This window comes from Populus alba, chromosome 5 (assembly GCF_005239225.2).
Source record: "Populus alba chromosome 5, ASM523922v2, whole genome shotgun sequence".
In the NCBI taxonomy this organism is placed as follows: Eukaryota; Viridiplantae; Streptophyta; class Magnoliopsida; order Malpighiales; family Salicaceae; genus Populus; species Populus alba.
This window is the reverse complement of record NC_133288.1, coordinates 18,388,710-18,460,798: the sequence shown is the minus strand read 5'-3', so window position 1 is coordinate 18,460,798 and position 72,089 is coordinate 18,388,710. Positions and strand designations below refer to the sequence as shown.

At 31.6% G+C, this 72,089-nt stretch overlaps 7 protein-coding genes across 8 annotated transcripts in view; 3 read left to right on the top strand and 4 right to left on the bottom strand.

Moving 5' to 3' along the window:
- Positions 1-2,769: 2,769 nt before the first annotated feature.
- LOC118061834 (WAT1-related protein At1g43650) lies at positions 2,770-5,715 on the bottom strand. Of its 2 annotated transcripts, XM_035075427.2 has the most exons (7): positions 5,473-5,714; positions 5,314-5,376; positions 5,081-5,197; positions 4,743-4,995; positions 4,441-4,599; positions 3,380-3,531; positions 2,770-3,226 (listed from the first exon to the last, which is right to left on the bottom strand). In XM_035075427.2, the coding sequence occupies exons 1-7, from the start codon at positions 5,673-5,675 to the stop codon at positions 3,079-3,081; spliced, it is 1,095 nt and encodes a 364-aa protein (XP_034931318.1). In that variant the 5' UTR covers positions 5,676-5,714; the 3' UTR covers positions 2,770-3,078. The 2 variants fall into 2 exon arrangements, with proteins under 2 accessions (XP_034931318.1, XP_034931319.1); XM_035075428.2 differs by lacking the exon at positions 4,441-4,599 and having other exon boundaries at positions 5,473-5,715.
- Positions 5,716-29,726: 24,011 nt separating this feature from the next.
- On the top strand, positions 29,727-32,740 carry LOC118061835 (trihelix transcription factor GT-2). The gene is made up of 2 exons (XM_035075429.2): positions 29,727-30,398; positions 31,004-32,740. The coding sequence occupies exons 1-2, from the start codon at positions 30,103-30,105 to the stop codon at positions 32,478-32,480; spliced, it is 1,773 nt and encodes a 590-aa protein (XP_034931320.1). The 5' UTR covers positions 29,727-30,102; the 3' UTR covers positions 32,481-32,740.
- A 4,693-nt stretch (positions 32,741-37,433) lies between these two features.
- LOC118061836 (trihelix transcription factor DF1-like) lies at positions 37,434-40,474 on the bottom strand. The gene is made up of 2 exons (XM_073409576.1): positions 39,961-40,474; positions 37,434-39,333 (listed from the first exon to the last, which is right to left on the bottom strand). Exons 1-2 carry the CDS (start codon positions 40,257-40,259, stop codon positions 37,797-37,799), a joined length of 1,836 nt encoding a protein of 611 aa, XP_073265677.1. The 5' UTR covers positions 40,260-40,474; the 3' UTR covers positions 37,434-37,796.
- Positions 40,475-43,558: 3,084 nt separating this feature from the next.
- Positions 43,559-45,736, top strand: LOC118062301 (uncharacterized). The gene has a single exon (XM_035076020.1). The coding sequence runs from the start codon at positions 43,559-43,561 to the stop codon at positions 45,734-45,736; it is 2,178 nt and encodes a 725-aa protein (XP_034931911.1).
- An 11,547-nt stretch (positions 45,737-57,283) lies between these two features.
- Positions 57,284-59,563, bottom strand: LOC118061841 (uncharacterized). Its single transcript, XM_035075436.2, has one exon. It carries the CDS (start codon positions 58,942-58,944, stop codon positions 57,601-57,603), a length of 1,344 nt encoding a protein of 447 aa, XP_034931327.1. The 5' UTR covers positions 58,945-59,563; the 3' UTR covers positions 57,284-57,600.
- Positions 59,564-64,285: 4,722 nt separating this feature from the next.
- On the top strand, positions 64,286-66,473 carry LOC118062236 (sm-like protein LSM3B). Its single transcript, XM_035075972.2, has 3 exons — positions 64,286-64,445; positions 64,961-65,056; positions 66,118-66,473. The coding sequence occupies exons 1-3, from the start codon at positions 64,329-64,331 to the stop codon at positions 66,196-66,198; spliced, it is 294 nt and encodes a 97-aa protein (XP_034931863.1). The 5' UTR covers positions 64,286-64,328; the 3' UTR covers positions 66,199-66,473.
- Positions 66,474-70,825: 4,352 nt separating this feature from the next.
- Positions 70,826-72,089, bottom strand: part of LOC118062248 (exocyst complex component SEC5B) — an 11,011-nt gene continuing 9,747 nt past the window's right edge. Inside the window, exons 20-21 of the mRNA XM_035075983.2 lie at positions 71,534-71,749; positions 70,826-71,174 (exon numbers count right to left, since the gene is read on the bottom strand). Of these exons, the coding sequence (XP_034931874.1) occupies positions 70,935-71,174; positions 71,534-71,749 (456 nt within the window). The 3' untranslated portion in view covers positions 70,826-70,934. The remainder of the gene's footprint in view (positions 71,175-71,533; positions 71,750-72,089) is intronic.

Here is a 72,089-nt window from a genome sequence, read left to right as displayed (position 1 = left end):
TAAAATTATAAGTAAAATATTTTAACTAAATTATATGTTATGTCGCGGATCATTATATCAATGATTCATGTTAATAGCTCAATTGGATCTTATAATTTTTTTAAAATAAATTTATGTTTCACCTAAATAAAAATTAAAAATAATAGAATAAAAAAAACTCATCAACAATCCCAAATACATTGGGTCGTCAATCCAAACATTTAATTTTATTGATATCGATTCAAAGTTTGTGGCGATATCAATTAAATTTTTATAGTTATCTTTAAAAATGATATTTATATGTTGTATTTACTAAGCATAATAATAAGATAAAAATATAATATTTTATCAAAATATTTTTAAATAATATCATCATGTAAAAATCTTTTAATTAAGTTGCTAATTTATTTATTTTAAAAAAACCCACATTTAGTTCCCTTGCCAAACCATGTCATGCTATTTAAGCATTGATCATATAGGACCTTCATAAAGAAAAATTATCTAGAGAGCTAGTGAAGCATATGGCTCAGGATGCAAGTGACTCTGTGAAGTATTTGGCTTAGATCTCCAATTTTTTTTTTTTTTTCCTTTGATCTTGTTTTTCCTTCAATATTCCATCAAAAATACATATCAATGCAAATATAAAAGCTATTTTTTAATTCAAGTGCTTCTCTCACAATGACGTACATGAGAATAATTTATTGTTGGTGAATTCTCTTTTTTTTTTTCTTTAAGCCTAAAATATGTTTTGTGCTACGAAAATCACGTAAAGCAAAAAATAAAAGTAATTCTAATATCTTTGTTTAATGAAAATTTATCATACATGAAAACGACAAGCATAACAACAAATACAAGAGACTTTTTTTTTTCTTTTTCAAAATTAAAACAAATTAAAACCCATTGGGAAAGGAGAAAGGGGAAAGAAGGAAGGGGAAAGGGGGTGGGTAAGTGGGTGAAGTGTCGGGTGGCGGGGGTGTGGGGACTGATGGGAAAAGGGGAGTGCTGACTCAGCACTCAGCAGTTTTTATAATTTTTATGGTGAAATTGTAAAATCAGTCTATTTTTAATGATTTTAATGAGTTGAATCGATTTTATGCGAGTTTGGCTGATTTTACTGATTTTCGAGTTTTTAACTTGATTTTACATGTTTTATATATTTTGACTCGTAAAATCATACGATTTATAAGTTAAAACACATTTTTAATAACATTGATACTATCAAATCGCACACATATATGAGCATGTTAATGGGTATCTAGTGATCAATTTTTTACTATATCTATACTATACTCTTAATTTATTAGTTTTGTATGCATTCAGTAACCATTATCCATGATCAATAAATAAAAACTATTAAGAGTATAGAGAATATTTTAAGCCTCCTGAATCTAGTAGTCATGTTAGATCTTAGCAAATTAGGTCTGACAACCATGCCAAACTAAAAAACACATGGGTTTAATAGTCAAGTTAGATCCAACAGACTTGGGTCTAGCGATCATGCTAGACATGGGTATGGCGGATCCAAGTACAAAATATTGGGTCATTAATTAAAAAATGTTGAGATCTAACTAATAAGTATATATTAATTAGCATTTGTGTTTAAAATATTTTAAGGATAATTTAAATGTTTTTTGATAAAAAATATAAAAAAAACATTTATACAAAAAATTAATTAGGATTTCTGTTTAGGATACTTAAAGGATAGTTTAAATGTCTTTTATATATATATATATATATATATATATATAAAAAAAAAAAATAATTAATTAGCATTTCTATTTAGGATACTTCAAAGAATATTTATCAGACCCAAGCATCTTAAGTTTGACATGGTTGTTGTTATTATTATTTTTATTATTGTTACTGTTGTTATTTAAGTAAATTTGGGTCAGACCAAACCCAAGTAACGTGAGTCTGACATGGCCTCCAGATCCAAGTCTGTTGGATCTGGCATGGTCGGCAGACTCAAAGCTCTTGTGTCTGGTATGGTCGTGGACCCATGACTCTTGCGTTTGGCATGACTGACAGATCCAAGTCTCTCGAGGATAATAATAATAATATTAACAACAACAACAACAACAATAACAATAACAACCACATCAATCATTTCAAACACAAGTAGTAGTAGTAGTAGTAATAATAGTAAAAATAATAATAATAATAGCCTTGGGTTTAGCGGCCTTGCCAATCCCAAGAGCTGTGGATCTAGCGGCCAAGCTAAATTCAAGTTTATTGGATTTAATGACCATGCCAAATCTGACAAATAATAATAATGAAAAAATAATTATATATTTTAGTTGTCAGAAAAAAAAAACCAAAAATATATCTTACAAAAAGATAAAATAAGAAATTAAAATAAAACTACCATTATAATTTATAATAAAATATCTCTTCATCTATAATAATTTCTCACTAGTTTTTGTTATAATAAGACAAGATATTCATCAAATTCAAGTTAGATTATCATCCCTACCCTGCACAGAGAAAATAAGTGCTGGCACTTCCTTCCCCCGTATGGTCAGGTGGTGGACGTGGAAGCCATAATTAAAGACATTCGTACCTCGGAAAGTTGGAATTAGCGATAAAAAGATCGTGATTTTCTTTGTCATCTTCACACTCGCAAGTTGGTCTCCGACTCTAAATTAAGCGCTGAATATTGGACCTATCCGATTAAAGATAACTGTGGAATGGAGTAGATATTTTGTCATTTTTTTCTTGAAACTTTCAGATCGCCTCTCCTTTTTCGGTTGGCCATTGTTTTACTTAACAAGAGATTGGCAATTCCAGAGATCAGTGATGACCGTTTCCCATCTTTATAAACCTCGTTAGTTTTGGAAATGGGGGAACACAATGATTGATCCAATGCAACCATCGGAATTACAGGCTATTGTTTCAGCATAATAATACATATATACATGGCTGCAAGACAAAAAAAAGGAGAAACAGAGAGTTAAGAACTCAAACAAACCATAAAATCCGTTGTTAAAAAGGAAATTCCGATGGGATGAGATCTTCAGGTTCGGTGGTGTTTTCAGGATCAATATCTACGGTGGGAGATCCTCGGCATTAAAACCACTAGCACCATTACCATCCCATCACTCAATCATATGAAATGCATTCCAGAGTGATCTTCTCTTTCGTTTCGGTAGTGTTCTGTCCATTTGTTGTCACCTTTCTCCCATCTTCTTTCTTCTTGCCCCACAATACGCCATAGAGCCCGCTCACCAGCAAAACATCCCCACCAACACTGCCATAAAGATTAAAAATAGACCTTGTCAACTGTCATGGGCTAATCGATATGATCTGATCGTGGTCCATTAAGAAAAAAAATACTTTGGACTGTGTCTTTTGCTAATTTGTCTGGAAAACTGATAGCCTCTACAAAGAGTATAGGATTAACCTTCCCCAGTTGAAGGTTTCTTTCCATAAGAATGCAGAGAAAATTGCTGTTATAATAAGAGCAAACGGAGTGAACATTGATGTGAAAACCGGTCCTTTCTTCTCTATTGTCCATATTTGCAGCCAGTAAGTAATGCCAGTGACAACTATACCCTGCCATTTTCACCTCATAGTCAGGTAAAGAAAGGGCCAAATACTTAGTGTGTGTGTGTGTGTACGTGAGTGATTGCATTTTTACACACGCTCATGTCATCGTATGTGATATGGCTGTGAGAAATATCTTCATAGCCACCAAATATCGATGATGGGTGACAGAACGAGACATTCTCAGGAAAGAGGAAACAGTAGAGGCATATTTGAAGCAAAAGCTCTCCTGCTTTCCGTTTTGGGTTAACGCAATTGCTATTGATAATGTAATTGATTTGACTGGTTTAGATTTTTATCTGATTGGAGCAAATATAATGTTGGAGGCGGTTAAAATCATGCCATACGGGATATCTGAGTTCTGCAACAGGAGAAGAGGAAAGGTAAAAAACATAAAATTACGAGGAGAAAACTATTGGGAAGATGTTTGGTAAGAAACCAAAAACTACTTTTGAAACCATGTTGAAAGTCAGAGACAAAACTGAAGAATTCTGGTATATTTGAAGTGCAGTCAGACCGGTCAGAGTGGTGATCGTTGCTGACAGATTGAAAGACTACAATAAATAACGAGAATTCTAGTATATTTATTACATATTGAAACATACCATTTTATGCAATAGATATTTGGTAATGGAGGAGGTAATTGACAGAAATTGGAACCCAAGATTTTAAAGTTTTTGGCATACTGTACTCTGTTTTCTGATTTCGACCACCTCTAAACTACATGCTTCCATGATCTGAACAAATCAAACCGCCAGACCTTTAATATGGCACATGGTTCTGTGGAAAATAAGGAAGGAACTGAGGAACAAAATGGAATTTTCAGGGTTTGGGATTTGTTTAATTTTATGTTTTTTCCTTTTCATTTAATAATGAAATGATCATGTGTGTGTAAGTTTGATAATGGATTAGACATACACAGTAGGCCACCGAAAGAAGATTAACATCCCAGCCAAGCTTCCAAGATGAAGGGTTCCTCTCTACCGCAATGGCCCAAAAAGCTGACTGTATGCAGCTAAACATGCATTGTAGAGTGGTAAGGCGTAGTTTTGCGGGATATTGCTTGATAATAGGACCCTAATGCCCACAACACCAAAAGTTACAACAGAGAAGTATATTCTTACCAGAAAAAAAAAAAAAACACAAGAAGAAGAAGAAAACAGAGTAGAGACCAAATCGAAATCATTATTAGAGAAGAAGTTGGATGAACAAGAATTAACCTGCAAGACAAGCCACAAGGACCAAAGCGTGTTCGCTGAAATCATGAGAAGAGAACCCTTTATCCACTCCTCTCTAGAGCAACAAGTTTTTGATGAATCCTGAATTTGGCCATGATCATTGGCTGGGTTCCAATTCATGAACTTTATTGGAGGCCCTTTAACAAAAGCAATCACTAGCACCCCAGAAAAACCTATAACAGAACCCAGCACCTTGGCAATTCCATGCACATGTTTTATGGAAATGCTTTCCATCCTGAAGTTTTGAACAAAACCACTTACATATACATTCATGTTAGGCTAAATTGTTAACACTAATTAAGACGTAGAAGACAGCTTACCTTAACAAGGCAGCCATGACAAATGTAATGGCAGGAATTGCGTTTGTAGTTGCAGCAGCAAGCGTTGCAGTGGTGTAGTTGATAGCAATATAGTAAAGGTTTAAACTCAGAGTAACACTGAGAATTTTGAACACATGAGCTAGCGGTAATTAGATGCAGATTTTGTAATACAATATTGGAGTGATAAATAAGGTAATATTAACAGTTAGAATCCAAAATACGAAATCCATTACCCGCAAAAGGAAACCAAAAAGATCTTGAAAAGTAAGCCGTACGACAAGGGTGCAGCCTCCTTCCTGCAGAATCAGCAGAAGGAAACAAACCAGATGAGAATTTTATATTTTATTATGAACTAATCGAGAGAGCAATTCAACATTAAAGTGTTCGTTGACCTTTCAAGAAAGAAAGCAAACGGAACCAACGACACTGAGGCGAAAGCTTGGCGATAAACGACAAACACAAAAGAATTCATTCCTCTAGCAATTGCAGCCTTGGAGAACAAAGCCATGCCTGCATACACAGATTGTACGAGGAGCATTGCTATGTAAGGTTTCTGGTTCTCCATGGCATTCAGACAACCAAACAAACCCTTCATGGCGCACTATCTTTGGCCTCTTTTGGGATTATAAATTTGGACTGGGAAACCCTTCAATTTATAGAGAAGAGTTTCACGACTTCTCCTTCTGAGATTTTTATTAAAGCTTATCATATTACTGTAACACGCGCCACATTCTGAAATAAAATTTTAAGTTAATTTCTAACTCGAGAGAAAATGGCACCAGCATTAAGAGAATATTTTCAGATATTATGATTTTTTTAATTCATAAATTAAAAGATGTTGTTTATGTTTAATTAATTAAAATTTAAAAATATATGAATTAATAAATAAAATAATTATTAACGCTAATTAAATACTAAAATAAAAGCTAATCTTTTTAATAAAAATAAAAGATAGATAAACTTAAAAAAACTTAACCATGACTGTCCTTTTTATTTTGTTTTCAATGTTAATTTTGCTTGCTAAGAGCAAATGATTTTTGTTTTTCTATAAATGCATTAAGTAAATATAATTTATTTATAAAATATAAAAAATTAAAGATAAATTATAATAATTTCTTCAAAGAATTATGAAATAAAAAAACTAAAAAGATTAATTATTATTTTAAAAAGTATGAAAGTGTACTTACTAAAGTTTAAGTAAGAAAAAAAAAAAGTAAACAAAAATGATTTTTTATTTTTGTTTCTGCGTTTTAAAAACGCTTTTGAAAAAATTTAAATTTTATTTTTATTTTTTTCTTTGCTTAAAATTAATATTTTTTTGGTATTTTTAGATCACTTTGATGTTTTGATGTCAAAAATAATTTTTTAAAAATAAAAAATTATTATTTTGATGCATTTCTAAGTAAAAAAACACTTTGAAAAACAATAACAACCACACTCCTAAACACCCCTAATTAGACATGAAAAAACTGAAGTGCATTTAGGCTCGTAAGGACAGACTCATGTCTTTAACTAAATAATTTTTAATCTAAAAACACAACAAAAATATTATAGAACCTCTATAAATTCATTTCTAACATCAAAGCATTCATTAATCACTTTGCAAGAAATTGAAAAATGAACTATTGATGTGAATATTGTAAAAAATTGAAAAAAAAAATTGCAAGAAAAATTCATTGTTCATGTGAATAGTGTTGATTTAAAAAAAAAAAAAACAAATTGTTGATGTGAATAGTGCAGAACAATTATAGAAAAAAAATAAAAAAAATGTTGCTATTAATGTAAACAATGCTGAAAATTGCATCGATCATGTGAATAGTGAAAAAATATTGAAAAAAGGTGCACTATTCACTTGAATAGTGACATGAGTTGTAATAATAATGCAAAAAAAAAAAAAAATGAATCGTTCATGTAAGTAGTGCAAGAAAAAAGAAAAAACCACAAACAATGAAAAAAATAATATGGATGGTAAAAAAAAGGTTCACTATTCATAAGAATAGAGACATGATATATATTGTGCTACACATATATATAGAAAGGGTTGGCTAAGCAATATGTTAAGTCCCCCAATTATTCTCAACTTGGTGTCAGGGTTTTTTATCGTCAGAATTCTTCTCCCCCTCTCCCCGCTTGTAGTCGACCTCCTCTCTCCCTCTCCTAAATGGACTCTACTGTTGTTGCCGCCGCCGCCGCCGCCTTTTCCCCCTACCAAACCAGGGGTACAGCCTAGCCGGCTAGCCACTCAAAAGCTGCTGCCACTAGTTCCTTTTCCCAAGAGCTATAGCCCCAACCTGTAGCGTAGACCTATGGTTCTTTCTCCTATGTGTCTGTCGTCTTTCTTCACATCATGGGGACAACACCTTCTTCTATTGTTGCGTTGTACATCACTCATCAAGTGGTTTCATTGAAGCTTACGACCACCAACTATCTTTATTGGCGAATGTAGATAAAGCTATGTCTTCTTGGACAAGGTGTTTTCCACCTTGTCGATGGCATAATGTCGTGTCCTCTCTCTTAGGTTTCTGACAGTTCTGATGGTTCTTATTTGGCAATCAACCCCTCTTTTCTTCGTTGGAAGCAACATAACATCCTGCATCTTGTGGTATAATGTAAAACTTCTTCTTATATTTGGCGCACTTTTGAGAAAACGTTTGCTTCTTTGTCGAATTCCCGCATTATGCAACTCCATGGATGCGTTTAAGATCTACGACAAGGAGATGCTTCGGTTACTATATACATGCAGCACACCAAGTCATTATTTGATGAATTAGCTCAACTATGTGAATAGTGTTGAATTTTTTTTAACAAGAATAGATTGTTGGTGTGAATAGTGCAAAGCAATTGCAGAAAAAAAAAATGCCGCTATTCATGTAAACAATGCTGAAAATTGCATCGATCATGTGAATAGTGAAAAAATATTGAAAAAAAGTGCACTATTCACTTGAATAGTAACTTGAGTTGTAATAATAATGCAATCAAATAAAATAAAATAGATTGTTCATGTGAGTAGTGGAAAAAAAAAACACCAACAATGAAAAAAATAATATGGATGGTAAAAAAAGGGTTCACTATTCATATGAATAGTGACACAATAGTAAAAACAATGCAAAAAAGAAAAAGATTCTTCATGTAAATAGTGCCAAAAAAAAAACGAAAAAGAATTGCAAAAAATGGAAAACAAATTTCACTATTCATGTGAAAATGCCTAAAAAGTGCAGTGTTCATGTGAATATTGGAAAGAAAAAGGAAAAACAAATTGTAAAAAAATATTCACATAAACAATACAAATAATATTGACAACTCGCAAACTTTTTTAGCTTTGTTATTCATGGCCACTATAATAAACATAATCTGATAAAGTGGAATGTGATGCAGCTTTATTTAGAATATTTATGATATTGAGCTTATTTAATTAATCATATAACAAGTGATTTTTTAAAGTATCTTATACTTATGGACCAAGACTGGGAAGCATCGAGTGTTTTAATTAGTATTTACAGATTTTATTATTATAATATGAAATAATTTTATAGAGAGTTTCATCTTATTTTTTTTCTAGCTTTTTACTATTATACAAAACGAACTAGTGCACATACCCTCATAGATCATTACTCACCTTAACATTGAAATTACTTTTTAGCTAATGATTGAGAAGATTTGATGTCTAATCATCATAAATTAGTCATACGTCCTAGAACATTTTAGTCATTTCCTTAATTTTTTTTTACATATTTCTGGTAATTTTAGTCTTTTCACTTAATAAAATAATATTTATTTATAAAAAACTACTAGCATGTATAGCTCACGTGTAGCATATGAGAAGCATTCGCACTTCATAAGTGGCATGTGAGTGGCATGTGCGGCACCTCTTATCAACTAAACTCACCTTTTTGCTTTATCATTAGAGGTGCCACCAAGTCCTTTTTCTCATAGTACAACGCTAGTGGAAAATGTGTAGTTTGTTTTTGGTACTTTTTTTTTTCTTTATATTTTCAATCTTCTTTTTTAAAAAGTAAATGTTGATCCTCTTTGTTTTAAGTATTTTAATTTCAGTCCTTATTTTTTTTATTTATATTTTTTTCTTGTTCCATTTATAAAATTTTTATTTGTTTTCAATTTAGTCATTCAATTATAATTTGTCATATATTATCCTTTTCAATTTGATCCTTATTCTTTTGATTTTTAATTTTTTTTCTCGGTCTTTTTGTTAAATTTTTATTGATATTCAAATCCATCCTTCAATCAAAGTTAATGGTGTATTTTTTTTCAATTTAGTCCCTATTCTTTTGGTTTTTTTCCTTATGTTAATGTTATTTTTCTTTTCAACTTAACCCTCAAATTATGATTTTTAGTTGCCCTCTCATTTATTTTCTCCTTTATTGTTTTAATTATTATTTTTTTATTTTAAATACTTTTGTGTAATTGATTTTATTTTCCAGTTTCATCTTTTAGATTTGTTGGGGATTGAGTTTTATAGTTTTTTCATTAATGTTGTTTCTAGTATAATGACTTTGATCACGAGTTTGAAATGTTAACACGGGTTGACATTATTTTTTTTGAATAATTTTTTTTGATTTCATTGTTCAACATTATTTTTTTTTAAAAAGATTGTCTTTGTGGTTTTCTTCAATTTCTTTTCTATCAGATTATATTGGTCTCATTACTTAGGCCACTAGTTTTGTATGTAAAACTGGGCTGGCTTGCCCTCTTATTACCCATATAACATGTCTATCATGCTAATTCAAGTTAACTTTAGTCGTTTTCTTTATCGTGTTTTATCCAATTTTATACTTTCAAGGTTTTTTTTTTTCAAGTTATTGTGATATTTTTTTTATATAGAGAAAATTTATCTATTTACTATCATTGCTTATTTTGTTATTGTCTAATTAAAATAGAACTAATTAATTAAACCTGGTCAGGCCTGTAACCCAAGTCGTTTGTTTTTCTTATTTCTTATAAACGTGTTTGTGACACTTAGACTAGAATTGCCTTTTTCTTATTTATTTATTCTAGTTTTTTTTAATTAAATTTTTAATTATTTTTTAAAATAATTTTTAATTTATGTTTCAATTAATATCCCTCCTCTATACCTTTTTATTTTGCTTATTTAGCTTGTTTTGAATAGAGTTTTATTTTAAAATTGTTTTGTATGTATTTCATTTTTGAAGATATTATTTTGATTCATTTATTATTTCTTTTTATGTTTTATATAGATGAAATTTATTTTTAAAAATAAAATATATTTATTCTTAGATAATATTTATAATATATCCAGCCTTGCATGATATTTTTTTTCTTTTATTTTATTCAATCAATTTCATGTGTGTATGTCTATTTCTATTATCATTTGATTGAATAAAAAATAAATTTAATAAATAAATTTAAGAAACACAAACGGGTAAATGTCTCATGTTGTGAGATCAAATATCTTGATTTATATCTATCTCTTGATTTTTCTAGTTTTGCTTTTAGTTATTATTAATGACATTTTCTCCTTTTATTTACATAGATGGTTATCAATTTACATAATTAGATGCTTGCATAAGATTTTTTATTTATACTTAGAATTGTTTTTCAAAGGAAACACATTGAAAAAGCTTGCATATATATATACACACACACTACCCATCGTGGAGCAAGGGTTAAATGACTAGTGTTAATTATATTTTGCCTTTTTTATGTATATTAGTTGGTATCAAAGTCTAAAATGGATCTTGATTTTGGTGATAGAGCCATGTGAGTGAGGAGTCCTAATTTCAACCAAAACAAAAAGATGCTGGACTTGTGAAGGATGCTAAAAAAACTCAAGCAAGATGTATTAACCCTATTTAAAATTAAAGTGGAAGCCCTAAAAGGAACTTTGAAAGGTGATCACAACCTGTTAGATATATTAAATGATGGTCATAAGAATTAAAACCCTTTCCATGATATTAGAGCCATACACCATATAATGCTAGGTGGATTGGAAGAGGGAAAAAATAATGCACTTCAATAAAAGAAGGGGGTTAAAGAGCAACAAGCACTATTTGAATGAAAATCTTTTATTATTCTATGATGAAATAAATATGGATTGAGATTATTCACCAATCTATGATGTTCAGTTTAATGATGATTATGATGTTAATTATGACATTAACAATGATAGTAATGGTAACATTGATATCATTAATGGTGTCCTCATTGACAAGCTAGAAGTTGAGTGGAAAGAGAATATGAAAAGTGTTATGTAAAAGTAAATTATTGATTAGGTTATATTGATCTTTTTTATTATAATTTTTTATTATCGTAAATTATATGGATATTATACATATTGATGAAGTAAGTTTGAGGTTTCTAATTTATTATTATGGAAGCCAATGCAAGAGAAATAAGTTGCCAATTGATATTTTTCATGCTGAATTTAACATGAATAGACTGAAACTAATATATAGAATTGTTATATACCTAAAATAAAGAAAGAAAAAGGATTAGAAAGTCTTGATTATACATCCATAAGATTAAAAAAAGAATAATTTTAACTCAAGCACGAGTTTCTTCCAATCAAGAATGATGCAGGAGCTTTCTTTAAAATATATATAATATAAGGGTTAATTAATTAAGCAATCTAGGAATATGTGGTTATCATTTGTCTTTTTAAAGTATCTCTTTTCTAAGGTAAGTAGTTGTACTTGTGTATCAAAACTATAATTTTTTTTTCTAAAACGATCTAGAATCCTCTTCAAAAAGAGACTATAGTGAAACAATGAAATGCTTTTAGGTTTTTTTTTTTTTTTTTCATAATGTAATATCCCCTCGACTTTTGCAAATTGTTATGTACGTTTTTATCCTTTATTATCTTCTCATTCTCATTTTGTTATCCAAATCATCCATTAAGAATTTTGTAGCAATCCTACACTTCCAAATTCTCAACATGCTATAATTCATTTTCCACTAAGAATTAATTATTTCCAATTCATGGATTTAAAGCAAGAAAGTCCTGCACTAATTAAGAGGGTTGTCATTTGTCATCACCTGATAGAAACGTGATGTGAACTGTCTACTATAGCATACTATCATGAATCTTGACATGAGCATTGATCTCAAGGATTTATGTTTGTATTATGGTGAATTATGTTTTTCAAAAAGGTTTTTATTTAAAAATATATTAAAATATTTTTAATTTTTTTAAATATTAGCATATTAAAACTATAAGAAAACATTAAAAAAAATATTAATTTAATAATTTTTTAAACAAAACACTTTTTTTAGATGCTTTCGAAAACAAAAAATTACCGCACTCGTCAACACTATTTAAAGTGATATCAATGAAAAACTGGTCTGGATTTGCTACCACCGAAGTAGAGCTATAAGTCATTTATGAAGTCAAAAGTTCGAAAACTTTTAGGTTTTTTTTAGAGAATTTAGTTTGAACTCTTGCATTTTGTTAGAAATTTATTTTAATTATATAATTAATAAACATATTTAAATTTAAATTAAAAATAGAGTCCACTTTATTAAAAAATATTTTTTAACAAATTTTCTTAATATAAAATATTAATATGATTAAAATAAACATTTGATTGAATAAAAAATAAATTTAATAAATAAATTTAAGAAACACAAACGGGTAAATGTCTCATGTTGTGAGATCAAATATCTTGATTTATATCTATCTCTTGATTTTTCTAGTTTTGCTTTTAGTTATTATTAATGACATTTTCTCCTTTTATTTACATAGATGGTTATCAATTTACATAATTAGATGCTTGCATAAGATTTTTTATTTATACTTAGAATTGTTTTTCAAAGGAAACACATTGAAAAAGCTTGCATATATATATATACACACACACTACCCATCGTGGAGCAAGGGTTAAATGACTAGTGTTAATTATATTTTGCCTTTTTTATGTATATTAGTTGGTATCAAAGTCTAAAATGGATCTTGATTTTGGTGATAGAGCCATGTGAGTGAGGAGTCCTAATTTCAACCAAAACAAAAAGATGCTGGACTTGTGAAGGATGCTAAAAAAACTCAAGCAAGATGTATTAACCCTATTTAAAATTAAAGTGGAAGCCCTAAAAGGAACTTTGAAAGGTGATCACAACCTGTTAGATATATTAAATGATGGTCATAAGAATTAAAACCCTTTCCATGATATTAGAGCCATACACCATATAATGCTAGGTGGATTGGAAGAGGGAAAAAATAATGCACTTCAATAAAAGAAGGGGGTTAAAGAGCAACAAGCACTATTTGAATGAAAATCTTTTATTATTCTATGATGAAATAAATATGGATTGAGATTATTCACCAATCTATGATGTTCAGTTTAATGATGATTATGATGTTAATTATGACATTAACAATGATAGTAATGGTAACATTGATATCATTAATGGTGTCCTCATTGACAAGCTAGAAGTTGAGTGGAAAGAGAATATGAAAAGTGTTATGTAAAAGTAAATTATTGATTAGGTTATATTGATCTTTTTTATTATAATTTTTTTATTATCGTAAATTATATGGATATTATACATATTGATGAAGTAAGTTTGAGGTTTCTAATTTATTATTATGGAAGCCAATGCAAGAGAAATAAGTTGCCAATTGATATTTTTCATGCTGAATTTAACATGAATAGACTGAAACTAATATATAGAATTGTTATATACCTAAAATAAAGAAAGAAAAAGGATTAGAAAGTCTTGATTATACATCCATAAGATTAAAAAAAGAATAATTTTAACTCAAGCACGAGTTTCTTCCAATCAAGAATGATGCAGGAGCTTTCTTTAAAATATATATAATATAAGGGTTAATTAATTAAGCAATCTAGGAATATGTGGTTATCATTTGTCTTTTTAAAGTATCTCTTTTCTAAGGTAAGTAGTTGTACTTGTGTATCAAAACTATAATTTTTTTTTCTAAAACGATCTAGAATCCTCTTCAAAAAGAGACTATAGTGAAACAATGAAATGCTTTTAGGTTTTTTTTTTTTTTTCATAATGTAATATCCCCTCGACTTTTGCAAATTGTTATGTACGTCTTTATCCTTTATTATCTTCTCATTCTCATTTTGTTATCCAAATCATCCATTAAGAATTTTGTAGCAATCCTACACTTCCAAATTCTCAACATGCTATAATTCATTTTCCACTAAGAATTAATTATTTCCAATTCATGGATTTAAAGCAAGAAAGTCCTGCACTAATTAAGAGGGTTGTCATTTGTCATCACCTGATAGAAACGTGATGTGAACTGTCTACTATAGCATACTATCATGAATCTTGACATGAGCATTGATCTCAAGGATTTATGTTTGTATTATGGTGAATTATGTTTTTCAAAAAGGTTTTTATTTAAAAATATATTAAAATATTTTTAATTTTTTTAAATATTAGCATATTAAAACTATAAGAAAACATTAAAAAAAATATTAATTTAATAATTTTTTAAACAAAACACTTTTTTTAGATGCTTTCGAAAACAAAAATTACCGCACTCGTCAACACTATTTAAAGTGATATCAATGAAAAACTGGTCTGGATTTGCTACCACCGAAGTAGAGCTATAAGTCATTTATGAAGTCAAAAGTTCGAAAACTTTTAGGTTTTTTTTTAGAGAATTTAGTTTGAACTCTTGCATTTTGTTAGAAATTTATTTTAATTATATAGTTAATAAACATATTTAAATTTAAATTAAAAATAGAGTCCACTTTATTAAAAAATATTTTTTAACAAATTTTCTTAATATAAAATATTAATATGATTAAAAATAAATTGTGAGTGAATAAAAAATTGATATTAAATAATTTTTTAATTTACATGTTTTTATGAAATTAAATTTTTTTTCTCTCATATTAAAAAAAACATAAAATTTTATTATAACTTGTACTTGTAATGGAAAATCAAAGAGTTATTAATGATCTCGAATTAGGCTCATTGCAATAAATTCATCTGCATAAAGTCATGTGCATAAAGTAGAAGCAACAAAGCATCAGAGACAAATAATATAATCCTTAAGAAAACTTGTGCTATTTTTGTTTTTTTTATATATAAATATTACACAAATATTTAAGTCTTATATTATGCAAATTAAATCTACTTAAACCAAAAATTAGCATGCCATTTGAAGTTTTAACACATAATTTACGTGATTAATACTTAGAGTCAATTATAGATTTTATATTTAGCTCAAGGCTGTTAAATTAATTCCTTAAATAAAATTAGACTTTGGTTTTTTTTTTTTTTTTTTTAACATTCTATCCGCGTTTATTTTTTTCTTTTAGGAATTTCAACGTTATTATAAAAAAGTGTTAAATCCCCTGAATTATAGATCAAAGTAGAATTAGTTTTGATGCTCGAGAATTTAAACAAAATTTAAGAGCTAATTGGATCTTTCTGCTAATCAAACTTCAATTTTCATCCAACTAATATTAACTCAAACATATGTCATATACAAGCACATGATATTTGTATGTGGCCTCTTAAAATTAGACCAATTTTTTTTTTTTTTAAAAAAAACCAAGTCACATTTTAACCTATTCAAACCTACCATCTGACTATACAAATGACCTCTCGACATGACAAAAAAACAAGTCCTTTATAGATGTTGTCCCTATAGTAATGCAATAAACTTCTGCGACAACTATACGACCCACCATGTGCTGTTTTCAGAGACCACACAAATTGTTTGAGTGGATGTGCGCAATATCAACTGATCAACTTGGATTCCTGGGCACTATCAGCCATGAAACATTGGAAAACCAAAAAAAGATGGATATATATATAATGGAATCGATTGATAAACTAAAAGCTTGCAAGAAAGTTGTTTTTCGCTGAAGATGCTTTCGAATGCAATTGTTCTCTCAGTGGAAACCTTGTATTAGTCCCTAACCTTTTACTCGTTTATTAATTGAGCCCTTAACTTACCTTTCTCAATGGGATCCCCATCCCCATGGACCCTTCTGTTTAAATTAGTCCTGACAGAAAAAAAAAAGTTAAGTGAATTGAGGATTTTCAGATAAATTGAGGACCCAATTGATAAACAAATAGTTTGGGGATCTAGTTGAGAAATGGTGTGTAATCTGGGGACTAATCCCAAGGTTATTTCTGTGCAATTTAATTTAACAGTTATAACTAATAATTTTTTTTTTATTATTATAAACGTGGGTGTCCGGGCTAGCTTGCGCACATCTCAACTAATTATACGGGCTCTGAAGTTAACGACCATGTAAGTCTTTAGTGGCTATTATATTAGCAACTATATAACTCGAATTTGAGATCACAAAAGGAGCAAACCCTTTTGTTTCAAGCTCTCACTACTAGACTACTTATTAAATAATAAATTATAACTAATAATTGTTTTGCCTATAGATATGTGTGCAAACTTATGTGCCTTTTGCCTATGGTTGTTAAAGAAATCTTAATACAAGATTTTCAAATAATGTACTAATTATATGCATGTTGTCATAATTAATTTTAAATGATTTTTATCATAAGATAGCTAGATAATTTTTGAAAATTTTTGCTATGGTGATTGGTGACTGGAATTTTTATAATCTTTTTAAGATTTATTAGGTAATTTTTGTACGCACAAACCCTTCTGTTCACATATATAGAATAAACTCAAACCAAGCCAAATATATATTTAACACATGATTTTATTTGAAAATATTGTGATACTAAAACTTTATATAATCAAATAGCAACTACTTTGGAAGTTTGAATCTCACTATTTCACCTAAAATGTTTTAATTTGGATTTAATTTAATGCCTAGCCATTACTAAAAATCTCGAAAAATGATATGATTTGCTTGTCGGAAATTCATGCTACAGTTGCAGCATTTAATGAAAAAGTCAATGATAAACAGACATCAAATGCTATCAGTACTTGAAGTCTATCTTCTCCTGCCATGACTGATCATCAAATGCTACAGTTACGGGCTGAAAATGTAAAGAAAGGGTGTCCTTTCAAGAAAAAATAAACACGTGCTAATTAAAAACAGTCGGGCTCAGGAGGAATGGAATGGGAGACCTCTCACATAGCTGAAAGCTACCGGAGACATGCCGCACCAGCCACAATATTGGATACACTCACTGTTTCTGGCCACTCGTGACAGTGAGATGTAAGCCCACTCCTTGTAGTGTTGCACTTTCATCATGGTCTCACGAGACAGCAGACTGAGCCAATTTGCAGGTCTGTGATCGCGCTCTCATGGAAAGTTATCAGCCGTTCAATAAATCCCAGCCAAATTCGTATTGGGCAGAAAGTTATCAACATTGAGGTGTAGTCTTGGAGGTGTATATTGTGATAACAAAAAGCTTAAAATCTATTCTGTAAATTTTAAATTTAAGTTAGAGCATGTATTTTTTATAAAAGTCTAAAACAATTAAAGTTTTATTTGCTCACTTAAACTTATAAAATATACTTTTCGAGAATGAGGGTTTTTTGAATAAAAAATAAATAAATATTGAGGTGTAAATGCATATCAGAGCATGATATTTACTTTTAATTGCTAATCATTCAAGATAATCATGCATTTATTATGTCTCTTATATTAACTCTATAAACTTGTTAACTTGTTTGCAGATAGATTATGATTGAAATAACTGAGTCCCGTTTATAAAATACATATATAAGATGTAGATTTTAATCTTCCTTAACTTTTTTTTTTTTTTTTAATTTTAATTTAGCGGTTTTGCACAGCCCTACGCTACAATAAGCATGTATATTTTTCTTTTCCATTGAAGGCGATCGAGGCCTAACTTTATAATGATCCAGTTATATGGCTATATACAAGCATGCTTAAGGATATGGCTCACGCGCGTTGTGTCATGGAATGTGTATAACATGTTGATGTCTACCAAATTTATATGATAGAATTGATAGGTTTTGACATCATGAGTGACATATATCTCATGATGATCTTGAATCCGAGTTTGCAAATCGGGTCCAATTAATTATATATATATTGACCATAGAATAATGGCAAACGGATTCTGAAAGCGAAAGGAGGGGAGTTTTTTAAGTTTTTTTCTTGCCACATAAAGCACCTCCATCAAGCCGGTCCTTGATGTGTGTATGATTAGTGATCCATGGGAAGCCAAGCTTCCGTGTGCAAGGAAAATGTGACCATGGCAGCTGGGGTGGCAAGATACAGAGAAAAAGGGAAAAGTGAGAAGTCTGTCTGTAAATAGATTGACATTTAGCAGGTGAATGAGTTCAACATGCTTGCAAAGCTTGCGCTTTCCTTTAAATCGATCGAACGTGACCCATGCATAATTCTCCATGTGCAGTCGTACGCCATTTTTTTTTCTTGCACTTCTAATGCATAGTGTTCTTTTCTGATTCCTTTGTTTGTCCCCTCTTTCTAGGGTATGGACGTAAGAAATTAGGATATTCAAAATATCTAAACTGATCAGTCCATGTAGGGCAAGTTGGTCGTCAGAAAAAAATAAAAAAATAAAATGCTACCAAATATTAACGTCTACCAACATGTAGTCCTCGAGAACGTAACATGATGACAAAAAACTTGAAATCTACATAACATGTCTCGAGTTCAAGTTAGAATATGTATTTTTTATAAAAGCTTGAGACAGTCAGGATTTTACTCGTTCACCTAGACCCATAAAATACACTTTTCAGGAGATGAGGTTTCTTAAATCAAAAAAAGAAAAAAGTCTACCAACATGTAACATGCTCTCGTTATAAATTGAGCATGTGTGTATTATTTGGACTCCTTTTGCGAGACAAAAGCTTCAAGCATGAGTGCTCGGCAGTTGCAAATTGGCAACCCTTCCACTACAAAACCATATCTTCAAAAATTGGCTGTCGATGTTATGATATGCAAGGCATCCACTAGCTCCGACTATTTCATTCAAGCTGCAAATATGAATATTGCTGTGCCTCTAGGGCTGCTATAGGGCTTTTGAGGAAGATCACGTGGCAAGACTGGGTTCTCTATTTATTATAGATCAAATTAATATGAAATTTAATGGGTAAGATTTTATTCTTGAAAGTTAGTGAGTGATTGATTTTTTTTTTAATTATTTTTCTGTATGAACAAATCCAGACTGTTGATTTCAAAATCAATATTTTAGCTTTTAACTAGTATGATAAATCATGTTATCAACAGCTTAAAAAAAACAAAACTAAATCTCGAATGGTTAAGAAAATAATCAAAGTAAATTTTCTTGATTATATCCTAATTAATAAAAGAAAAAAAAACCAAAGAATTGAACAAAATTAAAAAAATAATCAATGAATATATTTATTTTTTATTTCCTATCTGATAAAAGAAAAACAATTAAGGAATTGAACAGCTAAAAACAATCAAAATGAAATAATTAAACATCTTAAATAATTTATTTTATTCTATTTTTATATATTTTATTATATAGCTATATAAACTTTACATGAATGTAATGTCTGTGTGTTATTATTAAAATTCTCTTCTTTTTTTTCCTTCTATTTCTACACAAATTGCAAATTAAAGCTCAGACGCACATGGAAATAACATAACTTAATCCAACAGTTTATTGCACATACAGTATTCTACAAATGCCGTAGGACTGGGTTGCGACCCTAGCTGGATAAAGAGGGGGCAGGTAAAGTAGCTGTTTAGGACATGGATGCTTTTTTTTTTTTATTTTTTAATATATATATATATATATATATTAAAGTATTAATGTATCAAAACAATCTAAAACCATATAAAAAAATTAATTTTTTTTTAAAAACACAATTCATATTCCCAAACACATCCAAAATATTGTAGGATGATATTATCGCATTTTTTTTATAAATAAAATGTAAGTATTAAATATATTTTCCATACGAATAAAAAATAAATATAAATTTAAGAGGTGCAACTTAACTGGTCAGATTCTGAATTTACTCTCTAAAGATTATCAATTCGAGTGTCATAAACTTCAAAATCACTAGAGGCTAATATAGTCGTTAACTTCAATATCTCGTGAAATTAGTCAAGGTACATATAAACTGACTCGAACACCCACAATTAAAAAAACATAAAATAAATATGATGCTTTATTCCTGCTCTATCTTTATCTTTTGTTGGAAAACAAAAAAACTTTTCTATATATTTTCTAGTTTGATTCTCCATGCTATGTTGTGGGATACAGCATTTGTTTTCAACACAAGACAAGGATTGGTCTTGTCAATGGTTTTATATTATATGAGAAGACTAAATAACCCTCGTACTCGGTTAAAAATCTTATATTGATTTTGTGTGGATTTTTAAAACCATATGACTACAAATTTTTAAAGTATTATCGACAATGATAGCAATCAATGCCTTTGTGGAATAAAAGGAAAAGAAACAAAAGTTTTTATTAAGGTTAGTTTTGTCATATAAAAATTATTTTTATTTAAACATATATTTTTATGCCATTTATCACCAAATCCAACAAAAAAAAATAACATAAATTAACGTGTTTAGATAATGCTCGAGACACCTTTTGCCTTTAAGTAAAAAGACCTTATTAGTTCCAATCCAAAAACTTAGGCTTCACATATCAATATCAGCTAACAATATATTTTTAAAATTATTTCTCACTTGAAAAATATCAAATTAATTATTTTTTTTGTGTTTTTAAATGATTTTAATATATTAATATTAAAAATAAAAAAATTTAATTAATTTTTAGTTAAAAAATATCATGCACTACAAAATTTAAAACAGCTAGTTCAAACAAAACTACTTATGTATCATTCGTCTAGGTCTGGACACAAGGCCTGTGTTGTCCTTTTGCATTTATGGTAATAAAATAAATGCAATTCTAAACATAATCCTGAAATCCTAAAAGCAAAAGCCGAAGAGAGAAATTTTATAAATGAATATAATCGAAAATAAAAATTTGGAAGAAAAGTAGAGTAATCAAATAAGAAATTACCGGGAACCCATTTTCTCACCTCCGGTACCCTCATCGAAGTTTTTAAAAGAAGTAAGACACAAAGCCCAGCATCGCCGGCCGTTCTACGGATTAAATCGAACCTCCTCAATAGACTTACTAACCCTGACGTAGGCCCATGATTCTTTATCTAAGCCGCAATTAGGCTGACTAGGAAAGGAGATATTATTATTATTATTTTCTTTTTATCTGTTTGGTTGCAAGCGGGGTTCAAAGGCAGGAAAAACAAAAGACTCACCCACAGATTCTGAACTCCCCTAACTACTCTTGAATTACTATTATTATTATTATATTTCCCTTTGAAATGGTTTTTATGATGTTTCTGACAATCTATATGATTTTCAAAATGTCAAAGAAATCACCTATAATAATCACGAAGCTAAGAGTAATCCCTCCCTCGTTGTTTGTTTATCCATAATTCTATTTTTTAACTATCTTAAAATATTTGTCTTGATACATTATAAAATTGTATTTTTTTTTAATTATATCTAAGAGATTTGAGAGAGCTTGCTCTAATTTAACCTACAAATTCATTGATTGACCGACGAGATAAAAATATTTATTGTGAAACACAGCCTGGTATTCCATCGATCCACTCTAAATAAATATTTTAAACACAACCTTCATGAAGAACAGGTTGAATGGCTGACAATTTCTCTTTGCTGGTGTCCGCTCTATAAGAAAGTGTCACGGACGTATATGCCTATTGATCGTTATACTAGCTAGCGTGAAGAAGAAGAAGAAGAAGAAGGGTTAAACATAAAACAGAATCCATTAATTAATTCGAGCTAGCTTGCTTAGAGCCAGAAAATCCCAAGGGTTAAACCACGTGGATGACCTATATATGATGTGATGAGTGTTCAATCACATGCCCTCCATGTTAAGCAACCTTTGCTTTTGTCTCCAGGCAACTTTTTTTCAGAATAAATGGATTCTTCTCATCAAGCTAAAATGGAAAACGAAAGAGACAGAGAACATCAAAATACCTGTACAAAAACACTGTTCTTTCTTTCCTTTTCTTTTCTGCATCACGGCATAAGATATTTTCTTAACTGTGATGCAAATACCCCATTATGTTATTATGTGTTTATTACTGTATAATTTCCCCCCAATATTATGATCATTAATCATCTACGCTTAGGTTATTAAACGTGCCTTGTTCATATCTTTCTCTCATGGTTACTGCATAATTAGCCTCGTTCATATCCAACGAAACGGTAAACGTGGTCTGTAGCTGATCATATTTCTTGATGCGAAATATGGTGGCCCTTTAATTTTCATCCTAAAAGGGTTTCCCATATCGGGCTTGAATCAATCCCAGCAGCGTTTGCCTGCGTCTAAACAGTTTGTGGTGGTTGATGGTTGTAATATATAAAAGATATAATTAACCAGCCGGTTTGACATAAGAAAGCTTATTTTCATGCTTTACAAATAATGAAAACATGCTGTTTAACACGTCCAAAGTGTATAAAATCCAACAAACTGATAAGGTCCTATCCATATATATAAAACCTCATGGCAGCTATGTTGCCCTTTCAAGTCTGCCAGGAGTTAATTACACCTTATATGTATACAGTTATGTGGATGTTATAGGTTCTAATGGTGACATAGTGGCCAAGGCATCTCCTCTCTCTCTCTCTCTCTCTCTCTCTCTCTCTCTCTCTCTCGGCTAGATAGAAGCTCTGAGCCAGCGGAGCATACAAGGGGTCGACATCACACAAACCAGTAAAAAAAAATGTCTTTGCGATACAAGCAAAACAAGATGCATACAGAAAATGTGAGTAGCTAGTCTTCTCATCATCAATTACGTGCGTTTCTTCCCCTTCCCTATTATAGCAACAACACTTTGTCCCCTTCCTTTTGATGTTTACCTACCCTACTTCTCTACCTCTTCAGACGTTCCTAATATACCCTCTAATTATATTGTTCGCAAAATTAGACAGTAGCTTTCTGAATTATTAATCAAACTATAATTAGTTCCTGAATTAAAAATTATATGGAAGTAGCATTTAATTATATTAATTGTTGCGGGGACATCTCGACAATCATATGATTATGATTTGATATGAGCTAAAATTGAATAAAGGAGTTGCATTTCACATTTTATGTCAAGTTTGATTACCTAATAATTTTTACCTATTTAAATTCCATTTAGTTTCACTAGATAATATGTGATTTGGTGGTAATACTGAGGTAACCTTGTTGAAAGCAAATTCAATAAACCAATGAACCTTAATGATCAAACAACCCAATGTTGATGAACAAAACTAAAAAAAAAAAAATTACTTTGAAAAAAAAACGACAAAAAAAATTTGGTTCAACCCGAGCAAACATGTTGACCTCGCAATCATAGACAATATTTTTGGGATAACCTCATTAAAAAGACAACAAAAAAAATAACGATCAATTCCTAATAAATCAAACATTGAATGATAAGATTAAAAAAAAAAATCAAATTTAATAAAGAACCTAAAAAAACTGAAGTCAACTTGTGTCAATATTCTAAACTCGTGATCCTGGTCATGAGCTTGAGACTGATTGATGCAAACCTTGTAATCACGTGGTTATGAATCCACAATAAAATTGATAACCAACCCAAGCAAGTTGAATATCAAGTTTAAAACTCTGACCCAAAGGTAACCTTGTATCTAAAAATAAAAAAGTATTGGAAAAAAAATTTTTTTTGACCAATGTTAATCTTATACCTAAAAAACACAAAATATATGAATGACGTCATGAAGCTAGTTAATTTTTGATAAATCAGTGTATAATCATTGTCCATACAAAGAAAAATTGTTTACAACAAACAAATAAAGAAAAAATCTTCTTTAACAAATCATCATTGCTGCCAAAACTTGCAGCCATAAAAACAATATATAGCCCATCTAAATAACCCAAATGAATACCTTTTGGATTGGTAGTCAATGGGTCATTTCTAGTAATCAACTGACATAAGTCTAATACTGAAACAAACCTTTAAACAATGTTTAATGAGCCAAAACAAATCCAATTTAGAATAAAGTTCAAAGCTAATAGAATTCAATACTAAAATAAAATCAAAAATCAAAAAACAAAATCCTCTTGCTTGAAAATCTCCATGCATGGACGAAACTCCCTCTTTGTTTTTCTTAGTGGCTTTGCCAAAACTTTGTTTTAATTTGCTAGGATTTTATCCTTTATATTACCTTCCTTTAGCCTCCTTGATATACTAGCAAATCTTGTAAAATAAGAAAAAAGGCAACAAAAAAAATCTCAAGCCTCCTTGTCGTGACATACATTCCATATCAATGGATATGAAATCTTTGTAAACTATAAATAATAATTGTTGTCATAAATTTCTTATTATATGACATGGAATCCTTGAAGAATAGGTAAGCCAATAATTGTCTTTAAATATGTCATTCTCTCTCGTCCGAATAAATTAGTAGGCACGCCATATGTCTCCGGAAAGGTACGTACATCAATTTTTCAACCCTCTAAAACAGTCCATTCTCGAATATTAATTGACCTAATATCTTAATCTAATATAGAAAAGCATGTTCAGAAACTCTTGTAAAAAATTTAGCATAATCCAACGGTCGAGTCAAAAGTTATGTTTGATAAAGTAAAACTGGACAGTATAAGTTTTTATGCTGAAATCTGAATTTGACCTTACTTAGATCATATTTCTAACCCTATAGTAGATAAATTATAAAAAATAATGAAGTCAAATTCTCAATCATAAAATAATGAAGGATGAAGGGGGGGTAATAAAAAGGATAAAAAACAAATAACAATAAAAAGAAAAAGCATCAAATTTGACATAAAAATAAGTTAATATCAAATGTTGAAGGATGAGATTGAAACAAATCAATTAGAAAAAGGATAAAAAATAGAAGGATGAAATTGAAAACAAAATTCAATTAGGAAAAAGGATAAAAAAGGAAATTAATAGCAATTAAAAAAATAAGGACTAAATGTGATATAAAAATTAAATGAAATCAAATGATGAGGGATGAAATTGAAGAAAAAATAATCTACAAAAGATAAAAAAAAAAAATTAAGTATTTTTACTAATAAGAAGAGAGATAAAAGAGGGAGAAGAAAAAATCCACTAAAACCACACTGCTAGTTTGTCACCAACATGTGTCCTGCCATCGATAAGATCTCAGTGCGCCTCTCCTAACACCACCATGGAAGGAAATGTTTGACTGCTAGAGGAGCCCACATGCATCGGTCAAAAGATACAATCTCTTCCCAATTAATGGAGCATTCGTTGCTTGCACCAACCACCTTTTTCTTTAAAATATATTTTATGTGTTACAATACTCAATTGCGCTTAAGTCTATTTGATAATTACAAAAAATTCATAATGAAATAACTAAAACACCCCTGGATAAAATTTCAAGAAAATAAAATTTTAAGAGTAGTTGACTAATTATATTCTACAAAAAAATACGAAAAGTAAAAGAAGTCATTTACCCCCTAGTTTATTTTATTTTTATTTTAATGATAAATTAATAATTTTATTGTTAATATAAAATGTTAAGAGATAGATTTATCCCATTCATTGTGCTTTCTTAGCTTGTATTATCGAGGGCAAAATCATCATTAAATAAGTCTTGCTCCACTGTTTTATCGAAGACCCTTATGTTTTTTTATAAAATTGAGGTTGTCACCTAACAATTTAAAACCATTTCATTTTTTTGCTAAATTTGGTCACCTAATAATTGAGAACCATTTCGATTTTCGTGTGTTATCTTTCTTTTCTTTACATACTTACTATACAAAGCTAAAGAAGAATAAGTTCTCCAATATTTTTGTATTGTAGCTATTGTAAAGAGAGGGTATTTATAGCAACAATAACCCTCCCTCCTAAAAAAAAAAAAAACTGAAATCCTCACAAATTACAACCCTTAATCGTACTGAAGGACTCTATAGAAATCATAACAACTTTCATCCAATAGTCAAGATTGTTTTCTTTTCTTTGCATGTTTGTTGACAGACTGTAACCCTTTTATCCTTCGAAACCAGTAGAATCCTCACAAATTAGAACCTCAAATTATACCTAAGGACTCAACATAAATCACAACATCTTACACCTTTGAATCAATCTATTTTATTTATTTTTTAGGTTTATTGGTAGCATATGACACCTATGCACTTTGAAACAGTCCATTGCCTGCACATGACTCCCACGTGCTGCTTCTTTGGTAAACTGATTCCATTTCTAGTCGATATTTGTTGCTCCCGAAGGTTATTTTCGAACCCTAAACACATTGAACTATTTATTTCTAGTGATTTTTAATGTGTTGTTGATTTTTGAATTGTGATGAATTTGTATTATGTTTTATTGATGTGTGAATTTGTTCATATATATTTTTATTTATTTGGCATATCAATCAATTTATATTTTTATTAACTAAAAATTGGTTCAAGAGTTGAAATCCTATTTAGGTTTTTCTTCAAATATCACATTAAAAGTAAACAATTTTATATTGTATATATTAGTGAAGTGTATATACTTTTGTACTCTTATTTTTTTATGATTGGTATTTTTCTTGTAACTTAAAACCAATTGAGAAATTATAAATCTTAATTAAGTTTTTCCTCATATGTCACATTAAGGATAACCAAGTTGTAAATATTGATGAGATTTATCTTTGTGTTCTTACCTTTATTTTATTTGATATATTTTAGGTCCTTGTAATTCAAAATTGACATAAAAATTGTAAATTCTAATTAGGTTTTTTCTCAAATATCACATTAAGAATAAACAAGTTTATATTCTTAATAAATGTGTAAGAATTACATTTAGGATTGTGAATGAGTGGTGGTTTAAGGACCACTTTGGACATAACAAAAAAAAAAATAGGTCAAAACCCAATTAACCATAATCATGATTTTAGGCCTAACACTAGCATTCAAAAAATAAGGATTAAGCCTTGCTAGTAGACTCAGGTTCCAAATCATTATTACAAGCTTGAATAGTCTCATATCATCAATAACTCAAATACATACACTTATTTAGACAAATTCTTAGCATGTAAGTACAATAAGTATCATATTATTAAAAACAAACACGAACCAACTTATCAAATACATGGTGTTATGTGGTCATTTTTAATCTTTATTTTAGTATATTTAGCACTTTTTATTTAGGATTTCTAGTTATAATAAAATTAGTTTGTCACTCCTAGTTTTTAATTTTTACTTTATCAATCCTGATCAGCTCAACTAGATGTTTTTTATCACACTAATTAATTGTTTGATTCAATTTAGTTTTCTGTTAGTGAAAATTAGATTTTCATCCAAATTATTATGAAATTAACATGTAAAAGTCATCATATTTCGATTTTTTTTATAAAATAAAAAAAATGATAAAACCTGTTATAATCTGGACAAAACCATAAATTGTATTAATGGCAGACTAAATTGAATAAAATAATTAGTACATGGATTAATGGAACAAAATCTTTAATCCAAGTAAGTAGTACTTTGACCAACAATTTAACTATTGTTTATACCGTTGTATGGGTGTTTGGGCTGCTAGCTCATTCAAAGTCATGAGGCTAGCTCACTGTTGTATTATTTATTGGATGATAACTTGATATATAATAGCAGCATTATATCCGATTGATTCTCTTCAATGATTATTTATATTTAATTTTATATAACACTATAATCATTGCGGGAATGACACACCACAGCCAATATATGGGATCGAATAATTTCAATTTATGTACGTACATGATTACCAGTACCCCTGTAATTGGTCTCACATTTCTTGCATTATTATCTATATATCAAATATATTGGTATTTTGTTTGTTTTTATATTTTAAAATTTTATTTTAAAAAAATAAAAAATTTATTTTTTATTTAATTTATTTTTCTATATTTTCAAATTATTTTGATATGCTAATATTAAAATAAATAAATAAAATATTATTTCAATACATTTTCAAGAAAAAAAATATTTTAAAAAATAACTACTGCATTAATATTGAATAAGTTCTAAATTGCATTGATCATTACTCGTTGCACTATTATTCACTATAATAGTGGACGGATGTCTATAGCCTTTGCAAAAAAAATTGGTTGTCTTTTATTTAGGTTTGATTTAAAGGTATTTTAGTATTTTCACACAGGTTATTTATTATTATTTATTTGTGTGAGGATATTTTTGTTTTTATAATATTTTTATGAATAGTAAAATAAAAAAAATACCCCAAGATTAAAAAAATCAATTGTTTCGGGTACTGGTATATAGGTATTTTTGGTTTTTCATATACAAGAAAATTACAAATGTACTCTTGGATTCAAAAAAAAATAATGCATTGGGGTTAGGGGTATTAGAGTCTTTTAACTCCAATTTTGTTGTTAATTATTAGTTTTCATGAGGGTACAATAATAATTTACCATTAAAATAATATTTTAATTTACCATTAATATATATATATATATATAGCAAGTCCTTTGGGACATAGGAAGTGCATTGATCAAGGCGACATGTGTGAAAACTATGGATGTTATTTTCCATTACGTGTTGATGCCGGAATTTCTATGGCGACAGGACATGTTCATGAGAGATAATTAGAATTAAACAGCTAACAACCCTAAAGCTACCATTCTATATATGGTCCCTGGGCAGTCTCTAAGACATAATTTACAAATTGTACGGAGAATTGTAGGAAGATGAATCATGGAAAATATTAATATTATTAAATCAATCCATCTGATATAGTTTGGTCGAATATTATCCTCTACTTTAAATTATCCATATTAATTCTTCCACTCACTTATTATATGGAAATATACGGCAGCCATATAATTGGTCTTTAATTGTTGCGTGGAGGGCCTCAATCTATTGTAAATTGGAAATAGAAGATTTAATTTGACTACAAATAGAGGAATTGAGAGGTTGATTTGATCAAATATGGAAAACTCGAGGACTACGTGTGACTTTTGCCCGGGAATCGTATGATCCATCAATACCATTAATTATGGTAGGTCGAAACCTAACTACATTGGTCGCTACTTATTTGAACTCATAAAGGGGACGGTCTAACTAAATTGTAGTTTACTTTATTTTTTTTATAATTAAATGCCATTTTAATTTAATCCAAGACTACATTACATACAAACCACTGAGTATGATGTTCGTGTGAAAAGATAAGCTTAGGAGGCCATGAGTTGACTACGGAAATGACTGGGAGTTGGTGATTTTTAAAATATATTTTTGTTTAAAAATATGTTAAAATAATATTTTTTATATTTTTTTAAATTTATTTTTGATGTTATTACATTAATTTAAAAACATCAAAAATATATATCAAGATAAAAAAATATTATTATTATTTTTAAATAATTTTAAATTATAAAAACAAACCGGTTCTAGAATGGCTTGTAAATTTATTGACTAGTATGATATTAAAAAAATAGTAAAAACTTTTGTAGGGTTAGGAGGTGTCAATGTCATGGCAATCGTAACTTAAACTGGGTTGCATGATTAGAGGTGAATGACTGGATAGGGATTCAAGTCAGGGAGAATTTAGTCATTTCAAGCCCAATCAATGTGGCCAATTGCCCACTGAATTCCAAAAAACGCACCAAAAAGCAAAGGTGACCTACATGGCCCCACTCATCGTCACCAAAAATGCTGTCGCCATTTTGCTTAGGCTCTCGATAACCCCCCCCCCCCTCTTTTTTTCTTTTATATTACTATTCTATTTTGCGTTATTTCCAGATTTATTAGCTTTTTCTCCAATTTTTTAGAATTTCTTTTTCTAGATTTGGTGGGATTTATCACTCTGCCTGCCTTGTTATTTATTGATGGATGTAGATATATGTACATCTAAATGAAGAGAACACGGCCCCTTTCATTGTTTTCCTTTTAACCAGCAAAAACAAAAACACTACTGAAGATTCCGCAGCTTAATACTTGAAAAAAAGAAAATTAAATTTAGATTGGCAGAGCTACTCCACCGAATTAAGATAAACAAATTAACCACGGAATATCTTCATAAAATCCTTGCGAGAATTCACCCTATTTCCTATATTTTCCCGGCCTTCATTTTTCTTTTATTAATTTCAGGTTGCTGTAACTGCTAGGAGATCATTCCCATGCTAGGTGATTCAAGTGTGCTAGCAAGCTCTAGTGATGTTGAGACCACCGCGACTAGGGTCGTCCCTGGAGGTGGTGAAGTTTGCGAAGTTGGCGGTGCAGGTGGTTTTGGTTCAAATTCAACCGAAGAAGATAAGAATACAGGCGGTGATATTCATGAAGGTGACCGGATGAATTATGGTGCAAACCGGTGGCCTAGACAAGAGACTTTGGCCTTACTGAAGATAAGGTCCGCTATGGATGCAGTGTTTCGGGACTCAAGTCTAAAAGGTCCATTATGGGAAGAGGTTTCCAGGTGACGATTTGTTTTCCTTCTTTTTCCTTTTTCAAGGTGTTCGGTTAACCAAAAGTTTTAAGCTGTTGCTGATCAGTTCGTGCACGTAGATCTGTGAAGTGACTTTTTGCTAAATTTTGGGTACTTTCGTGGATCCTTGGTACAATGATATATTACAGTTTTCTTGGTATTTGGATTTAGAGCGATAATGTTGGTTGGTTGGTTCACTTTGAGGGAATTCAGTATAAAGAAGAGAAAAATAATGTTAATTATGATGCTCCATGAAGAAATTTCTCTGATCTTTCTGTCTGGATCTTTTTTCTTTTTTTTTTGAAAAAAAAAAAAAAACGTTAATAATATAATACATCGATGAAGGTTTCTTTAGTCAATATAGCTTTTGTTTTTAAGAAAAAATTCAACCATTCTGATAAACTAGGGAATTCCCTGTGGTCATAGTTTGTCAGAATTTCTCTCATCTTTGTTTGGATTTTCTCTCTTCGTTTTCCTTCTATCTTTGTTTGGCTTGGCTTTTCATTTTTCTTGTGTCTATCTATACTCAATTTATGTGTCGATGTTCTATATGGTAAATTCAGAGATGAAGTACTTGAAATCTTCTTGACTGGCAGGAAACTAGCTGAGCTTGGTTATCATCGGAGTGCCAAGAAATGCAAGGAGAAATTCGAGAACTTGTACAAATACCACAAGCGAACCAAAGAAGGCCGTACTGGTAAATCCGAAGGCAAAACTTACAAGTTTTTTGATGAATTAGAAGCTTTTCAAAATCACCATTCACATTCAGCACAACCGCCAACAATATTGGCACCGCCGCTGCCACCACCAAAAGCTCAAACTCCAACCGCAACAACTGCCACATTGCCATGGACTAATAGTCCTGCTATCGTCTCTCATGTTACTGTTCAATCGACAACAAACCCTATCGATATCTTGTCTCAAGGCATTGCTACACCAACAACCATCCACACAATTAGTCCGATGCCTTTATCTTCAAATTCCCTGAATCCTTCTCAACATACTTTACCATCTTCTTTACAAAACCTTGCTACACATTTTTTTTCTAGTTCTACTTCATCATCAACAGCATCAGATGAAAAATTGGAAGGAAGTAGGAAAAGAAAGAGAAAGAGAAATTGGAAGGACTTTTTCCTGAGGCTAACGAAGGATGTCATCAAGAAGCAAGAGGATTTGCAGAAGAAGTTTTTGGAAACGGTAGAGAAATGCGACCATGAAAGAATGGCACGCGAAGATGCTTGGAGAATGAAAGAGATGGCAATAATGAATAGACAACATGAAATTTTAATCCAAGAACGATCCACGGCGGCAGCAAAAGATGCTGCAGTTTTTGCATTCCTGCAAAAGATATCGGGACAGCAAAACTCAACGGAAACACAAGCAATTCCACAACCCAAACTAACGCCATCTCCAACCCAGCCACCTCAGCCTAGGCCACCACCCACCAGTCTGGAACCGGTTACAAACTTGGTGGTTTCAAAATGGGATAATGGAGAGAATGTTACTGTATCCAGCTCTTCTAGATGGCCAAAAGTGGAAGTTCAAGCTCTTATCAGTCTTAGAGCCGATCTTGATATTAAGTATCAAGAACATGGAGCTAAAGGGCCTTTATGGGAGGATATCTCAGCTGGAATGCAAAAACTTGGATATAATAGGAGTGCAAAGAGATGCAAAGAGAAATGGGAGAATATAAACAAGTATTTCAAGAAAGTAAAAGAGAGCAACAGGAAGAGGCCTGGAGATTCAAAAACTTGTCCATACTTCGACCAGCTCGATGCTCTATACAAGGAGAAAAATAAAATGGAAAGCAGAGTCAGCACAGGTTATGCTGTCAAGTCCATTAGCACGATGGAGCCATTAATGGTACGCCCGGAACAACAATGCCCTTTTGAACAAGCAAACCAGCCTGAGACAATCACTGAAGATAACGAAAGAGATATTAACATCGATCACAATATCGAAGAAGAAGATGATGATGATGATGATATGGATGATGATACCGAGGAAGAAGATGAGGGAGTTGGTTTTGAAGTAGTAGCAAACAGACCAGCTTCATTGACCATTGGTGAGTAAGTCAAGCTAGGAAACTTCGTATCAAAATTACACTGTCATGGTACAGACAAAGGGGGTAAAATTTCCAAATTCAATTATGAATCAACACATATCGATCATTCAGAACTGAATTAAGGTGCATGCAGCGCTGAAGCTGTCCGATCGATTGATGAGAATGCAGGTTCTGGTTGCCATGTGACTGGTGCCTACTTTTACTTTTGCCCATATTTGTACGCATGGATTCCATTCTATAGTGGAAATTAGAGCAGTTTTTTACTTAATCTCTTTTTATTCAAATTAATAATTAACATTTGTTAAGATATATAAAGCTGTGGAGAGATAGGCTGGCTGCCCTCCTTTTTTCGCAGAGAATAAATATTTTACGTGATGTTTGTCTGCAGAGGTGGATATAGAGAGAGAGCTTCGTGCAAAGAGCAAATAAACCAGTGTTGTATCTGTCATCCTGTTCAGTGGTTGTAGATGATCAAAGAAATAGTTTTTACACTGTATACTACTGTAGCGTGTGACTATTTTGGAGATTATCTCTTAATACCACTTACAAATTAATTAACTTTGGCCGGCAACATGAGAATGAAAAATTAAGCACTTGTCTGGTGCTGTTAATTAGTGCATGAGACCTTAATAAGAGAGGAGAATTAACCCTTTTGAAGAAGAGGGCCCTCCCCAGCAAGGTCTCCTGCCAGGAGGGAATCTTCTAAGTTATCTGCAATTAAGCTTTGTGTGGTATTATTGATGCATTTATCCCATGTGTTGACTGTCAACGAAGCCATCATATTGATTGCTTCTTGATGATCAGCCAACCTATCATTGATCAGAAAGGTGACCATTATACGTTGAATATATTTCTCATTTACCATGGTCCATTTTCCTTTTGACTTGTACACGCACCATGATTTTTTGCCCAGTTTCTTGGGAGTACAGGTCATATATTGCACTGCCCATTAAAAGCGAGGGTCCACAAAATGAGTGGTCGTGGTCCAGAAGAAGGTAGATGTTCTGTTATATAGTTAGGGCATTAAGATTTAAGGGCTCCTGCAGCTGTCATTGCACAGGCACAAAACACAAGTCTATCTTTATCCTCAGTAATATCATCATGGCCTGAACCCTCCACCGTTTGGTGCTGAGAAGTTGTGGACTGAACCCGCCACCGTTTGGTGGTGAGAAGCGGTCACCGGACGTACCGGTGGCTTGCTACTTTCCACTGTTAACTCTGTCGAATTGCCTGTAATGTTACTTTATTTCCCCTCTGAATAGAATATTAGTGTCAAATTGACCTAACAGAGGCAATAACAATCTACAGAACGATGATAAAAATATAATTATCGTGAGTGGGATTCATTATTTGTTATAGAGTTATGATTCGCCAACGTTTTAATGTGGAAAAAGATTTTCTCCTTTATTAATTAACCTTTTTTCTTCAATTGAATTTCATTCAAATCTATATACACAGCTACTCCACAGCTCATTCAACCTAGCTATGAATTTTAAGAGGATGAAGTATTTTACTAGAAAATATTCCGTGTATAAAATCTTTTCTCATAGAATCTTAATTTTACATGGAACATATTTTTTATGTCTGGAAAATACTTTTTAATTTTTAATAGAGTACCCTGTAAAATATTTATTGGTAAATTATTTCACATATAAAATCTTTTCTCATTAAATGTTAATTTTACTTGGAACATATTTTTTTTATATTTGGTATGATTTTTTTTTAAAATTCTTTTAATTATTTATTTTTTGTAAAATATTTTATGAAGTTTAATGAATAGGAAACATTTCCTGAGATTCTAAGTTAATTATAAAATATTTTATGCATGTATGTATTCATGCACAGAAGATAGCTTAATTTTGTTGAATTATGTGGACCACCAAAATCAAACAGCATTATTGTGACGGAAACAAGCAAGAATTTTAAGAGATAGAAGGAAATACAATAATTAAAGGAACTAGTTTCTTCGCTTTGCACTAATAATTAATTGGTTCGAAAACTGTGCTCCAAAGGTACTCGAAATAAATTAAAAAAAAAAAAAAAAAAACACTACAAACTCTCGGCGCCAAAACGCATCAATGATTAATGGAGATTCTATTTTGATTAGTCTTAATTAAATTCCACCTAATTATTGGTAATTGGTTCCATTAAAGTCCCATATCCTATGATTTTCTCGTCTTGCTTGGCCTAGAGATCGCATCACAGCCTTAAAATTAAAGCATAAAATCAAGGTATTACGTCGAATAAGCAACAAAACAAAGAAATTAGAAGATCAAATATTTTATTCAATATTCTCCCGCCATTTGATGACTAAACTATATCTCCAATTTAACACAATTCTTTATGCCGTTGTGGAAATTGATCAACCTATAGGGCTGTTTTAAATAACTAGCCAGGTGATCCGTGCGTGTTTCACCATGAATTACATATTTTTTTCAGTGAAAAAAACAAATATATAAGCTTTTCTTATTATTTCATTAGATATAAAAAGATTCTGTAATCATATTTATACACACGTCTAATTAAATAGAATAGATTGATATTTGTATTTGACATAAAAAAACAAATGTGAAAGGAAGCAAAGCAAAAAAAAAAAAAAACACAACAATGATGAATTCCAAGAACATAAATGTTGAAAAATAAAATTGAATTGAAAAAAAATTAATTTTAAAAAAGATCAAAGTCAACCTCATAAAAAAAAAATCTAAAAAATAAATCAATTCTATAAAAGGGAATAAAAAAATAACAAAGTCAACTCATGTTGATTTTTAAAATTTACAATCTTTGTCATGAAACTAAAAGTAACCCCAAAGAAGGCCCATTGTTTTAAAAAAAATTAATGTTGAATATCAAAATAAGAAAATAAAATAGTAAAAATAAAAAATTTAATTTTTAACAAATCAAACGCTAAATAATGAAACCTAAAAAAAAATTATATAAAAAGATCTAAAAAAAATTTAAAAATAAAAGAATGAGGGTAAAAATCAAAATAAAAAATAAATAAAAAGGGAATAAAAAATAATTAAAAATTTAAATACTGAAAACAAAGAGAATCAACTTATCCTTTTGGAAATGAGAAAAAAAATATACTATCATTAATACACACCACACTAGAATAAAAAGTGGCGGAGCTTCAAACGATAAGGTGGGAGGGCAAATTTAACAACCAAGAGAGATGTTGCACGCACCATAATCTATTTTAAATTTAATATTAATTAATCAACCCAAAAAGACTAGTTTGCCTATAAAGGTTTTTGAAATTAAAAAAAAACTTTTTGGAAGTAGAAAAAACCCCTCTAGAGCACAATTTATTTTTTTTAATTTGAAGGGTAAATGTGTCCTTTCATCATTTCATGTATTTGGAAAATAAAAAGATTAAAACACCCTAAATGATCACATTTATAAATTTTGAATTGTAAGGTAAATAAATTATTATTTTACTGTTAAAAAAAAAAACGAGAAGTCACAACTACCCCAGTCAAGTAACAAATAACTATTTGGTCCGGTAAAAAAACAAAAATACTGGCCTTTCGTTTTACCAGTGTTTTTTACGGTATTTTTCCGATGCGAAATATATTTTTGTTTAATGGTCGTTCTATTAACGGTTAGACCATATCCAAACTGTCAAGATGCGTCATGGGTCACTGTTAACGACACAGCACACTCACTCCGGGCACTATTCCCTATCAAAAATATTATTTTTTGACAGATATTTCCTCGCTAATATTATGGAATTCCATTATTTCCGTTCGAAAGGTAAATATTTTCTACGGAAATTATTTTTTTAAGAAATAACTAAAAAATTAATTCCTCGTCAGAATATAAAATTAAGTGTGTCCTTAATTATTATTATTATACACGTCGTTGTATATGAACCAAGTACTGGTGATAAGTTGAAGAGGGGGCCCAGCTGACGCAGGCCAATCAAATGTCTCTGAGAGGAAAGATAAAACTTTTTTTTCTGTGGGTGTGTCCCTATGGAGGTTTTATTGTCTGAAACTGTAACTGTATAACAGATTACGAGTCCTATCCATAAATAAATATCCAGACCAATCAATGCATTTTTATTGGACAACACTTGCAGCATTTCTATCCCATCTAGCTGTAGGACATGTCGAGTCAAAAGGAAGATATAGAAACAAATCATTTTATTTTTTATTTAATTCTTTACATTTTGAAGCTGCGAAGGGAACATATATTAATTAAATAATACGTTTCGTGATCATTTTCTCGGCACTGACTTCAAGAGTTGAATTAAGAGAAATTAGAATCTGTATTTAGGGTTATACATATATCCTTGATGATTAGGTTAACAGCTCGTAAGATTCCTCTCAGGGGACCCTGTTGAAGGTCCATGAGCAGCGTGACAGCATGTGTGGCTGGCATGTTGTGGGAAGGGTCCCCAGTCGGAGCTCGAGGGCCGGCTTCGCAGCCTCTACCCCTCCATTTTTGGCTTGCTGCTGCGTATCTATGAACTATATACATCAAGCTCCGATTGAAATAACAGTGACCTGTTCTCTCCGGCTCCCTCATTTCAGCCTGCCGATCAGCGTACCCTGAACAGCTAGCTAGCGGAGTTTATAATAATAATAATAATAATCTTTTTTTCAACAAATAGGAATATAGAGAATTCGTGATTTTTGAGTTATTAAAACTCTAATACATATCATGTAAATCTTCGAAGGTTTAAATTTAGATAAAGCGTTTAAGAGTACTCTCTAAATTATTTATATAATATGTACTAATATTTTTATTGTATTTATTTTCCTGGTTTTGATATTGGGCTAATACATTAAATTCTGTATTTATACATACAAACAACACAACACAACACACTAAGGTGTACTAATTAATTTGTTATTATTTTGTACATCCAAATATATATTCCTATTAATAAAAATTAAGTCCCATCTTTTAAATAAAGTATTTGTTGGTGAAAGAAGAGTTTATGTTGAGCCAAATGAAGGAACAAGGACGAACACCATTCACCATTTCTCGCAGTGGCACTACCATGAACATGAATAAAAACTACAACACTAGTCTCTTGTAATTTATTAATTCTTTGGAAACTACTGAAACTCTCTTTCTTCTTCTTCTTCTTCTTCTTTCTCACCCCCTCTACTTATTATTAATCTTGCAAAAAAATAAATAAATTATAAAAATAATTAATCTCATCGACTATATGCTAGCTACAACACACCATGTGCGCTTTGCTTACAAATTGATTCAGAGTCTTCCATCCCGATTCACGGCTGCCAGAATCCGATGCAATTGCCAATATTCCTGTGAATTCTCGAAGAGTTGCTTCTTTGGCCTTAAAACTCTCACTCATCCGTGTTCATTGATGTTTGTTTGTTTGCTACAACTTCATAGCCACTAGCTTCATCGACTTCGTCTTCGTCTTCATCATCCATGTTCTTGTCATCTTCGTCGTCATGATTTTGATGATCATCGCTTTCCAGATCTTCCATCTCCGAATCAGGCCTGTGTTCTTGTTGTGGAGGAGGCCATTGTTGCTCAGGGCGTACCATCAAAGGCACTGAGTTTTCAGGCTTCATATTGGACGGACCATCAATCTTGTTCTTCTCTTTATACAAAGCATCAAGTTGCTGAAAGTATGGACATGTTTTCGAATCCTCAGGCCTTTTCTTTTTACTTTCTTTCACTTTCTTGAAGTACTTGTTGATATTCTCCCACTTCTCCTTGCATCTTTTTGCATTACGATTGTAACCAAGCTTTCTCATCCTAGCTGAGATCTCCTCCCATAGCGGCCCTTTCGGTCCATTGTCCTGGTACTTGCAATCAAGATTAGTCCTTATCCTAATTAAAGCTTCGACTTCTACTTTAGGCCATCTAGAAGGGCTAGCTGACGTAAAATTCTTATCCCCATAATTATCTGATTTCATTATTATGTCCACATTAGCCACCCCTTGTGGTATTGGCGCCGCTTGTGCCCCTTGAAGTGGAGGCGGCGGCGGCGTTGGTACTAGCTGTAATATTGGAGGAGGTGCTGGTGGCCGCGGTGGCTGTGGTGGTGGTGGATTATTTTGTATTTGACCCGGATTTTGCTCTTCGGATAATTTTTGCAGAAATGCCATTACCGCAGCATCTTTACTTGCCGCAGCGGATCTTTCTTGGGCTAAGATCTCGCGCTCTCTATTGATTCTTGTCATTTCTTGCATTCTCCAAGATTCTTCTCTAACCATTCTTTCATGTTCGCGTCTCTCAATTGCTTCCAAGAACTTCTTCTGCATCTCCTCTTGCTTCTGGATCACCTCCTTCATGAGCCTTTCAAAGAAGTCCTTCCATTTCCTTTTCCTTTTACGACGGTCTTGCAGTTCCACGTCCGAGGATGTCGAAGAAGAAGTGGAATTGGAGATGAGATCTGGGGAGAAGTTTGGACGAGAGGGTGGAATATTAGTATGAGGAGGATTTGTAGGGTTTGTTGCTTGTGATGGGGGTAAGATTGTAGGGTTTGTTGAAGGAAATGGAGGAACGGTAAGATTTATTGCTGAAGTTACAATGCCTTGGGACATGTTTGTAGCTAGTGTTGCTGCTGCTGTTGATGAAACAGTACTGTAAGAAGCCCTAACAATATTAGGAGAAGGATTAACCACTGGCATTGCTATTGCTGTGACAGCTGGAGTAGGAGCTTTGGGCGGTTGTGGGGGCAGCGACAGCGGCGATGATAGTGAAGGAGGATGACTTTCGAAGGCTTCTAATTGATCAAAAAACCTATAAGCTTTGCCTTCTTGTTTACCAGTTCGACCATCTTTGGTTCTTTTGTGGTACTTGTACACGTTCTCGAATTTCTCTTTGCACTTCTTGCCGCTTCGATTGTAACCAAGCTCTGCTAGCTTCCTGGTATATAACAACAGTTGCAACAAAAACATAACTCCATTTCTTGTTTTATCCCATCTCGAATTCAGCAATAAAAACAGAAGATCTTGAAGAATATTCACACATAAAATAAACGTGAAAGTTAAAACAATAAACAACAACTTAAATTGAAAATTAAGAAAGATCAGTGCTTCAATGGACACGGTTTGCTCTTGGATTTACACATTTTTAAGCTGAGTTTTAATTCAGATGAAACAATTCCGTGTATCTTAACACTCCTTCCATTTATGAACCTAGTATTTAATTTAAATTTTCTTTAAAATGAACAATTTAGACAACCCACAAATGTCAAAAATCTAAATTCTGAACACTTAATTGTTATTGCAGTGTGCGCTGGAGGAAGGAGGGTTTTTTTTTTTTTTTTAAGAAAAAAAAAAGCATGAATACAGTCTTCAAGAGTATTATAAATTGCAACTCCTGTAGAGAAAACTAACCAAAAAAAGGAAAAAGAAGAGCACAAAAAAGAAAATTGAACTCACGCAGATCTCTACCAATGAAATCCTAAAGCAAGAAAAAAACCATATATGAATATGTAGTGGCAGTTCACAAAACAGAAGAGAAAAGAAAACTTTGTAATCTAATGAATACCTGGAAACCTCCTCCCATAAAGGACCTTTAACACTAGCATCACGAAACGCAACATCCATGCCGGACCTTATGTTTAAGAGGGCCAAAGTCTCTTGTCTTGGCCACCGGCTTCCTCCATAACTCCGGTCACCTTCAATTTTTCCTTTATCTTCTTCACCTCCAACATCATTACTGCTTCCTTCATGATGGCCTCCGGTTAACGGAGGAGCTTCCTTATGACCTCCTGCCCCCTCTCCAGCACCACCACCACCAGGGGTTGTTGTCGTGGTTGCTAGCACACTACTTGAGTCCCCTAGCATAGGACTCTCTTTCTTTCCTTTCTAACTCTCAATATTACAGCTCCTTGGGAAAAAAAAAATATATACGAGCTAAAAAAATATAAGGAAAAAAAAATACATCATCAAAGCAAAAGAGAAGGTTAATTCTCATGAGGGTTTTATGGGAGATGGTTTGTACTGTATGGTGAATTTATTAATTATTTCTGTGGGATCTGCTTGTCTATGTCAAGAAGTTGTTTCTTTTCTATTTTTAATACTACTTGGGCTGGAATCTTTGAAGGATTTAATTTATTTCTTTTTTGCTTCTTTTTCTCTCGTGTAATGTGGGGTGGTAGGAATGGTTGGTTAAAAAGTAGGGTGAGAGGTGTCACTTGGTTTTGTAGCAGTGATAGTAAAGGCACGTAGCACAGAGAGATATACATTGTATACAAATTTATAATAAATATATACAATAATGCCACAGAAAAGATATCAAAAATTACAGGAATTTATCAACAGCTGCACTGCACGTGGAGACGATGGTGATGATTTAGGTTTTTTATTTTTTTCAAATTACCACGGTAAACTTTAAAATTCAGGTGAATGATACTGTTCGGAAAAAATAAGATAAAATAGCATAATTTGACCTTCTTGTATTTTGAAAAATATCCATTAAATATCATATTCTTGAAATGCAATAATTATATGTCATACTTATATAGCATGACATTAACTAAATATTTACTATGAAAGGGTTGAAAGGTTACATCTTATCTTCGTAATACTAATAAAGAAAATAAAATTCACACCATAACATCTAGGTGGTTAAATATTTGATACATTAGACTTAAATTATATCTTTGAAAAGAAACTAACTCTTAATAATGTTCTGATAAAGAATGAAATCACTCAAACAGGAGCATAAAATAGATTTGGTCATGCTACTACAAGCCTGAATCACCCAATAGATATAAATAAATAAATGAGTTATGTGTGTGTATATATTTTTTTAGATTACTTGAATATTGTATTGTTGAATTATTTTATATTCATTTTGAATGTGTGTGTGTGTGTGTATATTTTTGGCATTTATAGAGCAACTTGTGATTATAAAATATAAGATTATATTAAGTTTAGTTAGAATTTATTAATTGTAGTTATTGTTAGTTTTTGCATGTTTTTTTTAAATCGGCCAAAATTTTAGGTATAATTTCTATATAAAAAAAACCATGTTCAAATTTTAATAAAATTATAAATATTTGAACTTTCTAAAATCATAAAGTGAATAAAAGTTCATATTAACAAAAATTATAATTTTATAAGTTTTTTTTGGGTTTAAAACAAGAAAATAACCCAAAACCTTATGACAGCGGAAACAATATAGCTACAATCCAATTTTTTTATTAAATGTCTAGTCATTTTTTAAAACATGATAGGTATGAAATGAAATGTCTGATCCGTAATATTTTTAAATTATATTATTTCACCTAAAATTATTTTGTGTTATTTCATCATTTAATTATATTTTGAATGCTAGACCACAAAATATTGGTTTTTGTCTGTCCGGCTAAATTTAGTTAAAAGCCGGCCCACGCAGGTCAGCTTTTTTTCCAACTTCTTTCTGTAATTTGCATTACTGTCACAGAATGAGAGTCTTTTGTGTAACGTATTTATTTATCTGATATATTTTTATTGTTTTTTTGGGAGTCTAAGGAGATAAATATCAGCTTTGCTTTTTGGAGGGTGTTTTGGATTTCAGCGGCGGTGGCATGATTTTATGTGAAATTGCTAAATTGGCCTTGAAAACGGATCCCATTGACCTTTAATCATTGAAGGGCTCCTTAACTTTACAATTTTTTATTTGATCCCCTGATTAGTGATCTGGTTTTGTCTCCGTAATTCAGAATTTTCAATGCTGGGTGGTGGTGGGGTTTTTTCTGTAATGCCGAAAACGGCCCTGCGTATTAAAAAAATCTTTTCAACTTTTGGTGGTCGAGACTGTGTGATACAGTACGTACACTGCTTCTGGTGAAAGTGACGAGTGTAGTTTGACAAGATTTAATTTTCATAATTATTGTGGAAAGCCTGTGAGCTTATCTTAAGAAGAAGGGACATTTTGGAGTGGGATCCACGGTGGAGAGATAAACCAGAAGAAGAAAGATGGAGGTCACATAATGAGGCCAGGCCATTTATGAAATGAAGTAAATGGCTGAGAATTCAGTTAGGTTGCAGGCCGTCGTCATAAATAGGAGGCAGGAATCTTAATGGCGATGATCATATGATCACCCATCATTCGGAGAATAATTGGCCGGAATCTGGGACCATTAGCCCTTTCGCAGCTTCCGATTTAACTGTTGCTCCGCTAATTACAGCCTGAACGCGGTGCCTGACAGCCATGGGCGGAGCCTTGTACAAGGCTAAGAAGGGCTGTAGCCCAGGTTAAAAAAAAATGAATGGTCCACTTTTCCTTTTAAGTTTTCAACAGCCGTGGTATACTTCACTTTTCCTATATTGCAAAGTGCAAACCTAATGTCCCACTTTGCCTTCCCATATAAATTAATTACTAGCCAGCCGCCACTTTGCTTTCCTAACAATATTAATTAATTAGCAATACTAATTACTTATTATATTTTACAGTAAATTTATCTAAATATAAATAATTAATTAGTTTACATATCTTCTAAATAACTTGGGGTTTTAGCTATTTTTCTTCTCAACAATATACAATTTTAGCTTGGTTTTTGAAGAAGAATCTATACAAAGAGCCGCAAGAGTGTAAAATCATCAGGTAAGAATTTACAAACCATGACTTTTCATTTTGAATTCAATGTTTCACATTCATTACAGTAGATTGTTAATGGAGTAAACAATAGATTGTACCCTAGAAATTGATGCATGTTAACACACTAGTAGTCTAGTACTAATAATTTACTGGTTATTTCAAAGTTAAGTTCTCCAAATCTCCCAGTAGTTTGCATCACTATTTTATCCTTGTATATTCTGCATTTTATGAATATTTTATTGTGGCATTAATATCTTTTAATCTTGCACCTGATTTTCCTAATCTCTTTTACTTGAATAGGTTATAAATTATAATGGAAAATCAAGGAAACAAGAGAGGAAAAACTATGTTTTCATTCTTTAAACCAAACGAAACATCAACCAGTAAAGGACATTCTCCTTTCAATGTTGATGTGTCAAATCATAGTGAACAACCCCCTTTCAAATCTCAAAGAGTTGAAATTGATGTTAATACTCTTGAACGAGATCCTGGGTTACGAATTCCAGTGTGGAAACATCCTATTAATCAACAAGATGAAATTAGAAGAGCTTATATCAAAATGGGTCCATATCAACCTAAGTTAGCAGAGTATCCAAGGACTGAATCAGGGAGACAGTATCGTCGATTTCAATACACTTGGTTTGATCAATTTCCTTGGCTAGAGTACTCTCCATCAAAGGATGCAGTATTTTGTTTTCCATGCTTTATCTTTGAAAACAAAGTGCCTCGTCATCTCACATTCACCACCGAAGGCTTTAGAAGTTGGAAGAGGGTTAATGATGGGGTCAGATGTGCACTTTTGATGCATGTGGGAAGTCCGACTTCACCACATCATAATGCTGTGAAATCTGCTGAAGATTTAATGAAAGTAAGTAGACATATTGATAAAGTGTTGAATGCACAAACTGTTGAAGAAGTTCAGAAAAATCGGTTGAGACTTATGACAACAATTGAAAGTGTTCGATGGCTTAGCTTACAAGCATGTGCATTTAGAGGTCATGATGAATCTTCAGCTTCTAATAATCGAGGTAATTTTTTGGAGATGATAAGACTTATGGGGAGACTAAATGTTGACATTGATGATGTTGTCTTAGAAAAAGCTCCGAAAAATGCAAAGTATACCTCGCCGACTATTCAAAAAGAGATTTTGCATATTCTTGCAAACAAAGTGAGGAAAAAGATTTGTGAAGAAGTTAGAGATGCAAAGTTTTGTATTTTGGTTGACGAAGCCAAAGATGCATCAAATAAAGAACAAATGGCTATTGTTTTGAGATTTGTTGACGTTCAGGGATTTGTACGAGAGCGTTTTTTTAGTATTGTGCATGTTTCAGATACTACTTCTTCAACACTTAAAAAAGAAATTTGTGATGTGCTCGCTCGATATAACTTGCATATTTTCAATATGCGAGGTCAAGGGTATGATGGTGCTAGCAATATGCGTGGCGCATGGAATGGACTACAAGCTTTATTTCTCAGAGATTGTCCTTATGCATATTATGTACATTGCTTTGCTCACCGACTACAATTGGCATTAGTTGCAGCAGCTGGAAATGAGATTTCTATTTGGTTATTTTTCTCAAAATTGACAACCATTATCAACCTTATTTGTGCTTCTCCCAAACGTCATACCGAGTTACAATATGCTCAGGCTATAGAAATTGCACATATGGTAGCTACTGGAGAACGTGAGACTGGTAGAGGGGCTAATCAAATTGGTAATTTACATCGAAGTGGAACTACTCGCTGGAGCTCTCATTTTGATTCTATTTGCAGCTTAATAGACATGTATGGTGCAACCATTACTGTGCTTGAAAGTATGGTTCAAGAAGGATCTTCTAATTCTATACGTGGAGAAGCTGGTGGTTGTTTGATTGTGATGAAATCTTTTGAATTTATATTCATCTTATATTTGATGCATAAAATAATGGGGATTACTGATTTACTTTGTCGAGCTTTGCAGCAAAAATCTCTTGATATCTTAAATGCAATGGATCTTGTATCAACTACTAAAGTATTGCTTCAAGCTTTGAGAGATGCCGGATTTGATCTTCTCCTTGCAAATGTGCAATTTGTTTGCACAAAATATGAGATTGACATACCACATATGAATGCTTTGTATAAAAAGGCTACAGGTCGTTCATGTCAACAACAAGATTCAGTGACAGTGTACCAGCATTATCATTATGATATATTTAACTCAACAATAGATTTTCAGTTGGAAGAATTAAATTCTAGATTAAGTGATGGGACAGTCGAACTCCTTGTACTTAGCTCTGCTTTAGAACCTAAAGACAACTTTAAATCATTTAAAGTTGATGCTATTTACAAGCTTGCTGAGAAATTTTATCCTGAAGATTTCAATGAACAAGAGATGTATTATTTGAGATCTCAGCTAGAGCATTATCAGATTGATGTGATTCATCATGAGAGCTTTCAGAATATGTCTACCATTTCTGAATTATGTCGAGGATTAGCTGAAACAAATAAGTCGCAGCACTATCATTTGATTGACAGGTTGATTCGTCTTGTTTTGACTTTGCCTGTTTCCACTGCCACTACAGAGCGGGCATTTTCAGCTATGAAACATGTTAAAACTGTGCTTCGCAATAAAATGGAAGAGGAGTTCTTAGCAGATTCTATGATGATTTACATTGAACGAGAGCTTGTTGAAGATATTGATTCAGATTCGATCATAGATGAATTCTATTCTACAAAACATCGAAGGGTGCAACTTTGATAGTGTAATTTATTTTTATTTTTATTTTGAATTTTATGTACTTTAAATTTTATTTTTTATATATTTTATGTTATGTATTTGAATTAAAACTTTATTGTTAACTTGACAAATTTATATATCCAAGTGAATGATTGATCTTAAAAAATAATTTGTGTATTTATATCATAGCCCAGGATAAAATAAATTCCTGGCTCCGCCCTTGCTGACAGCCACAGTGTATATCGGCAACGTTACACTCTGTTTTGAGTTTTCATATTTCCTTTTTGGCTTTTCTCAATTTCACTTGAAAATGACGAAACAAATTAATGAAAATGGATTTATTTATTTATTTATTTATTTCTGAGCTAATTATTAATTAGTAGTCACAAAGGATCTTTAAAGTCGCACGGTCTCGTGGACTTTTCGATCGGCGTGAATGATTTCAAGGGCAGAGGTTCCTGAGGTCAAGCCCAAGAGATTATTTTATTTTTTACATCCTTGTGCAAATTAATTCAGCAACTCAATTATTGAGTTAAAAAAAAAAAAAAAAAAACAAAACAAGTGATGCCCGAAGCATAACGCAATTAGGAGTGGGGCCGGTCCGATTAATCAATAAAATGCACAAATTAATAATAAATCTATTACAACCAAAGTACTCCATTATCATTACGTGTGCACAAATCAAGAACTTGTGAGGGAGAGGTAGGTAAATATGCATCAAAAAAAGGGGAAAAAAAAAAAAGGAAAAGAAAGAAACAGTACCTAAAGTAGGAATAATTTTTACACACTGTTCATTTAATTGAGTTTCCAACAAGTGGGAATTATATTCTTCTTCTTCTTTAATTTTTTTTATTATAACTTTGTGTTGTTCAATTAGTTTATATATATTTTTATTAATCTCTCAACACCTTAAAATTAATAATTATATAATTTCTTCAATAATTTTAAAATTTATAACACTCAAATTAATGATTTATAAAGAATGAACTCAAGATCTGACTAGTTTAACGATACCTTTTATAATATTTTTTATAATTTTTTTATATCCAACCATTATGTTGACATTCTATAGCATTAAGTCGGGGTTCAAATTATTTATCCTCTTGTATAGTCCAATCGTCCCACCGTCCAAAAAAATAAAAAAGATTCTACAGGGGTAATGTAAATGCAAATTAAAGTCAAAGTACAAGGGATTTTATTGTTTACAATAAGATATATATATTCACGGTGGGTGTGTATTGTTTTATGTATTTTTTGCTTATCTAACAAGACGTTATATGAAGTGGTTTTGTTTTTATGCAACTGCTTCGCTGGCAAGAACTTCTCTAGCTAGAACGGCATCGACAAATGGAGAATAAGATATGAATGCCTTGTAGAGCTTCCCTGGCTAGCTGGATAGATGCCTGCCACCATGTTTGTGTTTATCCCCTGCGCCCTCTGCATTATTTACAGCTAAAACTCGACTGTAATAAAACACCACCAGGCTGCCTCTTCTTGTAATTGTCGAAAAAAAGAGGAACCACATGGTACACAAGTGGTGCCCTGTGATTGAGGATTCTTGTGAAAGTTGAGAGGGCCGATCGACGTGTAACAAGTTGAGCATGCTAGCTCTTAATTACATCTCATCGATGCTGTCTGTATTAAGTTACAGGAGAATATTATATTTTTCGATGCAATATTTTGGAGAATATATACTCTCTCTTTTTTTAGAATAACTTTTGGATAATATTAATCCACCCTTTAGGTGAGGAAACGCCATGTTTAAATGTTCTTCAAATATGAGCTAATTCAATACAAAAATGAATTTTAAAAAATAAAAATTATTTTAAAAAATAACTGGGTGGTTGAAAATGTGAAATCTTGAGTGTATGGTAGATAAGTCACTAACCTTTATTTATAATAACGAATATTAAGTTAAATATATGTACGTATGTATGTGTGTATGTATGACTGGCCCATATGAAAAAGTAACAAGTAGACAAAAGGTTTACTTCACATGGGTGGGCATGTGATGTGAATGTACACTCACACCTTATGTCTGTCTACCATGTGGATTAACCTCCACATTTTATCTGGCACCAGCTAAGCAGCCACCAAGTTGATTCTTCTTCGCCTTTCTTCCCCGCCCCTTTTTATTATTATTATTATTATTTTAACCGCATGCACAGCTAAAAATGAAATTATATTTTCTTTTTTTCCTAAAAAATAAAAAGGAACACAGCAGCAAGAACTTTAACATTTATAACTTTTTTTCCCTCTTCTTTTACAGCTCGTTTGCTAACGTAATAATTATTGTTTTTTATAATATTTTTAATTTAAAATAAAATAAAATAATATTTTTTAAAATTTATTTTTTACATCAGTAAATCTAAATAATTTTTTTTTTATTCTTAACTCAGATATCCCAACACTCTTTTTAAAAAACTGGACTAATCTCCTTCAGGGTTCTTCCTTCCAAGAAATACGAATACCGATAATTGAAATTGTAAAAAAATTTTAAAAAACAAAAACAATCAGCATTTCACCCAGCAAGGTCTCTTTAATAATGCTCCAATGACTGGGATAACATTTATATGAATAATTATGTGTGACTTTTGCTCCTAGCTGTACTTCTCTGGTTTACTTGTGCTAAAAGAGAGAGAGAAGGAAAACAAAATGATATGAAGGAAGGTTACAATGATTAATTATAGTGATTAGTGATTTGATTGGTCATGATCTTCGTTAATTAACATCAGCAAGATGGTGATTAATTATTGATATTGAATAATCAACGTTGATAGAACCTTCTATAGGCAAATCTTTCCCGGATCAGGACTTGGCCGTGGGTGAATTAATCTCAACACTAATAGACATGATTGGAGGAGTAAAATAGAAGCAATATTCACAAGCATGTGCAGACACTGTCATCATGGCTAACAATAATGCCTCGTCAGTACTTCATGCCTCTTAACTAGAACATTGGAACATGTAAGCATGTGCATCTGCTGGTAGAACCTAAACGATCCCTCGCCCAATAATAATAATAATAATATATGTGAATTAAACCGTTATTTAATATGACCAGAAAAGTAGACATTTGTTTTCTAAAAGGAGTCATGTAAATGGGCCCCATGAAGGCAGAAGAAAGCACTCAGAAAGCCCATATTATGCAAAGAAGGGTGGAGGGCCCATGTTACCACAAACGAGCTTACAATGGGGAAGAGTAGACAATCTTTCTTTTTCTCTCTCTTTTTCTTTTTCTTTTTTTCCCCTCCCTTTTGTTACACATGTCCACTTCTTTTTAACGTGAGACACAATCTGGATAACACGATAAGCCTAGCTATGCTAAAAGACTCTTGTGTTTGGTAATACTCTGTAGATTAAACTTCCATACGGCCCACGTTCAAAGTCAGGAAATAATGAGTTAAGTATCTCTATTTAAAAATTTAACCTGTTAATTGAGATTTTAGGGTATAATTTTTATTATTTTTAAATATATTTTTTTAAAATAATAGTTTTTTGGGTTTGAAACTTGCACAGACTCATATTATTTTATGTTTAATTTTTATCAAATAAATAAAAGTGGTGAAATTCGAACTCGTAACCACTTGGTCATTAAAGCTCTGATATCATATTAAAGAATAATTTCAATCTAATATCTTAAATTATTAAATAAAATTTTAAAATAAAATTTATATTATTTTTTAATAGAGTTTACTAACATGGATGCTAGTCATCACATAATATGCATTAAAACCAGCAAAACCATAATTAGCTTTAACTATTTGCTACGGCCTAACTGGAGCTGCAAACACGACTAGGAACGCGATTCATACCAGGAAGAAGCGTGAAAGTTCGCTCTTCAGCTGCGCCATGAAAGCAAGATTGTCTAAGCACTTTCTTGCAGATGCGATGGAAGACCTGAAGAACATGCCTCGTGAGCAAACGCTCTCATGGAGCTAATTCATCGTCCCCATATTGCACAATCATGACAGTTTGATTATCTTTTGCTGTATCTCTTCCATTTTGCTTTCAGTCTTTAGAAGATGGGCTCAGCAACGTGCCAAGAGACCAGCCTATGAAGACCCATGATGCCACACAAGATTGTAAAAGTTCTGATATAATTACCAGTGCCTGTAACTTCAAAAGATCGTTCCCGGAGACACCCACCAGCCACCAGCATGGTGTTTCAAAAGTACCACCATGCGTTATTTTCATTCAAATTGATACTCTCTCGTTAGTTCGAATTCTATCACTCAATTATTATAGAATATCATATAATTTATGATTACAGGAAAGAGCCTAACCCTAAGAGCCTAACCCTTATGCTATTTGATTTTATTTAGATTTATTTGTTGGGTTTTATATAAATATTATTGGATATTTTATTTTGTAGGCAACAAACCGTATTGTTTGTTCTTATTAAAGTTTTAGTATTTACATGTTATTTTTAAAAAAATATTAGATAATTTGTTATTATTTAATTAAAATAACATATTATTTTTCCTTTGAATATTCTTTTCTTTTTTTCTACTTTTAATTCTTAGCCTTTTCTTTTATTTCTCTATTTTTGTTTTTTTTAGTTTATTGTCCCGTGTCAAGTATGAACATAAACTTCTAATTGTTTTTATAGTTGATTGATCTGACTTGCAAATCTTCAAAATTCAACAGTTTCCAATCCTTGACAATTTTGAGGATGATCATCAATAATGATTAAAAATAAACTGCCCAGAACCGAAACCAAATGTCCTTTTATTTCCTTCGACAGACAGCACCAGAAACCTATATACTTCTTCTCCTTCGTTTCCAAACAAAAAGAAAAAGGTGCAACAGAAGGCTTTGGCACATAAATTTGCAGACTACAGTGGGAATAGTACCATCTCAGATTTAACAAGTTCCATAATTTGATGACGATGGAAGGTGATGCGTATAGTCAAGCCTGGGACTAAATGCAATGGCAGTAACAGCTCGTGTCCCTCTAGCACTCCACCCATCAAACTTTGATTGAGAAACAGACGCCAAGAAGAATGAAAATGACTGGGAGAGTCCACTGCCTTTTTAGTTTTTATTTTAATATTTTAGTATTATTTCTCTTTGTTCAGGTGTGATTTTATTATAAATTAATTTGTTAAAAAAAAAAGTGTGAAAAAAAGTGCAAAATGACATAAAAGGTGTGTGTGTGTGTGTGTGTAAAAGGTGTGAAAAGTGACAGTAGAACATTATGACTTTATTTAATTAATTATTTGTACTTCGAGGTCTAACATTGCATGATTAAAAATTTTCAAGTATTTTTTATTTTTGATTAATTTTCATATTAAAAAATATTTAGTTTTATTTTTGTATTGTGCAAAATTCGTATGTGATCTCGATTCTATTTGTAATTTAGTATTGTATACATTTGTGTCATGATCATCTAGTGTTAAATCTTAAGTCTACACTTACCATGGACCCATTTTTAGTGATACTCTCAAGGTCATTTGAGAGAAACTGCCATCTCAAATGACTAACATGTCTAAAAGAGTTGAAACCCTAGACATCCAAAGATCAGTAAAAACCATAGCTATAATTATTATGGGCAAGTTCACATTGAGTGTCGCCAATATGACTATCATTTAGTTTACTTTACATGTGATGACCTTGATGAGCATGTCATGAGCTTTAACAAAAATGAAGCTTTAAATTTTAACGATCATCATAACCCTTAGGTTTTTTATATATGAATTTGTGATAATGATTAATTCTTTGAGTGACACAACTTGTCTAATAATAAGATAGTTAAATTTTTTAAGATGATACTTGTCGGTGAAGCCCAACTTTATTAGAGAGATGTTAAGGATTGTTTAGAGATGAGAGGTAAACCTCTCGTAACTAATTGGACTAAAATGAAACAAAAACTATAGGAAAAGTACCTACCTCAATCTTATAGAAATAAACTCTTGTACCAATGGAACAATCCAAGACAATGAAAGAAGTATGTTGATGAGTATATAACACAATTTAATGATTACATGATAAGAAGTGTCATAAAATAAAATAAAACAATGACTTTGCATAGGTTTTGTAAATGTCTGAATGAAGATTTTAGAAAAGAAATCATGCTTATATGTGTCTTTACTCTTGACCAAGCCTATATTGTAATATAAAATTAAGAGTTGCTTATAAATAATTAATGGACAAAACATTAAAACCCTTTTCAGGTCTCAATTTAGAAATAATAGTTATTTATTAGGTACTCCATCTTATAAACCTAATCCTATTAATGCTCAAGTTTATAAATAAGATAAGGGAATATGAGTTGTTAATGAAATTTCCAGGTTAAGTTTAAAATTCTAGTGTGCTAAATGTCAAGGTTTCGATCATATTTTCGTTAATTGTATCTCTAAACCCTTAATCATCCAAGAATATAAGAATATAGGTGGAAAGTAAGACTATTATGTGCAAGTGTATGAGCTCAATCCTGAAAACTTTAGCGACCTAGATAAAGAGAATGTACAAGAAGAGGAATTTAACAATATAAGTTCAAATAATTCTAAAGACTTAGTAGTTAGTACTAAAAAGATGAATATAGTCTTCAAGAGTATTATACACAACTAAAAGAAAGGTTAATAAAGAATATAATAATTATGCTTTAATGGTAAAGAAATAAATTTTAGGAAACTCTTTAATAAAATCACCTGAAGAGACAATTATAGTCTTAAAAGATTCTCATGATATTAATCCTTTTAAACTACCTAATTCCCCATCAACCATGCTTGATGTGCAGCACATCATCGATTTAGATCAAAATATTGAGTTTTTTTTTTTATCTCTAACCCCTGACATGTGATGAGAAAGATGAAGATAATCATAATTTACTAGGTTATGTCTAAACTATATCTATTAAGACTTTGAATAGTGTTTGTTCCATTTCACACCTTTAGTCATATAGTACTATTCATAATTGCAAATCTAGAAAGCTTGTAGATCTTCTTTCTATGTCTCCTCATGATAAAATTTCTTATTCAACTAAGTCTTTTGCATATAGAGTTCATAATTTGTATGCTGAGATCATTGAGCAAATTTAAGTAAGTAATGAAAAATACACATTTCAAGCTGATTTGCGTAAGTATCATAATATACTTAGTGTTTGAGATTATTTCATTATGCAGATTAAACTTGAACATTTTTCTTTGAAAACCATTTATAAATTGTAAGTGAGTAGTGCTAGACCATTCAAAGTGTTGCAAATGATTGAATCATATACTTATGTTATTAAATTGTCACTAAACTTTGATATTAGCTCTACTTTTGACATGAAAGAGCTCGTTATATATAAAACACAACAACTTATCCATGATACTATTTTTGATATCCTTATCGTATTATCCTCATCATTGAAACAAAATGAACATATTAATGTTATTTTGGATGCACAAGTTGTTTTTATCAAGAATGGTGAAGTTCAATGAATCTTGGTATATGAGTTAAGCGACTAGACTTAGATTATACTTGGATTATCAGAGAGACATCATAGCAACTTGATCCTTATTTTTTAGAACGTTATCCAAGCTGTCTTGACCTATACTTGATAGGGTTGAGTTTTTCCAATCTTGAAAGAGTTAATAAAGACATCAAACCCAATGCATGGTTCACATGTTGTGAGATCTATGATAATAAAGGATAATCCAACTTTTGCGCTATTAGATTTTATTCAGATTTATTTTTTAAGATTTTTTAAGTTTAATTTAGATGTTATTGAATATTTTATTTAGTGTACTATAAACCCAATTGTTTATTCAAATTAGATTTCTAGCATTTATAAGTTATTTTTAAGAATATTAGATGTTTTTTATGATTTAATTAAAATAATATACTATTTTTTTATTTTTCTGAATTCTCTCTTTTTCCTAGCTTTTCTTTCCTTGCTTTTAATCTTGGCTTCCTTTTTTCTTTCTCTACTTTCATCTTTCTTTAGTTTATTGTCCCACATCATGGAGTTATGATGTAGGATTCTGCAAGAAATACCAAGAATTTTAATTTTAATTATGGATGATAGTGAGCAGGTGAGAACAAACTGGTTACAGTCGAGGCCTTCATCATTCAATAATATGATCTACATCAAGTGAACTCGACTCCATTTGATAGATTTGATTCAAGAGTGTGATTTATAGCTGAAAAAAAACTATTCCTTTTATGCTTTTCTTTGACCACCCAAATTGCCAATCAAACTATCCTGGATCATGAACTCCATCTTGATTTCAAGTGGGGGCAGTGTCATCAGACCAACTGGCAATTGGTCTCTGATCCTCGGTAACTAAAGTTTCGACTGCCAGTAATTGTCAACAAACAGAGGAACAAGTATTGTTGCTCCGACAGTACTTTTAACAGCAGAAATAGTACACGCCAAGCACCAATTGATTCACACTTGTTTGCAACTCTGTACCCAATGAGAAATGAAAGGCCACTATGCAGCTCAAAAGCTTGGCTTTTTTTTTAGGGCACTGAGCCACCAAGCTCCTAAAGATAGTAATTTGAGGTTTTGGCCTAGCGGTTGAAGAGACTTGTTACCTTTTTCTGTATTCTGAATTCAAACTTCATCGTGCACACTTGTCGCCTCCACGGTACCTTTACATGTTCACTGAATTTGCAGGATGTTCAATGAGCCATGGGATTAGTCGTGATGCGCGCAAGCTGACCTGGACACCCATGTAAATCAAAAAAAAAAAAAAAAAAAGATGGCAGTGTGCCATATTTCAGAACCAGACCAATACTCTTCCACACAAAAATTGTTTGATTGTCGCCTGTAAAATTTTCATAAATTTATGAGAGGAGAAATGTTGCAATGGATGTCAATATAAGAACTCAAGACGCACACGATGATGAAATGTATTGAATCCTACCATTGAACTTCCATGAAGAAAAGGATCCTGAAATTGGTACTATTTACTAAGCAATCAATACTCAGCTATAGTCAAACCTTGAAGGAGGTCTTAAGTTTGGAAGCTCTGGTAAATAAAGTAACAAAAAATCAGATTCGAGGTCTGGAGGAACTCCAGTGTTGCAACATTTGAAAAGCTTCTAACCATTCCTAAATATTATTTCCTCTAGATTGACGACACTTGCTTTGAACGAAGCCTCTAACCATGTGGATGAGCAGATGTTAATCATAAGAATTAAAAATGTGGAAAGAAGAAGATTTTACATGATAATCCTCCAGAATCATTTGATCTATCTTCCTAGCAAGCATATGGTGAACCATAAAAGCATGATCTGCAGGTATTAAGCAAAAGTGGATGCTCTTCTACTATAGAAATAAATAAATAAACCAAGCAAAATTAGTACCATGAATGAACAATTTATCTAGTACTAACAATCAGTCCAGTTCAGCTGCAGCTCATCACCAACTAATCACCAATCAAGGTCAAGTCCTGCACAGATGCACTACATGATGGATGAAACTTCATTTGACATAACAGGAGGAGGATAAATCCAGCCAGATGCCAATTATTTAATTCATTTTCTGAATTCTAAACTAAATTTCTAGGTAAGAATTCAAATATTGAAGTTTCCAGCATTCGCTGAAAAAGAAAATGTATCATCTAAATATTGAAGCCCATTTTAAGATTTATGCCCCATGTGGAAACATTAAGCCTTCAACACCCACTAATCTGGCTTGATTCTTCCTGTTACATACCCGCATGTGACATATGCTACCCAAAAAGCACCGCCAGAAAATCTTCCCTGGTTGCAGCTTACTAATTTAAACATACTATGTTAAAATCATTCAAATTTTCAAATCAGAAATGAATAGAGAAATCATAATTTCATGCAGCATCTCAACTAAATTGTGCACATGCTCGGGTAGCCTTTTCAACCGCATTTTTAAACAAATAAACCATCCAATACTAATCATTTCACTCCAAATAGAACGATCTACAAAACTTTGTTTGTGGAAGCTTTCAGTTATGAGAGGTCTTTAGTCAAGTCAGCAAATTTCAGTTCTATAATGGTCATACAAAAATTTACATAAGCAAAATACAATCTAGTATTGAACTTTTATTTTGACAGTTCCACTTGTATAAAGTGAGTAAGGCAACACCAATTAAGAAGATTACAACTTATATTGTGATTTGTAGAGTCCAAGTTGCTTATCTTAGTGGCTGCGAGCATTTGCATGCTTGAAGACACAAAGACACCCATAGATAAGAGAACAAATTTTATCAAGTAACAAAAAGAAAAACAAGCCAGCCTCAAAATCAATATGAATAAACATTCAACCACATTGAGATATATTAAAACACCTTTTTAAGGAATATTGGTTATATCCAGTCAGTTTATCATACACACATATTCCTCATCCAACAAAAGATGGACATTAAATCCTCGGTTCTCCACAAAGAAGTCAAGGAAACAGTTTTGCATCAAAACACAAGAATTTTTTAGTCCAAAAAAGTTTCTTCTCACCAAGCACTGTTATTACTTGGAAGGACATTATGTAAAAAAGGTGGTAGCATTTCAGCTATGGAACTATCAAAGTAGGGTTGTAGAAGAAAAAATCTGGATTGTCTTACCTTAATGATTTTTGCACAAGTGGCTGTCCTTAAGACTCAACCTGCAGTCTTGTGGTAGCAACCTCAAGATTTTCACCATTTCCATACAACGGTCCCTTGCTTATATTGTTCTTATACTGTTCATTTGGAATGCTCTTTAAGACCCAAGAGCATCATTTGTGGAATGAGTGCTAATATCACACATGTTAAACCCTGCTGGTTCTTCTGTTCATAAAAAAATGCTGTTTCTAATGCAATAGCAAGTTCTTTAGCTCAATGATATTAAACTGATATTTGCTAGCTAATATTCTTGAATAGTGTGTTATTAGACAGCATTTATAATGGCCTAAATGCCTAAGAACATGAGCCAACAAAGAGTAATAGCAGCAGCAGAAGTGATGTTAATGATGATGTTCAAACATTATATTCCACTGTCACCAAAATTGACTATTTAGTGGGCAGTTTCAAAAGGGAAGAAAATCCCATGATAGCCAAAGTTTACACCATTCAGCTTCCAGTCGTCTTACACCAAAAAATCCATGCTACGGTACAAGTGCCTTTTTATATGCAGCTATCAGTTGAAAACTCTGACGTTATCTTTCCGAAAATTTAGGATAGCATATGGAAGGATAAGTTGCTAGACTAAAATAAACCTGCTAAACAGGCACGGTGTTGTTGACTTATGGAAATTTAGACACTAAGATTAAATTGAGCCATTACACAAATTACTGGCAAGATCTGCCCCAGCAAGCTGAGAAATACTTTCAAGAGGGGAGACAGGGATTGACTCTTGCACAAAAGCACCTGTCCCATCCAGAGAATGACAATTACTTGAGTATCTCCCATGATGGAACGACCTTCAGGAACTTGTCCATCATGTCACCCAAAGAAGAGAATTGTAGTTAAACAGGAAAAAAGGAATCGCTAGTTATTGAAGTTAGACCTCACTTCTGCATAGCCTACGACCTTGGGATTGTGAACAAACTCTGGGAATTTACACTTCACATTCTGAAAACAATCATTAGACACTACTTAAAAGCAAACACTTGAAGCAAAAATATGTAGCTGGATCATCAAGCTGATCTAGATATTCAAACTTCAACTATGAAAGCAAATACATGACAGGGAAAAAAAAATATAGCCACAATATCTTTAACCATAGGCAATGATAATTTCACCAGAGTCAAAACAAAGCAGTATGAGACATTATTGAGACTATCCTAAGTTTACACAATATATGCAGGCAGAGTAACAATATCCCACTAGATAACCCTCCTAATTGACACTCCAGTTCCAGAAGCAGCTTACCAAAAACAGAAAATTGATTTGCATGCAAGTCCAGCTGTTGAGATGAACAAAATTGACATGACCGGGAAATCAATTAAAATCAGCACCCATTTCCTTGTGTTTCAACTCTAATGCCATCCGCTCATTCTCAAGCTTCATCCTCTCATTTTCCATCCTCAGTTTTTCTAGTTCACGGTCTCTTTTCTTACTAAATCTTTGCCATTTGAATCGCTGTTTTTCCAATTCCAGCATCTCTTGTTGAATTTTTAGATTCTGTTCTTCCAACTGAAGTGTGCGAGATTCCATCCACTGCTTCTGCAACCAAGATGCTCTTGAACTTTCAGGAGAGACTTGATTCATATCAACTTGGGCAATCTGTGGATGAGAATAAGAAGACCCTTTATTAGGGTCCTGAGATGAATTCCCAAAATAAACATCTTCATGGCCCTGGCATGGTCTCGGTCTCTTTGCAGAACCCCCTAATACCCCATGTATGCCCCTACTATCCCCATGGGAAGCATGATTCTCCCAAAATTCATCATGATCATCAGTTTCAATCTCTTGATCATCTTCATCAAGATCATCACGTTGGTTTCTCCTTGCATCATCGTTGTCATGATCATCTCTACTTCTTAGAGCCAACTGTAGGGAACGCTGCAAAGCTGGATCATGAGGCAGGTGCAACCTATTTCCATTATGATAGGAACACATTTCTTCATAGAAGAGATGCTTTGAGCTTAATATCTTCCTAACATCGTCCTTATCCTTCTCTGTTAAATAATCTATAACATCTAAAAGTGCAGGGTTTTCCACAACCTGACAAGAAGTGCCCCTCCCAAGCATATCATTGAGCCTTTTATACCTTTTATTAAGGTCATTGAATTTATCCTCACACTGCTGTGGAGAAACATGAAAACCTCTTTCAGCCATGACTTTTGAAACTGATTTCCACTTGCCTTTTTTCTGCAAAACTGTGAATCTCCTACGCATTCCACCACCACAATCTGAAGTCGCATCCTCACCAATATAAGACACGGCAGTTATCAAGAGCCTCACCATCTTATCAGTCCACTTAACACGGTGCCACGGAGTCCCTTTTTTCCCTCTTCTTACATCGTTGTGACCATCAGCACCTTCTTCGGTGTAGCTTGGCTCATCCTCATCACTGACTGAATTTTTCCTCCCATCTCCTTTATTGTAATCAGTCATGGACATGTTTTGATCAGAGTTGTGCATGGCCCCCATTGTGAGTGGAAAACCATCGTGAACTGAGGGATGCGTTGAAGATCCTTGGCGATGGATAGGATGCTGGTGGTGGTGCACAATGTGTGGATGTTGCCCTTGATGATGAACTCTCATTGATCCTTGCAAGTCAGGGCCTCCAAAAGGAGCCCCGCCAGGAATAATACCTCCTTGAGACAAATTCCCTTCCATTTATTATTTAAAACAATAATTTAGATCACACCGATAGACCCATTTCCCCCTTTCAAATCACCTTCTTGGCTATGCAAAAAAAAAAAAAAAAACCGATAGCAATCTATGGTTTACACTTTGAGCAAGCTAAAATAAAGCAAACCCATTTCTTTCTTCGTTTTTTTTCCTCCTCTTGAGTTACCTAGATCATCGAGCATGCATCTTGGATTCTCACAAGCCAAACAAATCATAAACCCATCTTCGAAACTTAAACTCTAGACAAAAACTGAAATACTCATTATTAAGGCACCCACTTCGAAATTTAAAGTAATGAAATAGAAAAGGCACCCGAACATTCAAGAAAAACAAGACAAGACAACAGAAAAGCAGTGCTTAAGTTTGATCAAATAGAGAAGAAAGCAAAGCCACTTATCTGCAACAACATAAAAACACCCGTGAAGCAAGAGAACCCACTGTGTTGTCCTAAAATTAAGGCGAGAATCCAGGACTCTAGATCTCAGAAACCTTTCTCCTATCTGCCTCTGAGTGTCCAATGTTTACGATGCTACTACTGTGCTTGCATACAGAAATTTCAGGAAGGTTCAAAGAATGGGAAGATCCTATGGGTCCATGTTTTTTATTTTTTTCGTCGCACTCGCCAACTTGCTATTCATTTATTTTTCCTTCTCTTCTTAAGATTTTTTTTTTCTTTTTTCTTTTTTTTTGCAGGATTTTTTATATTTTAAATTAGAGAAGGGCCATCTAAAACCGAGTTTTTTCCGTACCATAAAAATATTTGAATCCATAATCATAATGAAGAAAGAACTGGTTCAATATAGTAGATGCTTAGGAGTTTGTATCAAAAAAAAAAAATTTATGATTTAGAATTAAATTATGTGATTGTTAATATAAGGACCACTAAATATTTATATAATTATTAATTTAAATATTTATATAATTAATTGAAAATATTAATAAATTAGCTCGAATATTTATATTAAAAAATAACGATTCTATTATCATCCCAAGCCAGGAAAAAAAACCATATAAGTTGTTAGAAAAAGATGTAAGATGAGTGAAGCGAACAAAATTGGATATCATAATACAATTGAAATATTATATTGATAAATGCAATGCTTAGCCCACTTAATTGGAGCTTTAATATTTTTTAATGACAAGTGGGAAAAATTGGTGTGTTGGCACGACATCCTCCCCGGTGTTCTTATAAGAAAACCTTTGTCTTTTCATGAACGCCACTAGGAGAGAGAAGTTTATGTTTTTCTTAAAATAAGATGAAAAAAAATACGTTACTTTCAATGAAATACAAAAACGTAAAGCTCCGGTGGTATTGGGATGAAAGGTAGCATTCTGTATAAAAGAATTAAAAAATAAAAAACAGAAAAAAAAAAAAAGGATAGAAAGAAAATGAAGATAGAATTGTGTTAGGTAATAATTTATAAGGAAGAATAACTATTTTTTTTTTTTTAGCTGAGAGCGGATAAAATAAAGTAAAATATATAAAAATATACTTTACCTTTTATATTAACAAAAAATACCGTAAGGAAGGAGGGTTTTTATTGTACCTTCTTAACAAAACACTATTCATAATAATAGCAAATTTTTTTCTTTTTTTTCTTTTTTGATTGTGAGTTAACCTAATTATCTTGATTTTTTTATTTTTTAGTAAGTTTTTTTCTTTTTGATTTTATTTTTTAATATTAAATTGATTAGAAATTAGACTTCATGATTTATTTTATTTACTTTCTATTATATTATTTTAGCCTCAATACCTGGGAATATTGCTTAATGGGTTAACCCGAGTGACTCGGGTTGTTTTTTGTGTTCTTTTTTATAATTGATTTTCTTTTTAATTTTATCATTTAACATTGAGTCGGTTTGGAATTAAGCTTCATAATCTGTTTTGATTTACTTTATATAGAGGTATCTTGATTTTATTATCAAGTTTGCGGGTTTTGATATTTTAATCCTGGTTAAATCAAGTTGTTTTTTCTGTTTTTTAAGAGGTTATGTTAGTCTCTTAACTCAGGTCACGGGTCCTTTAACATTGAATTTTATGTTTATTGAGTTGTTCTCGTCTTATGACTCGAGTCGCAAGTTTGACAAGTTAACCTATGTTAAATCATATTATTTTTTTTCTATGAGGTTATCTCAATCTTATGACTTAATTCATGAGTTTGACAAATTGACTCGGGTTGTTTTGCGTATATTTTTTAATTGATTTATTTTTTTTAATTGCATCCTTTAACATTGGACTGATTGAGAATTAAACTTTGTAATTTATTTTGATTTGCTTTATATGGGGTGATCTTGGTCTTATAGTCTCGGTCGCGGGTTTGACAAATTAACTTAGGTCGTTTTTTTATATATTTTTTTAATTGATTTTTTTTATTTTATCATTCAATATTGGGTTGATTGTAAATAAAGCTTCATAATTTATTTTAATTTGCTTTATATGAAGTTATCATAATCTCATAACTCGAGTCACAAATATCACATTTTAACACAGGTTAGCCCAAGTCAATTCACCATGTTGCTATTTTAATATTAAAAAAAGATATCATTTTAAAAAAAAAGTCAAACCACTTTTTTATGGTCGTCCGAATTTTTTTGGACCTATAAAATCAATTGGGTCACATTAGATCAATAATTGCACATAATAAAACAAACATTAGAAACATCTGAACATATTTTTTTTAACATTCAAGAAAAACTTGACTTAACCCATATAGTAGCGCAAGTCAATAATCTAGTGTGTTACTATCAAAGCTTACATATTTTTAAAAAAAAATTAAATATTATTTTCTATTATAGTTTTACATTGTGTGTTGAAGTTCATAATAGCATAATAGCTCTATTTATAAAACCTGAATTGGCTTGGAGGGGTGTCCCAGGACCTGGACAGCTCGAGGCCTAGACTGTTATGGATTTAAGAAAAAATAAAGGAAGGATTAATATGACCTGACCTAATTAAAAACTTAAATTTATCCGCAACCCAATCAACTCGAGCTAAAACCCGAGTAAAAAACTCAATAACATTTTTTTTAGAAAACAAAAAAGTTGGTCAAAATAACATCATTTTAATCCTTAAAAGAAAGAAAATGAAGTTGATTCTCTCGACTTGTGACACATACTTTGCCCTTAGCCAATAATTAGATCGAGTTTTAAAACTATTATAATAATTACTTTTTATTCTAACATGTCTTAGATTGACAAGTTTAGAATTAAGAGTTTTTTACAAGAATATTTTAGAAATAAAAAATAATAAATATCATCTCTAGTGACATATACCATTTAAACTTCTTATTTTAAAAATACAAAAATTCACTCTAAAATTATCTAAAAAAAATTATTTTTATGTCTTTATTTTCTTAATCACATACATTTTTGTTCTCATCATCTCTCTACTGTCTATCATATGAAAGTAACAAAACGTCACCTAAAAATACATAAAGTTAATGTTTGGTATTGTACTAGCAATGTTTTTTAAAGTATTTTTTATTTTTTTAAAATTTATTTTTGATATTCGCTCATCAAAATAATTAAAAAATTAATTAAAGAAAAAAACAAATCAATTTTTTCTAAAAAATACATACTATTATAAAAACAAACACTACCAAATTTATTTTTTAATATTTCTTTTACGACGCGCCATAACTAGGGAAAAACCTCGGGAAGGTTTGTTCAATCAACACGGTAGTTCACTTTTGAAATATAAATTAATATAAAGGTCTAGGTTGTGATTGACCGTGATTTGGAGGCGTGTAAAGGTCTGCTATAATTGAAAAATATTAGGGGTCCTACATGGCTTCTTTTTTTTTTTTTCTTTCATTTTATTTTTATTTTAAGAGTTGTAATACTTTTTCTCTAACTCCGTTTTAAACCGATCTTAGATCCCAAGAAAAAATAGTTGAGATCCTCAACGGCATTAATTATTATTAAAAGAAACTTCGCCGTATGGGAAAATTCTATTGTAATGAACAGTGTTTTCCCACTTTATCCATGGTGTAAACCACATTTCCCTAGCAATTTAAGGGTAGTTTTGTCTTTTTAAAGAATACATTAGTTATTGGCAAAATGTTTGGGCGCAAATCTGACTTTTGACTTCAAGGAGAATAGTGCAATGACTTGACTAACATTGTAAGAAAAAAAAAATAATTAAAACATCAATATATTGAAATTATTCTTTTTAAAAGTTCAACAATATTTTTTCTCAATTATTTGAGTTGCTTTTAGACCCATTAGGTTGGTTTGGTCATGCTATGACAAATCCCATATGATTTAATTTTAAAATCAAGATAGTAAGAAGTCAAGTCAATAGATTTCAATGTAAATTTATTGGATCAAATTTAATAAAAATATATAATAATTTATTATGATATATAAACAATTTCTTTTTATGTTCAAAATAATTTTGATTTGAACCATAAATATAGTGCGGCCCAAATAAACTAATTACTATGCTATACAATAAAATCTTTGAGTTAAAACCACTTGTTTCATTGTTCACATGAACAAGACCCTCCATTTTTATTTTTATTTTCATTTTGTTTTTTTTATATAATATTATGGCATTTGATTGGTTTTTAATTTCACAATTTTTTTTTATTATCATATAATTAAGTAAAAATAATTTTAAAAAGAACAATATTATTAAATCCAATAAAGTTCATGATCTGGGTTATGAATTTGACAAATTAAATTATGAAGCCTGAGTTAATCTAATATCTCACCTTGAAATTAATTTAAAGTCAAATAATATTTTTATCGGTCATTTAGGTTATTTTTTAATTAGTCAAGTCAATTTGGTGATATTGAAAGTAAGTTCCACATGGCTTAATTGAAACTCGAACTAAATAAAAAATTAGATTAAAAAATTTTAAAATTGACTTCATAAATAAAATTTAATAATAATACCAAAAAGTTACATGTGATTTCAATACATTCTTACATTAAAAAAAAAAAGGTACAACCTGCATCAATAGCATGTTTAGCCGTTTAAAAAAAATATCAAGGGGGCAAAGTTTTTATCTTAATAATCTACTAGACAAGGCCACTTTTGTCATTCAATTTTTCTCTTTCCATTCCTTCCTTTCTTTTTTGTTTTAAACAAGCCATTCACAAACTCTTTTTTATTCCTTTTCACGGGGAACAAAAATTCAAAAAGACCCGAATCTATCTCGGGACCTCTAATATTCTAAAAAAGAAATTTATTTACAAGGATATTCGGCCCAATGGACTTTAAGCCCAACAAGGAGAATGAGGTGGGCCGATTCCACCACATAAGAAAGAATACAGAAGCCCAATATTAATTCGGGTCGTAAGTCCACTGCTTGCCCTTAAGAACAGCACCCGACCTCAAGCAAAAAGAGAGAAAGAAGGAAAGAATGGCAAGCGAAGAAGAGAGTGCGGTAAAAGAACCATTGGATCTCATCAGACTTAGCCTGGACGAGCGTATCTACGTCAAGCTCCGCTCTGATCGTGAGCTTCGCGGCAAACTTCACGTATGTACCTCTACTCTCTTCTACATGTGCTTTTGTAAACCCTATCTCTTTTTATTTATATAAACAAATGTCATTTTGGCGAATTCCATCACAAGAAACACTGTGTGTCAACTCTATGTTTTTTTTCCGTGTTATTATTGTCTTGAATGAGTTCTTACAAAAACAACATTGACACTAACTTTATGTTTTAAATCAAATGGTAAAGAGATGATGATGATTTTTTTTGGTTATTTTAAAAAAAAAAAAAAATCGTCGGAGGATCAATGAAGTGATAATTTGTTTGAAGAGATAAAAGTAAGGGTAAAGAGGTGGGGGTTTAATTATATGGGTGTATGTTTTTCACGCAATTCCATGGTTTTCCCCATTGGCTGTACATGCTAGGTTAAAAGTAATGATTTAATTCTGCAGTGTACCTAGGCGGAGATAGTTTCTGATTTTTCCAAAAACAAACAATTTGTAGCTCGTGAATTTATCAGCGCTGAGTTTTCATTTGGATTGGAAATCTGGTTTTGCAGGCTTATGATCAGCATTTGAATATGATTCTTGGGGATGTTGAAGAAATTGTTACTACAGTAGAAATCGATGATGAAACCTATGAAGAGATTGTTCGGGTATGTTATGATTTCACTTTTAAAGGGTTTTTTTTTTCCCGTTATTGTTTATTAGGTAGTAAACACCGAACCTGGGTGACTCTTGTGTCTAATATTGAATAAGAGAAAGGGATCTTACCATGGTGAGCATTGGAAACTCAAATAGTTAACGTTGGTAGTTTTAATTTTTAAGGGAAGCAACTATTATTGCCTAAAGATTGTAAGGTTTGCGTAGTCATGAATGATGATGGCTTGGCTATGTGGTGGCGGCAGTGGATAGTTTGAGGGCTTGCTAGTTGTAGGATGCTGGTCATTTTTGTAGATGTCCGTTGCTTCTTTTACATTGAAGAATGAAGTTTTCCGTTAGATCCCATATTTTCATTGAAGAGTGGACCTGTAGCTGCACATCATAAGCGTTTCCAAACATTATAGAGTTTGTGAAAAGGCAGATATGAAATGGATCTTATAGATTCTTATTGTAGGAAGAATTTTTATAGACTTTGGAGGAGTTCTGCAAATTCATCAGCAAAAAGCATCACATGTTTGTGTTTTTTTACAATGCACAGGCATCTTGATAACATTTTATTGGCTACTATAGCTCACAAATAGCCATCATAAAAAGTAACCTTAGGTAGCTGTAGCAACACCAGGTCTCCATCAGGCACTTATTCCTAAGAAGTGGAAATGCTGAACTCTGGAATGAGAAATTATTCGAAGTACGCAAAAACTTGGAATATATTAAAGAAATAAAAAAATGCATAAACAGGGTTGGTTCAAAGTAAACTATGCAAACTTTGGAGCTCTGAAATTAAAAAGAAAAAAATGGTGTTAGAATTTCATAAGTGGATTCTGTATATAAAAGAAAGTATAATTAGGCTATGCAGGCCCACTACTTCTGACTGCAAGTAATCTATTGTGGTTCTGGATCGTCAACGTAAGGTGGAAGAGGAAGGGGTTTGGAGAAGGGTGTTGGAAGGATTAGGTGGACGTTTAGTTCAAGTGTTGGCAATCCTAATCTGAAAGTCTTCATTCACAACTGTACTACCTCAGGTGCTTACCTTTTTCTTTTTCTTCTGTTTCAGACTACAAGGCGCACAGTGCCCTTCCTGTTTGTTAGAGGAGATGGTGTCATATTGGTCTCTCCTCCATTGAGGACAGCTTAACCTTGAGGATGAAGTTCAAAGTGCAATCTTCCGGCAGAGAAACCAACCTTTTCTATATTTTGTTTACGCTGCCATCGCTGTACTTTAAAACCAGCCCAAGCTTAGTTTGCATCAAACTATCGACACAGTGTGGGGTAAAAGATTATGGAATAGCCCACATTTTTAGATCATTGTGTAATTGACATGACTTCTGAATTTGGACCGATTTGTATGAGTTGCCGAATTTATTTTAGGGAACATATATATGATGAAGGACTAGTTACTTCGCTTCTTAACTTCGTAGACTTGAATCGCAACTGACCACTATCCAGTGGGTCTGATGCACAGACTATCAAGATTTAGGACAAGGGGCCACAGCTGTATTTATGGTTCGACTGAATGAATCAGATGCTCTGTTTTGGTTCTCTTTTTTCTATTCCTGTTTATGGTCTCGGTCTTGCGGTTATTTTAGGTATAACTAGATCATTATCTGTGGTAAGTTGCGGTTGGATTAAAAACAAATTAACATAAAAAAACCAGGTGGTGTTAATATGTATTCTTAGCAAAAATAAAATAAAATAAAATGATATAAGGATTGATTTTATATGATTTAATTGATAAAATAAATTTAAAGAGATAACATAAATCATCGATGAAAATATAATTTGACTTTAAAAATTAAGATGATATTTTAAAAAAAAAAATATTTGAAGTGATGACATATTATATTAACTTAGATCAATTTGATTTATTTGTCAAATCTACTATTCAAGTCATGAGACTATGATAATTTTATTAAAAAAAAATAAAAAAATTATTCATCAATCCAGTGTTAAATAATAAAATTTAAAACAAAAATAAACTAAAAACATAAATCAAGTCAACTTGGATTAATCTGTCAAACATGGATTATAAGATCGGGATAATCCTATAAAAAAAAATTTAAAACAAATTATGGAATTTAATTTCCAATCAACCTAATGATAAAGGGTGAAATAAAAAAAGATATAAGAACTACTTGAGTCAAACGAACAAACTTATGACCTAGGTTACAAAATCAGGATAACCTCATATAATGCAAACCGAAACAAATTATGAAACTTAATTCACAATCAACTCAATATTAAATGATGAAATTAAAAGGAAAATCAACTAAAAAAAAAAACAAAGCTGAGTCAACCATCCTAATCACTGACCCAGGTTATAAGATTGTGATAACCACATAGAAAGCAAATAAAAAAAATAAAAATTTCAATTTCCAATCAACCTAATTTTGAAGGATTAAGTTGAAAAAAAAGAACAAAAAATAACTTGAGTCAACCCCGGTTAACCTGACAAACCTAGGTTAGAAGACTAGGATAACTCTATAAAAACCGATTCGAGAAAAATTATAAATTTCAATTCCCAATGAACCTAATGTTGAAGGAAGAAATTGAAATAAAAATTAATTAAACAATGGATAAAAAAATGACCTAGTCAACACGGCTAACCAAAAAAACTCGCGACTTGAGTTATGAGACCAAAAAAGGAGGAGACTTCCGCAATGGGCTATGCCACCCAAACCAACTGAGAGAAGTCTAGAATAACTCCATAGAAAACAAATTGAAATAAATTATGAAACTCTATATTAGGAAACCCAATATTGAAGGATGAAATTAAAAAAAATATAAGTTTTATTTTATAAAAAGAGGCCAAAAAATTTTAGGATTAAAGTGAAAAAAGACTTGGATTTTCACCATTCATTATTATAGTGAAAAGCCAAACCCTTTTAGTAAATGCTAACTAGATATGTTGTTCGTGCTTCACCGTGGATTGAGAGAATTGTTTTGATATAAAAAAAATGTTAGGCTAAAAAATATTCAAGTCTCAAAGTTATTGGTTCAAGTAACATTTTAAATAATATGAAAATAAACAACAGTAAATACACTAAAAAAAACAATGAAAAAAAGATAAAAAGAATCATACATCAGCCTATTCAGATTATCTAATAACCCAATATTAAGATAATAGAAGGAAAACAGGAAAAAAGAGAGTAAAACTTCAAAAAAAAAAAAAGAGAAGAAAACATCAACTTAAAAAAGGGGAAAAATTCTAAGAAAAATTAGACGAACATGCTAAACCTAGTCTAATCTTAAAAACTTATAACTCGTTGAATCATGGACCCGAGTTTAGTTAAGCTGTTTAATCTTGAAGGATGAAATCATTGAAAAAATATTATTAAAAAAACTTGAAAAAGCATTAAAAAAAAGCAACAAAAAAAATGAGGATGAAATTTGAAAAAAACAAAATTCCAAACAAAATAAATAGAAATTAAAAGAATGAGTACCAAAAAGATTAAAACATCACAAGGGATTAAATTGAAAAATATTTGTAATTTGATAGATTATTTATGGATTAAAAAATGTTAAGGGGTGAAATAGAAAAAAATTGTTAAGGGCTAATCTTGTAGAATCAAAACACAAACCCCCCCCCCCAAAAAAAAAAAAAAAAAGATATAAAAACATCAATTTAGAAAAGGAAAAAAACAACCAAATCTAGCGAACCTCTTAAACATGGTTTAATCTCTAAAAATCACAATTTGTAAAATCCAGATTCAATCAAGAAGTCTAATTCTCAACCAATTAAGTAAAAAATAGTGAGGATAAAATTTAATAGAAAAAACCCAACGAGGATGCAATTTTAAAAAAAAAATAAAAATGATGCCTATTAAAATAAACAACAACTAAAAGAATGGGGGGGATTTTAAAGATAAAAAAAAAAATTACAGGAGGTGAAATTGAAAAACATTTGTAAAAATCAAGCAAACTCAAACAAATATCTTAAATCTGTTCAAATTTTAAAAACTCATAATTAATGAAACCCTAGATCCGGATCCAATGAAGAAGTTTATTATGAGTCAATTTAAAAATGTAAATTTTTTAAACTTGTCAAAGCAAAAAAAAAATAAAAAAAATTGCCAAACAAAAGAATAGATATTAAATTTGATAGGAAAAGGAAAAGAAAATAAAGGAGAGTGAAATTGTTATATAAAATCATTTATGATTTAAAATAAAAAATTATCAAGGCTAAAAATTGACAATAAAAAAAAGATGAATTAAATTTGATAGGAAAAGATGCAAAGAATGGTGAAATCATAAAACAAAATCAATTGAAAAGATGATTTCAAACAAAAAAATAGTAATAAAAAGAATGAGAACCAAATTCAATAAATTACTCAAGATAAATAAAATCATAAGCAAAAAGGGACCAAATCCAAAGAACCAACAAATTAAAGGGTTGTTCTTAAATTTTTAAGGAGATGGCACGAAAATATAGATGGGGAAAAGAAAAGAAGAGGGAAGAGAAATGGTTGTCAGCGACAAACCACCGCAAATCTTGGCACACGCGTTATCTCATTTGGTTTGGGGTGCTAAAATCTTTCAAATGTTGTCCTAAAAAGCAGCGTTTGATAGCTGAACAACCACCCCATGCGTAGCCCGAATGGTGAGGGGGTCGTCCATACGCTGGTGAGTGTCTTGCACACACCAAAAAGTTTTTTTTAATTATATTTAATAAATATAATTTACAACAATGCCCATGAGTACTATTGAAAATTACAATAAAAACAATGTAAAATAATAATAAAAAAAATAATAATAATAATTGAGTGAGAGTTCAATTGGTTACCTTTAAGCACCAAAGTAATTACACTATTCTAAAAAAATTAATAATACAAAAACAACCCTAAGCCGTAGGTATCAGATAATTCTATTATAAATTTAAATTAGTAATTTTACTATACAAAATAAAATAAAATTACCAATCTAACAACATATAATAAAAAAATTACCCCAAATTCATAATTATGATATTACAATATATAATAATTGGTGTCTCGATGGACAATAAATTCCTTAGATATTTTAGTTTTTTTTTCCGGCCGATGATATGATGCAAACTACTTTTTAAAACCCTGATTTTTAAGTACAGTAGCCGTAATTATACACTAATGTTGATGCACCCAATTGATTTTCAAATGCAAGATCCTTGGGCTGTTGTTGAATGAACTGGTTTTCTCAAAATCCACTTCCATGGCACTGATTATGCCAATGACTGTCAGGTTGATTCCGGGTATTTTTTAAAAAAGAAACCAACGATCAATCCTTAATTTGTTTCCCTGTCGTCAGGACATCTACATGATCCAGTTGATATCCACCCCCGAATATTCGATCCTTGCAGACACTGGGCTACCTTATCCAATATTCCAATCCAAACTTTTTTTTTTTTTGCATTTTTTTTTTCTTCAGTTGGAAATAATCCGTGAAGGATTTAAAATATGTTCTAGAAGGATCCGAATTTCACTTATTGATTACACATTAAAAGAATGACACCAAGATAGAGAATAAGGCAAAAGACTGATTCTTTTGCTAACCAGGAAGAAAACACATTCGGTTTCAGCCACCGTTGTAAACACGTGTCCTTCGTTAAAAACATAAAGTTCAGAAGTCAAATTGCAATAACCATGGTTTTTTCCGGCCACATTTCCAGTACTAGCAAAGAACCATAATCCAAAACTTGGAGTTGCGATATGTCAGAAATTTGACAGAAAATAGCCCAAACCCACTCCATCTCACCCCATACAATAAAGGAAATAAGAAAGAAAATCTCATGAAGAGGAAAGAATACGGATTTCTTTTGAATAAATATATTACAATTGCACATACAAAAAAAAAAAAAAAAACTGAAACAAAACTTGTAATTACCAAGTAGTGCCTGGCTTATCGACGTCTGTGACGAGAGAAACTTGGGGAACCCATTGGTTGTGTGCCTCTGTAGTTTCTTCCAGGGGAATCCATGAAGTTTCTGGAGGAATCCATTGATCCTCTATAGGAATAAGCAGCTTTAGCTGATTCTGGTACCGAGTCCAAGGGAATCGACTCCACAAAACATGCTGTATTGATACGAGTCCTCTCAAGCTCTGATTGAAGCAACTCAGAGCTACACTGCTGAGCAAGAGCCTAAACACCCCCCCCCAAAAAAAAAAAAAAAAAAAAAACAAGAAGAAGAAGAAGAAGAAATAAGAGAATTTAGCGACAACTGAATGAGCAAAATATAACAGAATGGATGATTGGGGTTTCCACAATGAGGATCCTGTAATGTCAATTTCCTTGTCTGTATATACACCATTTTAATCGAGATGAAATGTCATTAATCCACTTCTCTTAACTCTGGAGCTTTCAAACATCAGGACAACAAACTATCATGCCAGATTAATCCCAAAGAGCAATAATGATGTACTCTACTCATTCAGTGTAATTTCAAAACATAGACTCGCAAAACACACAGCATAAAAGATGCAACGCAATATGATTCTTACAATCAAGTCATCTGGAGACACGGTCATTCCTTGCTGCCTGTCATCTGCAAGTGCATCTTCACTCCCACGAGTTGATCTGCGTTGATGACCTGGATTCTCAACAGTTTCGGTGACATTCTCAGTGGCTTTCTCCAACAGAACCCCTTGTGAGGACTTAAGAGACTCCCTTGCATCAGGTGTGAGATAGGGATTTAATATGGTCTCGAAATATTCCAGCTGCCAGAGAAGCATGTCTTAGAAACAAATGTCTTTACCGTGCGAGATAAGACATCTAGATTAAAAAGCTGCGGCCAGTAGATGAACTAAGCAATTCTAGTGTTAGATCCTACCACATTGTCATAAAAAAAATTCACGAGAATGTCAGCCATTATTTTTTCTTGTATTTCGATATGCACATTTTTTATGACCTTTTTCCTTTTCAGGGGTGGGAGGCATTGTTGGGTCAGCAAGATGATTATGAGTATATACCATGTTTAAGTGTGCATGTGAAGCAGAAAAGTTCAACAAATATCAGCCATAAGGGAACTTGGAAGCAAATAGCATTCATCACACAGCA

Bases quoted from the DNA above. Each gene is read 5' to 3' on its own strand.
- LOC118061836 (XM_073409576.1), bottom strand. From the start codon at position 40,259: ATGCTAGGGGACTCAAGTAGTGTGCTAGCAACCACGACAACAACCCCT. The intron at 39,334-39,960 runs GTATTCATTAGA...GTTATATACCAG, and splicing joins TTATGGGAGGAGGTTTCCAG to GAAGCTAGCAGAGCTTGGTT.
- LOC118061841 (XM_035075436.2), bottom strand. From the start codon at position 58,944: ATGGAAGGGAATTTGTCTCAAGGAGGTATTATTCCTGGCGGGGCTCCT.
- LOC118061834 (XM_035075427.2), bottom strand. From the start codon at position 5,675: ATGAAGGGTTTGTTTGGTTGTCTGAATGCCATGGAGAACCAGAAACCT. The intron at 5,198-5,313 runs GTAATGGATTTC...CAAAATTCTCAG, and splicing joins TTTTTGGTTTCCTTTTGCGG to TGTTACTCTGAGTTTAAACC. The intron at 3,532-4,440 runs GTATGTCTAATC...TGAAAATGGCAG, and splicing joins TTCTTTCGGTGGCCTACTGT to GGTATAGTTGTCACTGGCAT.
- LOC118062301 (XM_035076020.1), top strand. From the start codon at position 43,559: ATGGGTCCATATCAACCTAAGTTAGCAGAGTATCCAAGGACTGAATCA.
- LOC118062236 (XM_035075972.2), top strand. From the start codon at position 64,329: ATGGCAAGCGAAGAAGAGAGTGCGGTAAAAGAACCATTGGATCTCATC. The intron at 64,446-64,960 runs GTATGTACCTCT...CTGGTTTTGCAG, and splicing joins AGCTTCGCGGCAAACTTCAC to GCTTATGATCAGCATTTGAA. The intron at 65,057-66,117 runs GTATGTTATGAT...CTTCTGTTTCAG, and splicing joins CCTATGAAGAGATTGTTCGG to ACTACAAGGCGCACAGTGCC.
- LOC118061835 (XM_035075429.2), top strand. From the start codon at position 30,103: ATGCTAGGTGATTCAAGTGTGCTAGCAAGCTCTAGTGATGTTGAGACC. The intron at 30,399-31,003 runs GTGACGATTTGT...CTTGACTGGCAG, and splicing joins TTATGGGAAGAGGTTTCCAG to GAAACTAGCTGAGCTTGGTT.